The sequence below is a fragment of the Teleopsis dalmanni genome, chromosome X (genome assembly GCF_002237135.1).
Source record: "Teleopsis dalmanni isolate 2A chromosome X, ASM223713v2, whole genome shotgun sequence".
Classification (NCBI taxonomy): domain Eukaryota; kingdom Metazoa; phylum Arthropoda; class Insecta; order Diptera; family Diopsidae; genus Teleopsis; species Teleopsis dalmanni.
In genome coordinates this window covers 14,422,840-14,494,928 of record NC_051848.1, presented here as the reverse complement: position 1 = coordinate 14,494,928, position 72,089 = coordinate 14,422,840, and the positions used below count along the sequence as shown (strand labels likewise).

General features: G+C 31.2%; 2 protein-coding genes and 1 long non-coding RNA gene across 6 annotated transcripts; 2 read left to right on the top strand and 1 right to left on the bottom strand.

Moving 5' to 3' along the window:
- The first annotated feature begins 29,994 nt into the window (after positions 1 to 29,994).
- On the top strand, positions 29,995 to 33,469 carry LOC119689181. 2 transcript variants are annotated; one of them, XR_005253379.1, is made up of 3 exons: positions 29,995 to 32,140; positions 32,368 to 32,529; positions 32,750 to 33,469. It is a non-coding gene; the product is annotated as an uncharacterized LOC119689181 (long non-coding RNA). The 2 variants fall into 2 exon arrangements; XR_005253378.1 differs by having other exon boundaries at positions 29,995 to 32,170.
- A 731-nt stretch (positions 33,470 to 34,200) lies between these two features.
- Positions 34,201 to 70,143, bottom strand: LOC119687627 (basic-leucine zipper transcription factor A). 3 transcript variants are annotated; one of them, XM_038102022.1, is made up of 10 exons: positions 69,682 to 70,143; positions 68,700 to 68,907; positions 40,980 to 41,042; positions 40,774 to 40,912; positions 40,575 to 40,689; positions 39,425 to 40,495; positions 39,243 to 39,362; positions 38,669 to 39,165; positions 34,848 to 34,947; positions 34,201 to 34,771 (listed from the first exon to the last, which is right to left on the bottom strand). In XM_038102022.1, exons 2-10 carry the CDS (start codon positions 68,752 to 68,754, stop codon positions 34,655 to 34,657), a joined length of 2,277 nt encoding a protein of 758 aa, XP_037957950.1. In that variant the 5' UTR covers positions 68,755 to 68,907; positions 69,682 to 70,143; the 3' UTR covers positions 34,201 to 34,654. The 3 variants fall into 3 exon arrangements, with proteins under 3 accessions (XP_037957950.1, XP_037957951.1, XP_037957952.1); XM_038102023.1 differs by having other exon boundaries at positions 68,700 to 68,783; XM_038102024.1 differs by having other exon boundaries at positions 34,856 to 34,947; positions 69,682 to 70,138.
- Positions 37,241 to 38,443, top strand: LOC119687628. Its single transcript, XM_038102025.1, has 3 exons — positions 37,241 to 37,333; positions 37,392 to 38,035; positions 38,116 to 38,443. The coding sequence occupies exons 1-3, from the start codon at positions 37,324 to 37,326 to the stop codon at positions 38,236 to 38,238; spliced, it is 777 nt and encodes a 258-aa protein (XP_037957953.1). The 5' UTR covers positions 37,241 to 37,323; the 3' UTR covers positions 38,239 to 38,443.
- Positions 70,144 to 72,089: the final 1,946 nt, after the last annotated feature.

The window sequence follows — 72,089 nt, the reverse complement described above, 5'->3', positions numbered from 1 at the left end:
ATAAAATCTATATACTAAGTCAGTTGACCATTGCGCGTATTTTTTGTATATTAATTTCCCAAACAGTTGTATAGACAAACATAAATGAAAGAAGTAGCTAGATTGGCAACTCATATTAGCCTACTTACTTATTTACTTACTTAGGTGGCCATTACAGACATGAGTCGGCCTTGGCCGCGTCGAATAGCCTCCGCCAGTCAACCCGATTAGTTGCTTTCTGACGCCAGTTGGTAGTACCGAGCGCGCACAAATCGTTGTCACCTGGTCCTTCCACCGAAGATGCGAACGTCCTCTACCGTATTTTCCACCTGAAGGTACCGAATCAAATAACTTTCTAGCCGAAAAGGAAACTTATTTATTTATTAATTTCTATAATGCGCCACCTAACATACCATATAAAGCAAGGTAGGTGGTCATTCTTTATTTCGATAAAATCTATATATGTAGGTACAGTGACGAACATTATTATTTGTTGATATGTTTCAATATGTTTGCTGTGCCAGTAATTATGTTCGGTACTGTATATGTATATGTCCATAAAGAGTGCATCATAGACCTCTAGGTCGCAGTGTCAATTTCCCAAAACATAATAATAATCAAAGTTTAAACTATGTTTACTATAAATAATGTATATATGTATGATATCAACTGGTCAATAAATTTTACAGGTTTTGAGTGTTGCCATATTAAAAAATTACCTTGTTAAAAATATTATCTGATCTATCTACATACATACATACATAGATATGTATTTAGATATTTAGGTATGTATTCGTATTGTTTTGTAAAATAGGAAGTCAATTAAAAAATTTAATAAGAATTTTAATTTGATTTAATGTTTTTCATTTGCTTTAACCTACTTCTGTTTTCGGTCGAAGTGCAGGAACAAAAAAAAACAACAACAAAGCCAGCCGTTCATTAAATTAACAAACCAGCAAAAATTACACCATGAGAACAATAAAAATAACAACAACAACCACAGCAGCAGCAGCAATAAAAATTGCATGCTAATTAAGAGAACAAGCAGTGGGAGTAGTGTAATGTAATAATAACAATAACAATAACAATGACAAGCATAACTATAGCAACAAAGCTGACGATTAACTAACTGTTTATTGTTATTAAAATAAATAGAGACGGAACAAAAACAACAACAACGATAAAGACAATTTGCAATTATAAATAAAAATAAAAAATAAAAAAAATGAAAAAACAAGGAACGGGGGAAAACAAAACTTGTGCTTCCTGTGCTCACTTCCAGAAAATCCACTGCTGCGTGGTATTTCAGATTTAATATATAATTATTTTTTTTATTCACTGCGCTGTCGATTGTTGTACATACATGCATACATTTTAGAAGAAAAAAATAAATTACATAATAAATAAAACAAAATAAAAAAAAAAACTAAAAATTAGTTAGATTTAGCCGTCATAAAATGCAAAAATTTTGAAGTTTTAACTTGAGGAAGACGTGGGTGCGGAATGCAGTATGATTACTGTGAGCATTACTACTCTTAGTGTATGAATAATAAATGCAATGCTTAAGAAGTTTTGATATTATATGATATGATATTTATTATAACATTTTATATTTATTATAACAATTTATAATGAATAATAATAAATAATAATCAACAAAATATATAACTAATTTATTAGAAATTATTACTTGCTTTGAAGAGCATTTAGTATTGTTTTACATTTATTTATTGTTTTTATTATGTTATAATGAAAACATAATGATTTGTAATATTTCAAATATATAAACTTATAATAAATAAATTAAAAAAATAATTTATCTTTTTAACAAAAATGATAACATGCTCTGAAGAGCATTTATATACTATTTTTCTTTTAATCCAAACGTACCGATGTGTGGCATTCATTATTCAATAGTTTAAGTACACACATTTTAAGGGAATTCCTTCACATACTCACACAACTGCAAAACACAGATCAAGACAGCACACAATTCACAGTATAGGCAGCAAAATACTCTCTTATAGCTTTTCATTGATTGCGTTGAGTTATTTGTGTATGGGATGTGTCTGCTTGGGTACTTTTCACATTCAAAATTACACAACTTTGAATAAATTTTGTGCTTTCTATTTGTTTGTGTTTGTATAATTCTCAGCTTTTGCATGCACAATCAATGTGAGATGCTGCACAATTTCATGGTTTTCGTTCGCTGGCTCTGCTGTGCTGTTAAGTTGTGAGCCGATTGCCCTTCGTGTTTGCTTGCGCTACTGCACTGATACATATACAATATACATATGTGTGTATGAATGCGAAAAGAAAAATAACAAACACAACATACAAAAGTTTTTAGTAATGCATTATAGTATATTTTCGCTACTGTATTGTTATTGTTATTGCAAATCTTCTGAAATGTTGGTGATTTTGTTTTGCTCTGCTTCCGCTCTCTGCAGCTCATATGTTTTGCAGCGACGCTTTACTGCCACTGCTTCTGCTTCTGCAACTACTGTTGTTGCTGCTGCTGTTGCTAAAGCTGTACGCTCATGTCATTGACCTTTGATAAATTGCATCTCGTTTTTTCGTCTCTGTTTTGTATAAACGTTTTGACAATTGGTGTGTGCATATTTTTAAAAGAAAGCTTAGATGTATGTATAAATGTTTGTTTGTAAAAAAGTATGTGTTGTTTTGAGCCTGTGTGTGTGTGTGTTAATATTTTTCGCGCTTTATCATACTCGTTCTGTACTTTAATAAACACAGTTTGTTCACTCGCTGACGAACGTAGCTGAAATTTTTTGCGCTCTCTTTGTTGTTTGGGTTGTTGTTGTTGTTGTTGATGCTAATGCTGATGCTGATGCACGTGCATATTCACATATTTATTTTTAGTATTTTGCAGTTAAAGAAAACGAGTAAGAACTGACAACGACAACGGCATCGGCAACGATATTGACAACAATAACGAATAACGATAGCTCCAACAATGAAGTACAAAAGATGAGACTTGGTTCACATCCTCTGCGACTTTTTCTAGTTGTTGTTGTTGTTGCTGCTGCTGCTGTTGTTATTGTTGTTGTTATTGTTTTCTTTTGAATATTTTATTTTGTGTTTTTGTTTTGCACTTAGCGAGTTGCAAGTTGACGATAGTTTGTTGTTATTATTGTACGTTTCCTTTGGTTCTTCAGCTTGGAATGCCTACTTAAAGATATGTTCATGTTGTTCTTGCTGTTTTTTTTTCTTCAACTGACAATGTCTTCCTTTTCAGGTTCAGTTGCATTGAAATAATGCAATAATTTTTCTCTTTCTTTTTATTTTTGTTTTTTTTTTGTGATTTATATTTTATTAAATTGCCTTTGTTAATCGCTTTGGTGCTGAGTTATTTATGTGCCATGATTTTAATTTATGATGTCCGAATATGAAGAGAAGAAATATACATTCTGCACCCTACAATGGGCAACAAAGTATTCGTTACTTTACTCTATACATTGACTAAAAAAATTAAAAGTTGCCTATAAAAACAAATTATATAATTCATGATTTGTGACTGTCTGATATTCTCACAAAGATGTAGATATACTCTAAATGAAGATAAAAATTAAACAATAACATAAACCCACTAACTATGTATCTATTAGAAGAAGTAGAAGATGCTCGAAGGCTTAAGAGATAAAATCTCCCGTTTCAATTGAATATAAAATACAATGAATTATAATCGTCAATTAATTAGAAAAATTAAAAAAAAAAACAAAAAATGTTTTGAGCGGATTTAATGGATCATGTTTTTATTTTATTTTAATATACAAAAATGTAAATAAACAGATTATAAATAAACTCCAATAAAAAAAAATTCATTCCTTTTTAAACAGTCTTAAAGCTTTTTCACACGGCATGAGTTCTTAATTTAATCTTTATAATTGTTAATCTGGATTGAGTTGTTCTTCTTGGGTTTGGCGTTTTAAGACCGGTTTTGCAGTTGTGGCTTCGCGAATCTTCACCAATACCGCTTTGTTTATAAGAAATTATGTTTAGTTTTGCGAATTTTTCTCTTAACTAACTGATAATTAATAGTACATGATTTTGTTTCATTTTAACAACATTCTTCCAAGCCAATTTTTTGACGTTGTTACCATATTGGTCGATAAGTTAGTAGGATAGCCAATAGAACAACAAATTTTTGAAAAAAGTTCTCTTTATTCATCAATAGTGGCGTTACTAACAAAACCACATGAGTATTCGTTCAGAAGTCATGACAATTTGACAGCTATCAATTGAAAGTTGCCACAATTTAAAATTGGTCTAGATTTTATGACTAGTGACACTGCCAGTTTGCCATTCTATAGACTTATCAGCCGATGTGTTAACAACGCCATATGTAGATACTCTGATAAGTCTGTACATTTTAGGTAAGCCTGTAATCAACCTTATTTATGGAACAGAATTTAGAATGGTTTTACACTGTCAGTAGAGCAACGGGATCATAATAATTTTATTCAGCTAACAACTAACCCTTACCAAGGAGACTACGTTCAGTCTTTCAATTAAAGATCACGCTGTCTCGCATTTTTTAATAGCAGGCTGTGATTGAGGCTTATTGTCGAGTGTACTTTACCTTCTCCTTGCATGTTCCTTACACAAACTCTACTTTATTCTAATAAAAGGAAATGTCTTTTTATAGTTGTAAGTACTAACTAATTTTTTAATGTCGCAATCACCTTGAGCATATTATCGTTAGTGACACAGTTGAACATATATTTTGACAGATTTTACAATAATACTGACAGAAATATGTATCACCTAACACATATATGTTAAAATTATCTCAGTTCCTTCAAATTGATATTTGTAGAGGGAATATTGAGAAATCTTAGCGTTTTATGATATATGACACTTATTTAAATGACCATAGCAACGGTTGTACCTCCCTTGTACTACCCTCAATTTGATCACTTCACCGGTCCACTTTAAATATCTTTTTCGCAGAAGTATCTTAATTCATTCTCACGACATGACCAAACTAGGGAAGCCACTGGATGTTAATTGGCTGAATTATGTCCATGTCGTGATAAAGCTTGCACACCTAGTGGCTCAGGAGTCGTCGCTAACTTGTAGAAGACCAACTTTTTCTTAACGGTATATGATATGTTTGTTGAAAACTGCCAAGAAAAGACTATGTGTAACTGTCAGTAGAACGTGGCCTCTCCTTACTATATATGGCTATTATTTGTTAAAAGCTTTCACGACTTATGTATGCATAACATACAAATTAAAATTAATATCAACTAAAACAGTGTCTTTGCTGTGTTCATGAACTTTTCGCTAATCGCTAAAATTCATCACTAAACACCAGTTAAGGACTGCACTTACCAAGAACTACTATAAATTGTTAGTGGTGAATTGTTTTTTGACCTCCCTATTTTGTCAAAGTTATAAATTTTAGCAAATATGCCCACTTGAAGTTACTTATGCCATTCTAACGAGATTTAAAAATGTTTAAGCAATTGCTAAAGGGGTTATCCGATTTCTAGCAAAATATTCTGAGAGAGAGACCTAACTCATTTATTCTTCGACCTCATGACTCGTCCACTCTTTATAGATGTTTTTGTCAGTGGTTGTAGTTTTTTCCGTACAGAAATTTCTTGATCGACTATGCTAGTACCAACATTTTACTCTTTCAATTGTTGGTACCGACTGTATCAACAATGACTGTTAGGTTTATCTTATTTGACTTAAATTTCCCAAGGCGTATAATTTTTTTGAATATAATAATGCTATCTCAGCATGGTACCAGCATGATCTTTTCATATTCACACTGAAACACTGAAAGCATGCTTTATAAATAAATAAATATCTAATATAATAAATAAATAAATAATATAAATAAATAATATAAATAAATAATATAAATAAATAATATAAATAAATAATATAAATAAATAATATAAATAAATAATATAAACAAATATCTCTAGTACAACTTTCGCAATCCTAAACTGATTATTTAACGAAATGTCTACCACTGCGTATGAGTAACATCAACTATGCCACTTAATGTGTCGACCACTCCAGTGGCTCCTACCACACATGTAACCGTCTGTGTTTGCAATTGGCTGGTTCGCAAAAAGTGTTGCCAATACTCTGACAATGTCCTCTAGTGTCTATAATATTATATATTACCTAGAACTCCTGGGTAAACTTCTATTTGATGTGGTAGTGAAAATAAATTTTTGCTAATTTTTATATATTTTATTCGTGTCTTTTATAAAGGCATTGGTTCATACACGTTGCCTACGATATCTTTCTTCGGAAGAACATAGCTGAAGCTGTTTTGCAGGTTTTATAAAAGGTCACAGTGGAGTGCATCACCATCTCTAGAATATGAGTCCGTTTGAAAAGGTAATGCGGAATATGGAGCAGAATATCAGCTTTACTTCTCTATTCACATAGTTTGTGTTCGTATTCTCATCTTATATTAGTAGATTCTTAACAGGTGACAATTTAACCTACAATGGAAGTCTTGATTGCCTTCCATTCAGGTTAAGTTGTTAAGTAGCATAACAGAGCTAACATGATTTACCATAAAGACCTCCATATCGTTGTTAGCCGGTACACAATGTATTTCTATTGTGTAGCACCTTTAACTAATCTTAGACAGTTATTCAGTAATCTGTGGGATCATATTTTTTTTATTTAATAATATATATCATAAATTATTTACACTTCAACAGAACATTTATAAAAAGTGCTATGATAAAACATGCACCATAATAGCATTAAAAAAGCAATTCAAAATAATCGAATTATGCATCAAAACTGATTTGAAGTTTACTTTTAATAAAAGATTTTAAGTATTCCATGGTATTCAATCGCTATTTCATTGTACTTAAAGTTTGTTTAAGTTCATACTCATAGGAGTTATCTTAATTTATTTATTTTATAAAAAAAAAACAGCTGCATCATAAATATAGTTGTCGATATATTGAGATGGGAATTAGTTAAATAAGAATTTTTTATTTATATCTTCAAGGACAAAATTGCAGTTCTAACACTACCGAAATTTCCACACCTTTTAGTACTTATTGCCAGTATGGGTCGTATATGATTTATATTTCAATCGTGGAAGAGACTTTAAACAATTTTTAATGGTGTATTATCATTAGCTTTCAATGGCTTAACATTTTTACTCAGTTAACGAATCTCTACGACCTAGAGATCTATTGAATCCATTAACAGATATAGAGTACAAGAGTCTTTGATTCCAACTTTCTCATTCAATTGTACTATTGAAACTACTTTATTGGAACTTTTTTTTTAATCCGATATGAGATACTCACGTATATCGTATTTCATAGGTGCTAGTAGCTAGCTGGATAAGATTTCAGCATGTGATGTTAGTTTTTTCCTACAAACCCTAACAATTCTATTAGAGCTAATTTCCAGTTATTAAAGAAGATAATTCAGTTCGCAGTACGGTACTGAAGCTATTTTTATTCAATTATATTCAATCTTTAAATAGATTTTGATCGAAAGTTCTTATCGGCGATTTTTATTGCAATAGCTCTGATATATTGTCCGAGTAGTCTTTTCCGTTACTCATCCTTATTTTTAATTATGTATATACACATTATATGAATTTCTTTGCATTCATAATAGCCTCCAGAGTTTCACCTACGTTTGCATTTATGGACTAGTAATAATGAAATATTCATATGGACCAGTGCTTTTAGCTTTGATTGGCTTTCGGTTAGAACCCGGGTCGACTTCTCTTATCACATAAATTCAAAAATAAGTTTCATGGTTTTTAAAAATTCGAGCACTTCTGCATGAAAAACAGACAATGGTATTTACTGATCAAATTCTCAAAAAATATACCGGCATCCGCACCATTTTCAGTGATCACATGAATCACATGAAAATCAGAATTCGTAAGGAAAATCAGATAGTACTGTGAATATCCCATTCTTAACATTTCCGGATTAAAACATGAAAATTACAACCAAACTATTAGTTTACTGTAATTCTGTCCAACTGCATGCTTAGTACATTTATGTATGATATAGGTGATTAGCAAATTTTCCGAAATTCATTTTGAGTGGTGATACCAAAGAAAAACCTGCTTCAGTCTCCAGCTGGGCTAGACAGTCTTGTTCTTTATAAATAAATTTATCGAGCGAAGATTAAATTTTGCATCGATGGCTACTCTTTGATTTGTGAGAAACGCTTCCATACAATCAAGATTAAATATTCTTTATGTAACGTAAAGTGTAATAAAAATCGTACGCACTATATAAGAGCGAAAAAGAGCTCTAAATTAAATATTGAAAATACGATTACGTTGATCATGTTTTTTATTGTTTATAAACCAAAAAATAGGCAATCTATGATTTCGATAATTTGCTTATAACAATAATAGAGAAATGATTATAAGCTCTTCTTTGACATTATTACGAATTCCTGATTAAATTCACCTATTAGTAGCTCGTATAGTTAAAGAGAAAAATTCTTCTCTGTGTCTTTTAATGGGGGCTGTCCAACATGCCATAGCCTAGGATGTCGAACAACACTGAATTATCCGTCTGATATCAGCACTCTACAAAATACAAAACACTTTTTTCATTAAAACAACAATAACATATATTTTCCGGTTCAAATTAGAATATTTTTACAATATTTTTAAGGTAAGACACGATTTTAAGTATTGTAGTGAACATTGTGTGGAGTGGGACGGACTACTAACAAATTTTTGCCATCTATCACTTAGTTCTGAAAGAACTGAATCCAACAACAAATTTAAGTAATAATATTAACACTAGAAAAGTTGTAATTTTCACATGTTGTAAAACCCTGAGATAGTGTTGCGAAAAATACAGCATCTACAAGGGAAGAGCTTAGAAAAAATGAGTTTGAATTAAATGAAATTTCTCCCGAAATTAATAACTTTGGGTTAAACTGCATCTACAGTGGAAGAGGTTTGAAAAAATTAGACTCACATTGAACGAAATTTCCCCCGAGATCAGAGACTGCGGGTATTATTGCATCTACAATGGAGAAACTTTGGAAAAATGAGACTAGCATTAAACGTTATCTTCGTCAAAACAGAGGTAAAATGGGACTTCAACTGATTATAATTTCCTTCAAAATTAAAGACTGCGGTAAGTGACATTTTGCAGGTCAAGGTCAACACTAACAAATACCGGTGTATTGAAGTGGTCAAGAAATGTTTCCTTCTCTTCTTTATAGATGGATGTAAATTCCATTGTGCGATTTGTTTGAGAAATAATTCAAAGCCATAGGATGTGGTAAAGTGGGCTACATCAAAAACTGGAATCGGTTTCCAAAACAATTAATTGTTATCCAAGTTTAATAAAATTCCATTTCAAATAAAAACTCTGCAGTATTTTGAAAGTTGTAGTTCAGTTGAGCCAATTTGTATATTATAATATGGTGTATATATTTGATCATTTGTATGATTCGCAAAGAAAATCAAAGAAATCAACACACAAAAGTTGAATGAACTATTTAATTCTCCTCAAAGGGACAATGGAAGAAATCAAATGTGTGCTTTATATGTATGTGAATTGAATGAATATATCCATCCATACAGATAATATATATCCAAGTATAATTATATGTATGTATGTATGTAGTAAATATATATATATATATATATATCAAAAACTTCTGGTTTAAAGATACGTATCTAATGTAGTCTTCTGCAAAAATCGAATTCCATGCAAAGGGAGAAAAGTCAAGAACAGAAAAAAAAGGAGACAGAGTCATCAGCGAAAACAACAGACTGAGACTGGCAAAATGAAAGGAAGGGATTTAAAAAAAAAGTTGAAAAAAATAGAAAACAAATAATAACTTAAAATGCAATTTTTTTTTCAATTAGATTTGAAAAATTGTTGTTTTTTGCCAAATCTAAATTATTTAATTGCACACAGAAAACTAATAGACTAATAAAAAAAAAATTTATACTATAAATTATATAAATGTATGGTATATATGTATGTAATTTATTGAAAACAGCCAAAAAAAAATTAATTTAATAGATCGATGAGAAAGTAATATTTTAAAATATTTTAGTAGACTTAGAGTTTAGAAGAAAAATAATTTAAAATTGAGTCCATGCAAAAAAAAGGGTGCATATGGAACGTATGTGATGCAATATTTATTTGTTTGCATATGTAATTGTGAATGTGTATGTGCGCTTGTGAAGTTATTTTCGTTTTGCACAAACCAGAAGAATTCATGCTGACGTTTTTTCCGCTAGCAGACCATGACCCACACCAATCTCAAATGATTCCCACTTGCGAAACCAACCAGCCAGTTTAGACAAAGCGCACATATGGCCATAACACACATACACATGCACCTACACTTGTATACCAGCGTATGAGAGCTCAGCTTATTCTTACAAAAATACGGATATTTGATTTAAGCACTAGCAAAGGGAATGTGGCATATGTGTTTGTGTGTGTGATTGCTTGACTGACTGTGTGTTAAGTGTTTAAGAGTAGCTAAACATTAAAAATACAAAGACAAAGACACTTTAATAAATTTACTTGCTTCATCGCCGAATTTCAATTACAATTACGTGTGCTAACTACTTTCCGCAACTGCCAGTGCCACTCCCACTGCCAGTGCCACTGCCACAAGAGCAAACTTCTGTACTGAACCTGAACTAGAAAGAAAAGCACAAAAATTAAGTGTGAAGTAAGTTTCACAGAAAAACCAAAAAAAAATAAAATAAAAAAACAAATAAATAGAGTAATAAAATTTTTTAAACAAACTCCGATAAACTCTGTATCCTTATAGTAAAAACTGAAGACTGCCAAAGGCAGAGAAACCAAACATGACATGCTAGCTGCGTCCTCAACACCCCACGTTGTCCGTTTGTTGTCCATAAAATTGGCGTACCACATAAAATATGCAAAACCCACAAATAAAAAAACAAAACAAAAACAAAAAATGAAAAAAGAAAAACATGCAAGGAAAATAATAAAACTAAAAATATTTTAAATGCTTAACACAAGTAACATTGAAGTATGAATACACAAAAACCAAACTCCCAAATATAGTTGGAAATGCACAATGAAATGAAATCCAGACGAAAACTCCAAAATATAAAAACAACAACAGCAACAACAACATCAACAACAACAAAAACTAAAATATCGCCAAAGACACATTATACACTTGCACTCAATGACATACGTAAGAGCAGAGAAAACTACATATTAAAATGTACAATATACAAAATACAACAAAACAGAAAAACAAAAAAAACATAAAACAGCAACAATAAAAAGTAACAATAAAAAGAAAAATGGCTACAAAGATGGCAGACAAGAATATTGGAGCAACAGCATAGGCACACAGAACAACAAAAGCAACAACCATAATTATTTTAACAAAACGAATGCAACAACAACCACAACAACAACAGTGCCATAACTTGGCATAAACAATATATATACATATACATATATATATGTGTGTATGTGTATACAAAAATACATACATATATTAAGAACACAAGTTTAAATCGGAGCAAATCACGAATGAAGGTTGAAAACGCAACGACCAAAGGTTAATCAACTCTATCAAACCAACAATAACAACAATAACAACAACACCAACAACAGCTGCTGCAAAAACATTTAAGGAAGCAAGAACAACAACTCCATTTTATTTGAATTTCAAAATAACAGCTTCACATTGCTTACGACTACAACTTCGCAGCGTTCATACGACACAACGTCGCTCGCTTTCGACTACGGCAAACACACACAATATACGAAAACTCCAGTAGTAACTTCGTGTAGTAACTTCGTGAGCAGCTTCACTTAACTTCACTCAGTTCTCAGTTCATCAGTTTATCAGCTCCAACACAACATGAAACATTTTTGAAGTTGTACGTTCGTCGTGAGAACTGACAACAGCAACATCAACAGCAACATCAACAGCAACAGCAACAGCAACGAGGACGTCATCAAATACGTATCGGAATTGCCAAAAACAGCAACTAACCTGCCTGCTGGACTACCGCCTACCCTCTTGCCTGCCTGTCTGCCTGCCTGCGTATTTGCTTTTACGTTTACTTACTTGCTGCCAAATAACAATCAGCTACGCTTACTGCTTACTTATTTGCTTGCTTGCATGACTACATGACTGCATGACGCTGTGTCTGTCTTTATGTCTACCGAAACGATGACGATGACGATATTAATGCTGTTAAGATTTTGCAAATTTCACAAATTGCTTTACCATCCTCTCCCTGACAATGGCATTGAGGTACAATAATTGGGCGCATAACGTGTGCCATTACTTCACTGCAACGCCGGCAACAAAAGCATAGCAGCGCTGCTACTATTGCTGCAGCTACGATTACTCTGACGTTCCATTGTTTTGTATTGTATAGTGCAACTTTTCAAGTCGCTCTCAACAAAGCTTTTCGGTTTGTTATGATTGAAGTCTAAAGCAGCTTTTCACTCTTCTTCTTCTCTTACATTATCTCTCGCTTGTGCAAGTGTGCATTTGTATTATATATGTATATATATGTGTGTGTATGTTTTGTGTAAGTGTGCGACTGTGTTTCTGCTGCTCAATTGGAGTTAATTACTGCAACGCTTTGAAATTTGTTCGTAGCAGTTTTTTTGAGTTGGTTTTGTTGATTGCATTCGTTTAGGTTGTGTTAGTTTAGTCCTTGCATATTAGTTAGTTTTTTATATTTAAGGAAAACAATAACAACAACAAGAATGAAACAGAACACAAACATTGTATTTGCTTGTGGTTTTATGTTAGCACGTGCAAATATAAATGCATGCAATTCTTGGAGTATAAATATTTTGATTTGATTGGAAATGTTTGAGAAAAAAAAAATTTTGTTTATTGTTGCATAACGTTTTGAAAAGGATACTAAAAGGCAGCCAAACTTAACACAATTTACAAGACTTTTATGTCAATACAAAAACCTTCATTTTCTTTTATGTGATGTTGCTGAGAATTAACGGTAGATTTGTATGCATAAACAATGTTGGCTTACATTTACGTAAAGTATTCGAAAATTTCATGTTTTATTTGTCATGTTTTTTATTGTTGTTTATATTTCCACTATAATCTCTTGTTTAGTAGGTACACTTGTCCCGACATTCCCAGAACTTTTTGAACTTTTTTAAACTATACATGGGGTCAAGATCTTGAAAATGTAGGCGTTACAGGTGTTATCATTACTCCAGTGACATCCCTAATCTAAATTTTTAGCCTTGAAAACAATGGCAGCTAATCTCATGAAAAGGAAATGATAAAGTGATTTGAAATGATATTTGTAAACTTTTACCACGATAGCTATTGCACCATGAGTCAGTGCGTACTCTTGGTGGAAGAAAACTTGTGTTTCTTTCTAAATGAATTCATTTACCGGTACTTACAATTGTCAATTTATACAGTTATGTTGCCGAGTAAGCTCCAATTAATGTGCAGTTCATTTTCAAGTAGTTAATTAATAATATACCCTTACAATCTCTATAAGTAAGGAACTGGATCTAACTGTCAGACAGTAAGGTTTATTCTTATATTCTTTATTATTCAGTCTCTAAAGTGTAGAGGGAGATCCACATCTAGTTAAAATCTTCTTCATTGATTTATTTGTCAATCAATGTCATATGATGTATTTTTTCGATGTTTTCTTCAGTGAAAAAGTTTATAACCATCCAGTTTGATTTTGGTATGTTCATATTCAAAGTCATTTATGTTTTTAATAATATATATGGTGATATACAGGTTCAATAAAATTCGCATAATTTGGATTGGATTAGCAATAGGGTATTATTTCAACAACACAAAATATTATATTAATCATAGCCCCATATTTGTTTTGTTGAATTTTTGCAAACACTTGCAATCGGTCAATGAAAAAAATTATTAAAAATAATTTCGTCTGTAAAAGCAGTCAATATTTTTAGCATATGTAATTTCAAAAAAAGTAAGACAGTTTTTCTAAACTCTTATTAAAATACTCGTATTTAAGAAAAAGCACATCATTTATTGTAACAATTCTAATTAGGCATTTAAAATATTTTCATTAGTAAGTAAACTTACTTTCTTGCGGTTATGCTCTTCACATAAAAATCGTTGTTGTTGCAAATTTCTTGTTTTTTTTTGTAGTTTCTGCATTTTATTTTTGTTGCTTACTTGATGATTGTACTTGATGAAAATTTTGTGAAAAATAATATGTTGGAAAAAATAATATGTTGTGAAAAATAATATATTGTCATTAGGTATTATATTATAATGGGAACTATATCATAATAAAGATTATAAGATAATAGGAATCATACTATAATAAGAAATTCTTAAGAAACTGTGAACAAGTCTTATCAAAGTATTTTGAAGGCATTTTAGTTTTAAATGCAGAGTTGATTTAAAAATTTGGAATATGTTTACAAAATTATATCAATCAAAAACTATATACTTTACCATACTTTTTTAAGACAATAATTGTTAAGAAATCTCTATAGAAAGCTTATATTAAAGTACCTGAAACAAATTAAAGATTTTGATATAATAAAGTAATATTGTAGAGAATATTTTATCTAACTGAAAGATATTTCTATCAAATCCATTCTTATTTCAACTGCTATAATTTTATAATAAATTCTATATTTGTATTTGTTACAAATGCAAAGTAAATATATAGATCAATATATACTCTTATATTGATACCAAGGCCCCAGGATGAAAGCTGCTTTTCAATCATTTGTTTATTCTATTAATTTATTTATTAAAATAATCACTTCAGGAAATAAATCAAAATTTTGGACCAGATATTGCATAATTTTTGAATGAAGATTTCATCAAAATAACAAAATAAATAATTTTTCCGTCAAATTAATTTAATTTTAATTTTTTCCAAGGCAAAATCCAATGAAACCTAATGAATCGGACAAAATGCACGGAACTGAAATAGATCTGTTTAACTATTTATTATTGTTGACGCTATGTTATACAAAATTTATTTAATTTTTATAATTTTCTTTTAAATGAAGTAATTATGTATGCAAAGCACACTTCGGTTGATTTTCATAGTGCAAATGATGAGCTTAAAAATCCACAAAAATGCATAACAACTGCAGTTAATGAGTTTTGCAGTTGCCGGAATGCAAATACTGAATTCTGAATCCATTTATTAATTCATTTCCATACTAATTTAAATATAATTCTTCAATGTTTTTCTATTAGCTACAACCAACCTCGGGCGTACTCAATTAATGCGAATGGCATGAAAAAATATTTTGAGCCATGAAGCAATTTGTATCTCATTAATTAATTTAGATACATTTGGAATAGAAATGTGAACAAGCACAACTTTTTATTTGAGTGAACTGACATGCGAATTTTGAAGGTGGTAATTGTTTTCCCACAATTTCTGGAAACTTTCAAACAAACAAAAAAAATCAAATAATGCAACTAGAGAAATTAAATCATAACTCATTAAACAGAGGAACTGAACATTTATATTTATATATAAATAAAATAGGAATAAATACAAACAAGCTCAGGCTATGCAAGCACTTTAGCACCTCTGCACGCTTATAAAAAGTCGTAAGGTTAACTTCCAAAATAAACCTGCATTTTGCAATTAAAGGATATATCATAATAACTACATGTAATTATTGTAATTATTGATATTTTCAGATTCAAATTAGTTAACTATAAGATATATTTATTCTCGAGAGAATAAGTTTAGTTTTCAAGTGAAATTTCTATAATTTTGGCATCGATATTTTAGTATTGAGTGTTATGGATAGTTGATCACACAAAATTGCTACAAAGCGCACTTCAACAAAACATTTAAAAACAGTGCTATGATTAAGCATGCACCATAATAGCCCTAAAAAAAGTTCAAAAAATACAAGCAATCGAGCTCCAGTGCATTAAACTTGATTTTAAGTTTTGCTTTAATATATTGATAATATATTGATTATAAGATCTAGGCATATAGCACAAATTCAAAAAAAAAATGATAGAAAGAACAATAATTCAAGACAATAAAAAGAAGAAAATACTTGATGTAAATACAGTCTTGTCAAAACAACAATTTTTGATCAATAAATAGAACAAGTTCATTTTTATTGCAAGAGTGGTGACACTTTTGAAATTACTTTGACTGTTTAAATTGTCAAGTCACAAGGAAGTCACAAGGTAAATGTTTGAATCCTACTATTTTTCTCTTTGAAAAAACCAAGTTTGTAAATACGAGTGTTTTTTCTTTGAAGTAACACTGGCAAAAATGTATTTTTAAGAGAGATTATTACTTGGTTTGGAGATATAGCACTTAATATTACAAAGTTGTTTTCAATGAACACATCTGATTATGGAACAAATCGGAACTAGCTCGAGATCCAGATCACAAGGGTTACTGTAGTGGAGAATCGGTTTTGATTATTAGTTATTGTTGTAACTTTGCAAAGAAGTGACGTGTTTTCATCATGAAAAGTGAAATAAATTACAAAAACTTCTCACAGAATTCGATTTGGAAGCGGTATATGAAGATTTTAAGTGTAAGTGTAAGTGTATATAATTTGATTTTACATACATACATACATGTATGCGAATATAAAAAAAATAAAATTATGTTAAATATCAATAACAAGTGCAGTTGCCCAAATAATTGTAGAAAAAGATAGTCAATTAGTATAAGTATTTTCTCCACAGAATCTGGAGCAACGTTTAGAAGAACGCCATTAGAGAACCTAAAGCTTGTTTGAATGTAGATGATAAATTTGGCAGGAATGTATACATACTGTTAGACAGTCATGCTGCTTTAAATTCCTTGAGTTCAGTCAATTTACATGTAGGACGATTTTTGACTGCTACACATCTCTAAACGAAGTATCGACGCAGTTTAATATTTCTTTGATTTGGGTTTCCGGACATAGGGATATTTTCGGCACTTGCAGGGCAGACGAGCTGGCCAGAAAAGCTGCCTTAGGGCCTTACTCGGAAGACCTAAGTAATTCGGGCAAACCGCGAACGTCGTGCAAATTGTTACTGAGTTCTTTCTGTGCTGAAATTTTTAATGAAAGATGGGACGACAACGATATGCAGGCATCTGTATGCAATCTGGCCAAAATCCAAAATTCTCATTAAGATACCTTGTAGAGATAAGAAGATAGATAGGAAGGTAGATTTGGTAGGTTTACTTACAGGTCACTGTAAACAAGGGTGCCTTGGTAGGAGGTTAGGTCTCCCTTTCAATCAAATCTGTCGCAGCTGTGGGAAAGACGATGAGAGTGTCTCTCATCTATTATGTTTTTGCACAGCTCATACATGGAAAGGAGCCCCCTTTCTTGAGAATCTTGATGAATTACAAGATCTGACACTAAATAGCATTTTAGGCTTCGCCAAAGGTTCCAGGTGGTTTTTAACCACTGACGCCTAAGTGAATCCACCAGGGCTCGTCAATATAACCTAACCTAACGTTTAGAAGCAATAAAAAATATGGAGTATTGTGCTGAGTTTAGGAAAAAGTTGTTTTCATGGAGAAAAGGAAATGTGAGTTATATTAGTAACATTTGTTTAAAGAATAGTGAGTGCATTGGCAAATGCACTGAAGCTGTGTTATATTTATTTGTTTCAATATGTGCCACTTGAAAAGTCTGAGTCTATGAATAACAAAATTGATATCAACTTGGTTGAGCTACTGAAGAGTACAGTAGCAGGGAAAAACACTTTAGACAAGTTTAAAGTTTCAAGTTTACTCACCAATAACTTTTTTGTATTGTTCATTTTATATATCAACCGCAAGTTTTTTTGAAATTGTTGTCAGCTGTTTATTGGTTCCGGCAGTGATGTCAAGTTATTCTTAAGTATTATTCTTAAGTTGTTTGATTTAAAATGGCAACTTAACAAACTATGGAAAAAGTTGTAACCTTGAAAAATAGTATATGTACATGTTTAATTAGTGAGAATATTTGAGCCATTTAAAATTAACACTTCTCTGGTCAGTTGCAAAACATAAAGTTTTTTGTAGGATTTTTCAGACCTTCAATTTAGTTTTTATATCTAAGGTCCATATCCACACAAATATAAATATATTTCAGGTTTAGGCACAAAAAACTTACCAAAACAGTACAATAGGTAGGAGATTATAATTATCTGTACAATATAACTTTTGGTGATTACCGTTAAGACCCTAAAGAAAAAAATTTGTGTTGTGTTTTATAATAATAGTAAATAATAGTAATAATTAGTAATAATAGTAATATAGGTAAAATTATTTAAAGATTCATTTTTTAATGTTAAAATAAATTGTGAACTATTCAATACAATATAAATTTCCTTCATACTATATTATATATTTATAAAGAAATTTTTACCCTGCAGCTACCCTACAACACTCTTGCTGTATTTACTGTACAAACTCAATATTCAAACTGCAATATTCAAAAATGTTACAATCCACAGCGAATGTCCTTGATAGCAATCAAATAGTAATTAAATTGACAAATAATCGTAACATCCTTTAACCCAATTTACATATAAACCGTATAAACATGGCGCGTACACACACTGATACACACAGACACACACACACACACACACACACACACAGAGAGATAAGTCTAACCAGCCAACTCAGTCTCAATTAAACACATACATGTTGTATGAGCGACGCGCACGTATCACACACCACACACAAATCGGAAGGGGAAATTGCTGCATTTTATTTTCTGTCTTCAAGATATTGACCCATTTATTATGTGCTAAAGCAATTAATAAAGCAATTAAATGGTTTGTTATGCCTTTTGTTGGTGTTGTTGGTGTTGTTAGTGCTTTTTGTTGTTGCTGTAATATTGCAGGAGTAGATGCGCTGTTACGTCATTTACAGTTGCCGTTAACAGCCTACTTGCGGCCATAAACACAATTTGTTGTTGCATTGATTATGCTATTTTTTTTTTTAGTCAATTTAATGCTCCAAATAATAACAAAGTTAGCTATAGTATAAAGCTTAAAAAACAATAACAAAACACAATAATGTTACAAAAATAATGTTAATTAAATTTTAAAATGAATAAGAAAGAATTTTTATAACATTTTACATTTTTCAACATTTTAGATTTGTCAGTATTCTTTATTTTTCAACATTTTATTGTTTTTGTTATTTAGTTTAAAGGTGGAATTAGTTTAGTTCAAAAATTAAAATATTTTCCATGCAAATTCATAATTTTTTTAAATAGGTTTTTAGAACAGTAGTGAGCTACAACAGCAAAAATTATTTTTATATTATTTTAATTAATTAAATTTCGAGTATTCTTTCTTGGAAATATTTCTTGTATTTAATTATTCGTAAATAATTTTTTGAGACACTTGCTGTGTCTATATAAGAACGAAATCATAAACCAGCTGTAGAATAATTGAATTAATTAATAATATTTTTATTTTTAATTGTAAAATTTTAATACTATTCTGTTAGTAGAGGCATTATTTGTTGCATGATTTATGCATATATGCTTTCTTATGCATAGATCCTAATTTAGGAACGTAATACTGAGAAATTTTTTTTAAAAATATGCAACACCAACAACAATAACAATAACACATGTTAAAGCTAAGTGTCGGGTGCGCTCTCTGAATTAATAAAAACAATTTCAGCCCACCCCCAGCTGTTAGCGCAAATGCAAACTAATTAACGCTGCAAAAAATTTTGCATATGTCGTTCAACATATGTACATACAGTGGCTCTCAGTTTATTTTATCTAATTTACCAATTTTAAAATTTTTTACGCTATTACTGAAAAACTATGTCATCGATTGAAAATATTTAAATGCTATTTTTAAGGAAAAACATTTACTTTTTAATTTAGAAACTTTAGAAATACTGAAAATATTGTTTTAATTAATAATGAATATAAACTATAAAAATACTCCTATTTTAATGCCTCAGCTTGTTTCATCCACAAAAAGAAATTTCATTTGGTGCCAAAGTCAATACTTGGTATGATACCCTTTCGCTGCAATCACTTCGTCAAATTTCTTCGTCATTGAACCTACATATAAGTTTTTGGGTTGTTTGTGGAGCAATTTTCATCCACCTTGTAAAATAGCCTTTTTTAAGTCTTCTTTGTTGGAAATAGTATATTGGCGAATGTTTTGTTTCAATATTGCCCATAAATTTTCAATAACAATCATGTCTGGACATGATTGTGCACCAGCTGTGTCATCAGATGTGGTCAGTTCCAATTCAATCAAGACTGTACGATGCCGGTCTTATGTTTTGGGTTGTTGTCTTGGTAGAAGCAAAATGTTTCAGGAATTTCAAGTTTCACGGCACTCTGGATAAAAGAAATGGATGAAACAAGCTGAGAGCCACTGTACACGCTTAACATAATATCCAATCGCAAACCTACTCAAATGCTTGCAAGCAACATTGCACAACAATAATAAAGCAGCCAACATAAGAACAAATGTTGATATAAAAAAATTTTATTTTTTTAATTGAAAAAAAATGCAATGTAAGCTTTCGCTGCTGTAGAGTGAGTGGGTATTGTGTTGAGACGCACTTCCGGTTTTAATAAAATAAAATATGTAACAATTAATAATATAATTTTGCAAATTATTTATACAAACATATGAACAAAAACATGCCCAAAAATAAATAAATTAATATTTTTATTTAATTTAAATTCTTGCAGTTACGAATTGTGTTTGCCATTAAATGAAAACAATAATGTGTCAATAAAAGTGTGTGAAGCTACACACAATCCTTGCACAAGGTTCAGTCAACACAAACTAAGAGTTTGGTTTAAATAGGTGAGTATCATTATTTTCATTTAACACACTCTAATACTGGATTCACATGAGAATTTTGTTTGCAATTTCAGTTATAAATTGTTGTTGCTTGCAGTGCAAAATGAAAATTTTTTACAGCTAAAATAAAATTAGAAACAAAACTCGAGTGCAAGAAGTTGCAAAACAATTAAAATAAAATTTCATTAGCATGATTTTTATTAGTTTTACTCAAACATCAAAAGTGCTTGTCCAAGAGAAATCTGTGCAAACGCACTGAATGCACAAGAATGTACACAAAGAATTACACAACACAATTAAGAGCAAGAACGACATTGAGAGCATAAAAACAGTTTATAATAAAAGCAATAAAATAAAATCACTGCTTATTTTAACGACAACAACAACAACAAAAACCAATGGAAATAATACAAACAAATCATAAACCCAAGCAAAGAAAATATAAATCTGAGGAAACACATACTCACACACTTACGGATGTGTGTAAAAGCTCTGAAACTGCCTGAAGTAGAAGTAAATGCAAATTGAAATACATATTTACATAAGGAAGCAAATGAGAACAGTAATTTAATGGAACCCACAAAAAATACAACAACCACAACTGCCAAAAAAGACCAGCAAACAACAGACAAATTTCAACACAGCAACAACAAACCTAAAATCATGAAACAACAATTGTGTAAATGCGGATTTGTTGAGGCAGGTCCTGGTTAAAAACACAAATAAAATAGGTACAGCCAACGAACTCTGTTCAACTTGATTCCTCGTCTCAGTCGTTTCAATCGTTGCAGATGTTGTGCTGTGCATTGCAAACATATGACTACGACTATGTTCGTGTGGCGTACGAAATAGGTATGCTGTTGCTGTCGCTGTTGCCGTCGTCGCTGCTAGCGCAAGCAAATGTGTGCACAATTTGTTTTTGCTTTGCTTTTAATAAAATGTGCGCAAACATATAAGTAAGCAGAGAGAGAGTTATGCGTTAAGTTTTGTATGGATCAGTTGCTAGTTGTATGCTACAGTTGCAATCATAATAAGTGAAATAAAAGCTGCTGCGCGACGCCACGACGTCACGACGTCACTTACGTCGACTCCGTACGTTGTAACAAATATAAAAGCCAACAACAGAAATATAGTGCTTAATCGTACTTGTTTGTGTTAGTGGTCGCATTCATGTTCGTACATAAAACAAATACAATGTAGCCGTGTTGCTTTAGACAAGACGAGACCAGACCAGACCAGACTAGGCTAGACGACCCAAGCCGAGTCGAGTCGAGCCAGACCGCGTCATACCAGTCAATAATACTTGTACATTTGGAACAAACAGCCTTTGGAAAGCAAATCAACATTTACCGTATGCATGTCATAAGCAATAATCATATGCGAAATTTTTATTTATACACATTTTTACATGCAGCAAATAGCTTAATGTAGCTCAAATATAAACAATAACAAAATATAAAATACAAGAAGTAGTAAAAAAACAAAAAAACAGTGGTTAATTAAAAATTGTTTGCCATTTTATTTTGTTTTGTTTTTGTTACATTTGTTTTTTATTTTTCACGTGTAGTGTTGTGTAGCGCAGTTGCAACCAAAACGTTTGAACAGCAACTACTTTCATATTTGTGTTGTTGCTGTTGTTGTTGTGGTTGTTGTTTATGTACTTACTTACAGCAGATTTAGCCATAGGCGTCTCGCATAGTCACAGACGGAAGTTAAGCACAGTGGGAAACAAAACGGGCTTATTTGTTTGTTGGTTGTTCAACTGTAAGCTCCAATTGTCAATTTATCGGGTGGTCGCTCGTTCGGTCGGTTGGTCGGTCGGTCATTCATTCATTTAATCCGTTCGTACTTAAGTCGTATTGTCAGTTTATTTTATTGTCTATTGCGTTTTGTCGTCTCATGGTCTCGCTGTCAGCCTCGGTCTCGGTCTCTCAGTATGCAAAATTCGCTGCACAATTTTTGTTTGGTTTGATTGCAGTGTTTTTTTTCTTGCATCGCAAGTACACAAACTGCATTCGTTCGCAAAACGTCAGAGCGGCGGACGTGCAGCACCCGTGCGTCCGGCCATTGAACGAGACATAATCTTTGCTTGCATTTATTTTTGTGTTTTATCGCTATAATTATTGTTATTGTTATTGTTGTTGGTGTTGCTGTTGTTGTTATGGTTGGTTCTTTATTGCATGAATTCATTTATTACAATGCAAATGTTTAAATGCTTTATTCCCGTTGTCGTTGTCAATGTCGTTATTGTTGTTGTTCTTTTTCTTCTTTTGTTATTAATATTACGCAGTGTTTGTTGTTTACATTGCTGTGGCAATTTGTTTATGCGTAATTATCAACACATAAGCTAAAGGAAAATAAGAATTTGCAACAATTTTAATAAACGAAATAAAAATTATTATTATAAAATTTGGATGAAAAAAAGTGCGTTGACAAGTTTTAGATTGAAGAGCATTATCCCCGATTCGCTGCCGGTATGTGTCATATAAGCTAAAAAGAATAAATGAATAAATTAAAAAAAATAATATAATTTATAAAGAAAAAAAGAAAAATAAAATAAACAAACAAAACGGACAACAAAAGTAGCTTAAGTTATCATTTCATCACATTGTGTTTTACTGCCCGTGTGCTTAAAGAGTCAAAGTATTCCTTAATTCGCAGCAAATCGCATAGTGGAATCAACAGTGAGAATGCCGGTTGATCCTTTGATGAAAGAAACAAATCAGCAAAAAAAAAAATAACAATAGGAAAGCGATTCAATAAGTTTATTCAAATATTTTTTTTTTTGTGAAGTGTAGACATAATGTGATGCACGTTATCATTGTTATTGTTGTGATTCTGTGCTACTTTAAAAAAGGACAAGTCTGAAGGATATTACAGTGTCAGACGCATAAATTGTGTGTATTTTCTTTGTGCCTGTTATGATATACATATGTATATGTGTATGTATAAAATCTTTCAAGAAAAGTTTTCATACCCAAGTTGGTTATAAGTTTAAAAATAATTGAGATCAAAAAAAAAGTTTATGTCAAAAGGAAAAAATAGTTAAGCTAATAAAATTGAATTAACAATGACAAACAAATAAATAAAAATAATACATTGACAATAAAATTGTTTAAAAATATATTTGCAATAAATAATATTAAATAAAACGCCGGTATCGGTGCTGGTGCTGGTGCATGTTTTAATAAGCAAACAGAATCTGTCAATTGAAGGGCAAATAGAAATCCACAGAGTTTAGCAGACACAACAACAACAACAACAGCGAATTTTTCAGCAACAACAAAATCTTTGGCAACAACAGAAGCACCAGCAGCACCAAAAATGACAAAACAAAAAAAGTACAAAGCACAATTAAATCAAAAAAAGGACAAATAAAATAAAATAAAAAAGGTCCATGCTCTTGTGAAGTAATAGAAACAACAACACAACAACAACAACAACAGGAAGAAGAAGAAATAGAACTGAAAGCTTTAAAAACAATAACAAAATTAACAGCTGTTATAGGCGAAACGAACGACAATTAAACAACAGATGAGAGTAAGAAAAAAAAAATTTCACAATGTCAAAGCACTTAGTGAAAGAGAAAATGGCACAGCAGCAGATAAGCAAAAAGACGAAGTGAGTGTGAAAACGCGAAATCGTAAGTCAATAGACTGGCGAGAACAGACAGTTCAGCTAGCAGAAGGACGTCGTAAAGGCTTTAAAATAGTTTAAGTAGAAGAGAGCAAACGAAGGTTGTAAAAGATAATTTAACAGTTTGACATTCAGAACGGTAATGCAATAGCAGAAAAGAGAGAGAGAGAGGCACTTATTATGGTTTAATAAAATCTGTGTAAAAAAGTGTGAATATTTTCTATAAAAAAAAAACTTCTAACATAAAAGTGTTAAAATGTTAACAACATAAATAGTAACATATCTGCTATTGCTTAATTTCAGTGCCTTTTTTTTTCTTCAAACAATTTCAAGTATAAGAGCCATGTTAGGGCTATGTGATGAAGAACATAGTCATATGACACCAATTTTATGCTCTCTTTGATTTCAGATGAAGGCATGGATATACAAACATTGAAATTACAATTCTCAATTTCAGACTGTTTCCACAATTTTGACACTTCCTGGTTGTTTCTGCATTTAAAAGACAATAAGTCTGCAGAACATGATATTTTTGCAGATGGTCATAGCAGAGCTATGTCAATATCTGTCAATATATTTGTTGGCATTCGTGATCAAATGCATAGCAAGAGTGTGATTTTAACGTGATCTGGTCTTGATATGATTGTAAGCAGAGTATTTCTCTAATGGAGCATTCATTCATTAATTGTTAATTGTGCTTTCTGAATATATTTTTAGCAAAAATTAAATTAAATTTTAGTATAATAATGAAGCTATATTCATTTGAGCTGAGTTGAGAATCACAAACAAAAAAACGACAAATTTGCAACAATAACAGTGTTGTATTGTACCCGTTTATTATTGTATTTTGCTTATATGACCAATATTAATTTAAGTAGATAATGTAAAAAATTAGACAATAAATTTGTCTAAGTAAATTTTAGATAATTGAAATTTTGTAAGTTATTGACTTACAAAATAATTTTACATATGTGCCTTCAATCGATTACTAGATATACCCAAATATGCGTGAACGATTGAGTGGTAATAAAAACAATAAACACATGTTATAATAATAATAATAAGTCTTGTTCAACGTCAATGATTTCGAGCAACCTCTTATGACGGGCATAGGCTGTCTGTAAGTCGCTTCCACCTTTCGCGCCGCAACGCTACGTTTATATCATTAAAAACACATGCTATGCAAAAGAATTGAAGAATGAACTATTAGATCACAATTTACCTATTTTATTTCTACAATAGATAATCTGCGAATATCCGAAATCAAATTGAAACAGAAATAGCATCCACAATTTTCTTAACCGTTTTAAGATATAACCTATATTTCTAAAAAATACTCTATGTATGTTGTGATCCTATAACATTTCATTATGGGATCTATTATTTGTGTTAAACATCTATCATCTAACATGCTTAACGGTTATATAATTTTAATATTTCTATGTTATATACTTCTTATGATTATATAACTTTTAAATAATTTACTAAGATGGTTCGCAATATTAAAAAATAAAAGAATAAATTGTAGTTTATGTAGTTGATAATTTTATCGACTATACTCATTTCTCTTTCATTACAGACTTGCTATATCCCCACATACATACATACACATATTATATATAACATAAATATATATATATAATCGGAAACAATGTTTCTCTTTTCTGATCTATCAAGAGGTATAAGTCAAATTTTTCAAATTTTTCGCCCCACAAAGCAAACTGTCGATGTTCTGTGTGAACAGACCGTACCCATATAATGCGAAGACAACCAGGTATACGAGGTTCTTGAGTGTTTCATTCATTGCTATTTATTAAATGCTAGTTTTTGTTTATTACATAAAAAAATTTTCTTTTAATTTAAATTATTTTGATTCTAATTCTCCTGCTCCGCTTCTTTTTCATTATTGTAGTGCTTTTTCTTCTTTCACTTTTACTATTCCTCCTTTCTCTTTTACTACTCCTCCTTTCTCTTTTACTATTCCTCCTTTCTCATTTCCTAATTTTATTTTTATCCTTTTTAGAACAGGCGATACTATCTATGATATATTCATTGCTGGAATAGAAAATCCTCAAAGGTCCTAAATTCAGATTCTAAGTTTATATTTCTCACAATACCCGAACAATATTGCTGCGTATGCAAGGTTTTTAAGTAGGTAGAATATCTAATAAGATAAGATAAGATTTTTAAATTGACAATATTGCAATTCCAAATATCGACTGCCGATTATCTCCATTACAGTACATTTTGCCATTTCAAAATAAACTTAAACTTTAATTGGTTTTAGAGACTGGTGAAATCATTGGCTGAAGATGCCAGGCAAAATGATTCGATTTCGAAATAAAATTTATTATTTAATTTAGATATTAGATATATAATTATCTCAAAGAAATAGAGTGACATTTCGAATTAATAAGTGGATTATCTATTGAACTCATATGATCTTTATTGCGCGAAAAAATTTTTTTAATTACCTTTCATTTCGATCTCATTAGATAATATTTCATATTTCTTTTTCATATAGCTATCATAATCTTTATATAATCTATTAATTATTAATGCAAACAATTTTTTTATAATTATTATCTCTCACATATATAAGTATAGTTATCTTTTTATTTGCATATACAGCCTATACATTCTTATAATTCATATCATTGCATTGATGTCATTATTATTATTTTTTGTATTTTTCATTTTTTTCAGATAATCACGGAAATGTGTGCACTTAGAGACAAAACAAACAAAACAAACAAAACAAACAAAAAAAATAGATTTGAAATTTCGGTGAAATTGAAGTTTTTGAAATGGTGCCATTGGCGATTATGGACCATTAACAGAAACCCGTAAGTCCGAACTTGTACTTGTAAATTTGCTACAAGATTGGCGTTATGGGGCTCTGTCAATGCAAACAACGATTACAATGTTGTACAAAGCACAGCAAGCCAAAATCCTATTTCCCACTCTATGAAAAACTTCCCGGAATAGCATATCAAGCATATCCAGCAGCAGTTCCATATTCAAACTAGAGAAAGCAAGGCTACGAACTTCAGTGGAAAATATTAATAATTTTTCTGGCAAATTGAGGTAGTAGGTTGTATAGTAGTACTTAATTAAAAACGTACTATACAACGTGCTAGCTTTCTTTGCTTGACTACTAGCAGCATATTTGAAAAGTATCTCTACAATTACAGTATGTCTCATATATATATATACATATATATATATATATATAATATATTACAAGAAAGTCTAATCAAAATAATAAGTGTCACTTATTTGTGTTTTTTGCATCCGTTTTGTATTATTGTTATCGTGTCAATTTTGGTGTTTCTATCTTAGTTTTTTAATGAATTGTAGCTCTATCTGTCTCTCTCTCTCTATCTATTTTTCTATCTTTCCATATATATATATGTATATATATATGTATTTATATATATATACTCGTATATATAAGTATATAGTTTTTCCTTTTAAGTGTTCATATTTATTTGTTTGAGATATGTTTGTACGGCTGATTCCCTGAGACCCTAACTTGTGACTTTTCACATCAGTTTCACAAGTTTTGATCTCCGGTATTGGCCACAAACTTGCTGTTTTGAAAGTTTCTTTTCATATTGTTAAGTAGTTAAAGTTTTTTTTCCATTTAAATTAATATATATTCCTAATTTGAATTGTAATCGTTCTATTGTTTAATCATGCGGTCTTGAAATCATCTATCATCTTACTGCTATGTAGATGTTTACTTCCGTTTAACTATTTGAAGTATTTAAGTATTTTTGTTTTTTGTATTAATGAATACTCTCAAGGGTAAGTAAGAATACATGAATAACAATTAATTAACATTAATTTATAGGTTGAACAAAAGTCATCTGAAAGAGTTCTAAGAACGAAACTATTAGAATTTATGCACTATGGGAAGAAACACTCACACTAGATGATCTGAGTAGAAGGTTCAGCACCAAAAATGCTATAGTTTATTTATAAGTATAATTGAGGATAAGTTTATTATATTAACATCTCTCATTTCAGAAGTAAAAACTCAGCGATGTCTGTGCAATTGATTTCTTATAAGTTTCAACTCTAAAAATCCGAAAAATCAAAAAACTTCAAAAACTTCGGAATAAGGTGTGATGAAACAAAAACAAAGTAGAGAGGTTACACATTTACGATATTCATTAGAATACTCAACACAAGGTACTGTATGTATTGTTGTTGTAGCCCGGACAGGTTACCTTTTTTTTGACTCCTTAATGAAAGATGTGAGCAGTACTTAATCATATGTACAGGCAACACGTAGATCTGACCATTCCTATAACCAATACTTTTATTTATTTAGTATTTTTGTATATATTATTTTTTTTTACTGTTATTAAGTTTTAGTTTTTGTTTATATTATTACAGAATGAATAACTAACCGTCTTGCACTTTTGAATAGCTTTCGAATTGCTAAACATCCAATTGTTAGAAGCCGAAAATTCGTAACTATGAAAGTTTCTAGTATATTTGAAAAACGTATCAATGCACTCAAATTGTGACTCTTCAAGGTGAAAACCCGAATTTCAGGTGTACTTAGTCGGCAATATCCGTAGTTATTATAAAGTCAAAGGTATGTTTTTTATAACACTGTCTTGAATGTATTTATCCACCATATATGATTTGTCTCTTGCAGCATAAATTCTCATAAACTGCTAATTCCTACAAGCATTGTGGTCAAATCCCGAATTCACACGTCATTGATGATCAAGTGCTTCACTCCACTCTTATTGAAACTTCACAGTTCACAGGAAAATCAAACTAAACAGGTATTCCAAAATCAGTGAAAATACAGCGGTTATAAGAAAAACAAACATTGTTGAACCTGAAACTTACAGCAGCTCTCTAGTCGTATTTTTCTGATTTTGAAAAAAAACACAGCACAATAACAGATACAGATATGAGAACATGTTAAAGACTCATTTCATCTTACCTACATAAAACTGATTACAAAATATTTCGATCTAGAGAAATTAAATTATAGTCTCTGCAAAGAAATTTTAGTCTATATTTAAATTAAAAATCTTTTTTCTCTGAACTGTGCTAAGAATTTTTTATGTTCTTCTGCCTTTTCAGAAGTGTTAAATGGCACTTGGTCGTATTATTTGATTAAAACGTCATTTATAAATATTCTTCTCTTTCTTTAAGCTTTCTTTATATTTAACTCCTACAAAAGTTAGTCCACAACTAGATACATCTGTCTGAACATACAGAATGTTTGCTCTGCTTAAAGCGTAGTAAATTTTCCGACCTGACTGTTTCGGATTGTCTAAGCCAGGGGAAGACTACCAGCCCAGGAGTTGGTAACCCAGTCTGTTGCTAGAAAATGCCTGATAGGTAACATGTTGACTTATTTTTTGAAATACAAAATAGCACAAACGATTTGCATTACTCAGAATGGTCGATGCTCTACTTCGTTGTAAGGCAGTATCAATTCTATTCTACTTTTATATTTCGTCAATAAAAATAAAACAATATCAATTAAAATATATTTAAAACAAATTAAAGCAACAGAGATAATTAGTAAAAATTACTTTTATATCAAAACTTAACGTTACTGTATATGCTTTACTTAATTTTTATAAGAGAATTATGACAGATATCTTCAAAGATTTGATTTCAAGATGTAAAACATAATGTGCACCCAGTTGGAGAAAATCTTCAAATGATATTGATGATATTCGTCATCTACATACTCTATTCACGTATAACAGCTTGCAGTTATAAAAGTTTACAGACTAAAAACTCATCTCTTCAGAAATTCAGTGATTATGTCTTACGTAGGGTTTACTTTTTACTACTCTTTATAAGTAAAGTTATATGGAGATTCTCTAATATTTTCAAATGGACTTTTTGCGATTAATAGATGCAAGACAAAATTAAACATTTTTTTTTGTGTGTTTTGAGAAAAATTAACATGTGATATCGCAAGCCAGAGTTCATACAGATACAGCTATCTAATTACTTTTCAGTAAATAGTCTATGAAATCTTTTGAAATTTCTCAGATCATGTTATAACAATTATTATATCTTCGTTTTCAACATTATCATCGTCATCATCGTCATGTAATGTGAAAAGTTTTCTGTAAAGTTGGAGATTCTAGTTATTAATAGTTTACTTTATATTCTGTGAATGTGCGTTCATTATTTGCACTGAACTCTTGAAGAATTCATTTTTATTATGTATTTGATCCAGCCCAGTCTATGAGATTGATTCGCATACATCATTCTAATGAATTTTGTACTCTCCTTTTCGGTTGGCTCCTTTTTGGAATAATGTTTTTGGCTTCTGCAGCATAATGTATACTATGTATAATACTTGTCGAATTGTATTCCTGTAAATACCAGGAATATATTCCTGTTAATAATTTCGTGATACCAGTCCTGAGTTATAATAACTAAATACGTATTTTCACATTTTTGGCGTCGTTATCATTCCTCAACGCTATATCAATTTATGTAAAGTTCGTTACGCCTTGAAATGTGTGTGGTCGTCAACATAGACGATCTATGGTCGTATTTTTCTTGTTATGGAGATGACTGGTTACTTCCTTTTTTCTAAGTCCTTTTTAGCGAAATTGCTAATGCTGCTGCTTCCTTTTAAATTCAGAAATTTTCTTTCGCAAGACTGAAACATTCTTTTAATTTGATTGGTAGCTATTTATGCAGAACAAGCTTGCAAATTAAAAAGATTGTTTTTATAAATTTTTAATCTAACCAGATAAGATATTAAACAATGTTTTAATGTTATGAAACTCAGTAGGTGTATTATTCATGGATTTAAAGATGAAATGATGTAGTAGCTGACCTTAAGAAAGTTAATGTACGTGATTAATATGCTTTCGAATAAAAATAGAAAAATTGGAAAGTATTCGTTAAATGAGTACTTTTTCATCAGTGACTGTAATGCTTAAAAATAAAAATTCATTGACTTCTATAACACCCCCATATAGAAACTGTTGAAACCTACACTAACTTAATTAGTAACGTATACTGCAGAAACTCTTCATTCGGTTGAGGCGATATTTAAACGAAGAGTATTTTAGGCGAAATAATTTTGAGTATCGATATACGCAAAAGCTCTTCAATATGTACACCGTTATCTAAATATATAACTTATAACAGAACCTTTGTGAATCTGTTATAGCACAGACAACAATATTATGGATTAATACGAAAAGTTACCTAAATCTAATCAGTTATCTAAATATATAACTTGTAACAGAACCTTTATGAATCTATTGTAGCACAGACAACAATATTATGAATTGATGCGAAAAGGTTTGTGTATATATTATGAAATGCTGGATAGCCGTTCCATATCGAATGTGTAGATATGTCTGACCATATCAATTGCTGGTGCGCTTTTTATGTAGGAACATAGGTATTCTTTATTGTTTTTTTTCCATATCTTTTTTTTTCTTTGTTATATTTAGGAACCTTAACATTTGTGTTTCGCTCTTACACTGAGCCTAAATATCCTAAGATTGATGTATGATATATTATAACTATATGTTTAATAATATGGCTACGGACCTTGAAGCGATGGAATGCATATTATTATACTCAAAAGAAACTCAAATACTCGACTAACCTGCGTACTTTTTTCCAGTTCTATAAATAGCAGTACTTCGCTAATGGGATTTCATTAAAATTGGAAGTTGATCCGGATCAATAAGACATTAAGGTCATTAAGGAGGTCATATTAAAAATCTATGTAAAGTTTGATAAACGTTTGCTTATTTATTTTAACAACAGAAATTTAATAAAAACTGAACAATAATCCATTGATAATTAAATCAATTCATTAACTAACATAAATGATTAATTCACATGACCAATACTAAAGTATATAAGCAAATAGTAAACAATGCATATTAGCGAATAATCAGTACATGAGATTTATTTCACTAGACCATCGAGCAGACGTATTCATAGCATGTGATCGGGATTAGCAAATCTGCTGTCGACTCGGTCAACACTATCTTGCATTTTACAATTTTTTCGGATTACTGAGGATTCGGAGGATATCCGAATTACTGGAGGCCTTAACTAACCCAAAGCCGTACTTAATTGGTATGTGTTCTAACTTTCACTTCTATTCAAAAACTATTCTATTAATATTTATATTAATATTATTTATATTAATATTATTTATATTAATATTATTTATATTAATATTATTTATATTAATATTATTTATATTAATATTATATTTATATTAACATTTTATATTATTTTATATTTATTAATGTTAATATATTTTAATTACAAAGCCAAGCCTTTTTCATTGCAGCAAATGTGCTACAACAGCGCTCTATTAATTCAACTGATCCAAACCTTGCATCTGTAACGATAAAATCTGTAAAACCACACTTTCCCTGGAACCTAAGAAGTATAGATTCCTTTAAGCAAGCCATCCGTCAGTGGCGAATGTTAAGTTAATTGGAAGATCGACTTGTTCACACACTTACTCAACTTGAAGTTAATCGGAGCTAAATGCTAAACCAGTACCATAAACGAATATTTTTGATACAGTCATTGGAGTGTGCCTATACTGCAATCTATATTAGCGCAAAACTGAACGTAACTGATGCAAAACTATTTCTCGTTACACATAGTTGCAACAGCGAATGTGATTTTATTCCAAGATTTATGACAAACGCTTTAATGTCGGGTTATAGTATATACCTACATATATGTACACGTATTAACCATTGCTCACTACCGTTGTTGATATTATTACAATCCAAAAGGATCCACCTATTATTGTTTCAATTGGAAGTGATAAGCAATTGAAAGTGTCGTTTTGGTAGACTATTGTTTTTGGAACGTAGACCTAGCCGCTTTTGGATCCACTATCTTCATATCGTCTGCCTTCGTTAAATAAAACCATACTTCTCTTGGCAGTCAAGTGGTCATAACAACAAAGTGCAAACATCTACTATATTCACCTGCTATATATATATATATTCAAACACCTACTATATTCTGATTTTTTTAAAAAACATAACTAATCTCGAATATGAAATATGAATAATAATTTGTTTCAATCTAATTCAATTTACCAATTGTAATATTTTAAGCATTCTTAAATAAATTAAATTTTATTAATAATAACTATAAACCAATTCAAATGATCTATAACTGAAGTATCTACAACTGCTAAGTAAGTAACAGAGAATAAGATATGTGTGTTTATGTTGAAAAAAAATTAGTGGATAGTAAGCTTTTAAGGATAGTTACAGAGAAGAAACCCTGCGTGATAAAAGAAAAATTCTTTAGCTTTAACCATTAGTAGGCTTGTGAGATATTGATATACAAAAAATTATCAAAAAAATTGGTAAAAGGTTTTTGTAAATATAATCAAAAATTGTCCCAAAAAAAGAAATTAACTTTGGACCATTCAAATATCCATACCGATTCATATATAAAGGTATCGAATTGAGACAAGCTTTAAAAAGAATGTATGTAGTTTTTCTGTAATATTCGTTATATCAAATGACGTTAAATTGGGTATTCGTTGTATCAGAATCTACTGTATATGAGTAACCATTTAAATGAAACAATTTTAGAATATCACGAGTTTCGAACTGAAGGCTTTTCTCGGGGATACGTTAAATATTGGAGATGGATCCGCTACCTATACGATTGTTTTCGTTTTAACTCCCGAAATGAAAGTACTTTCACACCTAAGACTCTGCATATAAGTAATACTATATGTGTATACATTAATGAGAAGATAGCTAGTATTTTTAAGACTTTAAATTTTTAGTCAAAAACAATTTATTTGCAGCAAATGCTTATAAATTCATAACATTATATAAAGTTTTTAAAGTATTACTTATCAAATTACAAAGGTTTTATTTTTTTTCATAACTACAGTTTAGTATATTTTTATGTAAGTAAATGTGAGTGTATATAACGTATAACAATTATTGTTTTAAAATTTCAACTCGAGTTGTGAGCTGTGATTGATCTGCCCTTATACTCTACCTCCTTCGGTTAAAAGTAGTAAGTACTTTAGAATACAAATATTTTGATTTGAGTGTAGTTTGCGAGTTGGAAATGCAGTTTTTTAATATTAGAAGTTTATTGAATGTGGTATCGCATTCAATTAAATTTGGTACTTAAAATTAATTACTTTAATTTTTTTTCTTTATTTTAAAATAAATTATCTTATAGATTTTTTTCGGCGTTGTTAAGGTTCATTGATGTGTGCATTTGTCTTTTGATTTCTTTTTACGATCTTCACTTGAATTCGATCGGCGTGTGCCTTGAATTGGCATATAAGGCGGCGTTGGACTTGAGCTTTGATCTGAAATAAAAACAAAAATTAGTATATGTGATTGAAGTTTGTATATCTACTTTCAAGTAGATTTAATATGTAATACATATATACCAAATGATCCTGATTTAGAGTAGTTCATACGTGGCGACAAATCATGGCTACTTAATGTAGAGTCATGTGATTCCATTGAATAGTTTTCCGATCTAAAAAGAAAAACGCTATTGGTTACTTGAAAAAATTTATATATATTAGATATATATAAGTACATCGCTGAAGTAAGTTACGGCATACGTGAAAACATAATCTTAATTAAAAAGCAAATTATATTCACGCAACTTCTGTGAACAAAAACAATACACATACCCAACCTATTTATTTCTAATATATTTTTTATTTTTTTGGAATTATTCTACATTCCGGAATAAGCATCAACAGTTGTTATTTGTGTTATAATAATAAATATCTAAACAAGGAAACGAATGAATTTTGAATAAGTGAATGCTTATAACCTAGACAACTTATAACATGAATGTCCACGCCACCCGCAAAATCAGCATTGAATCAGAACTTCCTTAAAAAAATTATATTTTGGGATTTGCTCTCTGAGCACATATGCATTTGTTGATGTTATGTGGTTTATTATTATTATGAATGTGGAAGAGCAAATGCCGGCGAATTGGAATGATTGACGGCATTATAGGCAAAAAATACTATATCTTATAATGTATTATTATGTTTTATGATTTATGATTCTAATATAAACACAGCAAGTGGATCTGTTTATAAAAACTTTCAGTGACAATTAACAAAACTACAGAAAAAGGTGCGAACATGAAAGTCAAGTACGGCTTTGGGTTAGTTGGTTAAGGTGCGCTGATTCTGAGCTTCAAATTTGGCAGGACCCAAGTTCGATTCCTGGCACTTGCAGTCTTAAAAAATTATTTACGATTAATTAAATACAAGAATTATTTCCAAGTACACTGATGATGGATATTTGGCAATATTTGAAACAACTGTATGGTCAGCCAAAAATTCAATTAATTAAAATAATATAAAATGAATTTTTGTTCTTGTAGTTCACTACTGTTCGAAAAAACCTCTTTATTGTTATGTTTGTATATAACTATATTCAAGAGAAACGTCAAAGAAAGTGCCGAAATCTTGAGTTTACCAGCCACTTTTAACTCCCAACAGTGCAATGATTTGAAACATACGGTTTACGATGGGCTTATGTGGTTCGCTCATCATGTAAAACGCGCATTGTTGCATCCGGAAATAATTGGATAGACGTCTAATGAAGCGCGTTATAACAATAAAGGCAAAACTAAAAGTCGGACTGCTCGAGTGGTGAAATATGGTGCCAGAAACCATACAAAAATTGGTTTCTTCGATACCAAGGCGACTCGAAGCTGTTATCAAACAAAAGGGTTGGTCATTAAATATTAATTGTAACCTTAAATAATTTTTTTTATTTGTTTTTTAATTTTTGCATAAGATGTGCCAAAAATTTTGTTCAGCCTAATTTAGTACATTAGATAATAAAATGAAATAAAATGATTTTAATTGGAAATTAAGCATTTTGTCTAAAAAAAATGTGTGTTAATTTAAAATCGCTTCATTAACGGGGTAAAAACAGTGTTAAAAAGCAATATGTTTGCTGTGCCAATAATTATGTTTGTCACTGTATATACTAAGGTCATCTGTGCTTATAGTTCAAAACTATATGAACTACATTCAATAGAAATTGAAGCCTTGCTCATATCAATAATATCAATCACCTCAGCTTCTTTCTTATACATATTTTTTTCTTTCGTTCCCAATTAGTTTTTTAGTTGTTTAGTTCACCGATACTAGGCACAATTCATTTATTTTGACATTAAGTATTCTTGGACTACAATACGTTATATAATGAAAACTTTATGAGATAACAACTAGAAGTATTTTTTGCATTGAATTTGAGTAGCAATTGGTCCACATCACGAAGTCAGTCATCACCGATAATAACACGTAGCTCAGCACACACTTTTTAGTATTATAACTTTTCAGAAAAGGTATTTATTTAAAACTAAAAAGTATAGAGAGAATTTTTTGTAAAGTAATTCGGATTACTAGCTGTAACCTTTCGATGAAAGATATAGTATAATTTAAATCGACTGCGCACATCAGTATGCAGCATATCAATGCAGCAGTAATAAATAACATCGATTTAAAGTGTCCTTTAGACCACCCATATTCTTTAGACTATATAATACTTTCCTACAATAATGGCATAATCCATCCATTCCACTGAGAAAATCATCAATAAAAAATATTTCCTAAAATGACAATTCAAAATTGGGTAAGTTGATATATAATTGAGTAAGTACAGTTGATTTCATCTAAACGAGTAATAAAATCCATTTCATTATCACAATAACATTGACAAATGTTTCTGTCTATGAATCGTTAATGAAATATATTTGAACTGCTTTTCATTATTAAATTTGAAGAAATCGTTGTGTTTCAAAAAATTTTGTTAAGGAAAATATACATATTTTAATACATATATATTGTATATACATTGTAGAACACGCCTAAGAATGAAGAACAGTGAGTTGATTGTTTCTCAAGACATTCAAAGATAAATAACTCGTATATTTCCTTTTAGATAAAAAACTTGACAAACTCCACGGCTTAAACCAAAACGAGTACAAGTTAGCACCGTTAGTACAGGCAGAATTTGGCTGCGACCAAGGCGGTGCTACCGGAAAGAAACGTGGTCCTGCAAGGAAACGTGTTCCAGCTATCTGTAGAAAAAATATAAAAATGCCTGGTCGCGGTCAAATGGAAGCGGCACGTAACAAGGCAGTACCTAAGAACAAGGTTCCACGTGACAATTGCGGAGGAGTTCGCCGCAGAGGTGTCGCTGCTCGAGGCGGTTTACGCCGTGGAGATGTCCGGGCTGTCCGGGGAGGACTGCGCAGACCAGGGGTCCCTGCAGCTCGAGGCGGAGTTCGCCGTGGAGGTGTACGTGCTGTTCGAGGCGGACTTTGTCGTGGTGGTGTACGTGCTGTTCGCGGCGGTCTTCGCTGCGCAGGAATCCGCGGTGCTCGTGGCGGAATACGCCGTGGTGGTGTCCCTGCTGTTCGACGAGGCAGAATTCGCCGTGGAGCTGCTCGCAGAGCTGGTCGCAAGCTGCAAGGAAAACTTGCTAATCGCCGTCGTAATGGTGCCGGAGTACGCAAGGGTAAGGCTAAACGCAAGGGTGTAAAACGTCGAGCTGCTCCGAGACGTGGTAATCGTAATATTGAAGTAAGTTTAATATAATTTTAGGAAAGTGTCAAAAAAAAAAAATAATTTAATATTTTGTTTTTTTTTTTTAAATTTTATAGGACATTGCCTTGCCTATTGTGTCACAACCTGTAACCGTCCCTGAGCCGAATATCATTTGTAGAAACTGGAAAATGTTCGCTCTCTTGGCATCAGTCCTAACCATTGCAGGTTACGTGACTTAAATTGTAGTTTAGAACAAAATTGTGTAGTAATAATTTGACAGTAAACACCGACGGACTGGACTGCTGACATGTAAAGATTCTTCAAATAAAAATTTTTAAATTTAACAGTTGGAAAAGAAGGAAGTCTTATCTATTTCATTATCGAATGTTATAAAAAAATAAACGAAAAAATCATGGAAGATCATGCAAACATCACAATTTAAAGTTGTTTTTAAAGTTAAGAACTTAGAAGTGAATATGGGATATACTATTTTAGTACATTGTTTGTATAATTTCTTTGTGCTTATCAATGCGCATTGCAGTTTACATGCTGCATGACATAGCTTTGCTTGTGTACGCGAATTGGTAATAATTTTTTAAATACGTACTCCTAGTAAGGGTGTGAGATAGGTTGAAACAAGTGAGTAAATTGGGCCATTGAGTTAATTACCTTGTCATTGAATTTTGAGGCAATATATGATTACTTTCTGGTCCAATATTCAATGATGCCGGTCTCTGACCTGGACGGCAACTATCTACTGGCAATGTATAAATGTCGTCCTCTCTGTTCAAATTACTGACATGTCTATTGGCGTTGGTGTGGTCACGTGTAAGACTGCCATTTGTAAGTGTGCCATTCTGCACACGTTGCTGTTGGTTGTGTAAAACATCAATGGGATTTGAATAAGCTTCCAAATCCAAGGGATCATCTAGATTGTGCTGCCTATGTGTTTGTTGTACATTATTGTGAGAACCCACATGTGCATTTTGGGCGGCAGTAGTTGAACTGTGCTTAGAGGATGACATGCAATCTTGAGGCAGTGAAAGTAAAGGTCCACAATGTAAACCATTTGAAGTAGAGCATAAGGTTGTAGATGCTGATGATTCCTTCTGCTGACTCTTACGTAGTCGTGCTTTCTCTTTTGCACGTTTGGCTTTTGCTTTTTCCTGTTAAATTTAATTATTGTATTAAGCAGTTAATCTTAATAGGCAAGTGGAATATGTAAGGCTTTTCTTTTACTCACTCTTTCCTGTAACATTTTAGCTAATTCTTTATCTTGTGCTTCAATGGCTAACAAGCGGTCACGTTCTTCTTGCGTCAAACCATCTCCAGCTTCCAATTCTTGCAGTTGTCTCGCAAGTAGCTGTTTTAAACAACAAAAAAGATATTACTAATTTATACTATTTATAATAAGGATGAATTTACTTCGTCTTTTTGCTCCTGTTTCAATTTTTTGCTCATTTCTTTGATTTCTTCCATTGGCAAACCAATTTCTTTGAGGCTAGCGTAATCACATGGATCCACATATAATTCAATATCGTCAGCATGTTGCTGCATATGCCGTTCCACTGCAGCTGCTGCATTGCGCTGATTGTTGTTGGAATTGTTGCCGACAAGTTGGTCGTACTTCTCTGGTGATAATTTCTGAAATTTTTGATCAAGTAAGTTTTCATTGGAGGGTGAAAGTTTTTTATTGATATTTTTAAGCTGTGCCGTTGAGTGGAATGGGGAGGTTGAATCGATTGCATCAACGTTGGAGTTGATGTCATAACGACGTATACTGTCGGCTACATCGGAGTATTCGATGAGTTCATCGACTTGGGGTGTAATGGGCGTGTGCAAGAGAGCGTGCTTTGGTGATGGTGATTGTGGTAGGTGTGGTGTATGTGGTGTAAGTGGTGATTTTGTTGTTTGTGGTGTATTAATGAAATCGAATACATTGCGGCGTGTTGCTGAGCTTGATGCGATTGCTGTTGCAGCAGATGTGGATGCAGATGAAGATGTAGATGATGTCGCCGATATAGTCGATGATGAATGTTGATGACGATGTTGATATTGTTGTGGCTGATGTTGGATGAAATTGTCTATGGTAAGTGCTGGTGGTGTGCGTCCAGTTTTTGAACGTTCGACAAATTGATTGAACTGTTGTTGTGGTTGCTGTTGTGGAGTTTGTTGTTTTTGTGGTGTTGTAATTGGTGACTTATCACTCACCAACATTTGATTAATATTTGTGTTATGAGCTGCATTCATTGGCATCGATAATCCAACATAACCATTTGTATTTGAGAAATGTTGTTGTTGCAATTGAATTGTTTGGTTTTGCTGTTGCTGTTGTTGTGATTGATAGTGATTGGGATACTTATGATATCTACCATTGGATGAAGATGCATCAAGGGAATTTTGTTGTAAGGTACTTGCTTTTGCAGGACGTGGTGGTGGCTTATGCTTATCACGTGCAGCCGGTGGCGGTACCGGTGGTAAGTTAACGTAAATTTCCTACAATTTAAAAAAAATATAATAATATTTGAAAGTAGTATTCGCATCAATTGCATTTACTGTATAAGTATACGTTTACCTGCATTTGTTGAGCTATCATTTCACTTTCTATGAGTTCTCTTTGTTGTTGCTCCTGTATATCAAGTTCCAACTTGTCAGCAATTTCCTTGGCGACTCGTTTGTCGTGTTGCTCTCTATTTTATGAAAAAAAAAGGAAATGTGAAGAAGTTTGATACACTTTATTTTCGTATTTAATTAATCAAAAAATTTTCATTTACTGTTCTATGAGATGCCGTCGATATTCCTCCGCTTGTTTTTCTGCATTTTCTTTTTCTTTAATTTGTTCATGCAAAGCTGTAGGAAAGTCCTCGCGAACTACTGCATTCCGAAAACGATTTCCTTTGTAGAAATCATTAACTACAATCGAGTTTTTTAAGAAAATTATTATTTTGTGACTATATTAAATGACTGCATATCAACTTACTTTCTTGGGATTGCAACTTATAGGCTAAAGCGCCATCTTCACGTACCAACCACTCTTTACAAACTGCAATTAAAAATCAAAAGAAATCAATAAATAATTGTTTAATTGATAACATACGTAACATAGGTAACATAGGTGTTCAAACGGGAGAAAAAATAGGTAAGTTAAAGCATGCAAATATTCGAAAAAACAAATATGTATTTTCCGGTCTGCACTACATTTCAGAGTGAGAAACACTGTTCTAGTACATTTCCTATATATTTTCATGGTAATCGTTTAATAAATATCACCATCTTCTCATATTCATTTCGATACCTTACCTTAAAACTCTTCTTTGCAATATATAGTTAAGGATTTGGTCATTTAAGTATTTTAAAAATCTTTCTTTTTAATTGTTAATAGTTTTTCATTTGGGCTCGCGCTATTCTAATTAATTTGGAACTGGAACTGTTGACTCAAATACTTGATTTTCTTTGCTTAAAAAATATTTTTTGCTCGGATCCTTCGACGGGATAGTTACTAGTAGTTGTTTCTCACCACAAGTAAACAGTGATTGACAAGAATATTCCAAGATCTAATGCATAGAAGTTGTTGTCTTCTTGGTTTGCTTCTAGAGTAATAGTGCTTACTGGAGATGTTATATATAGTATTAAAATTTTGTCTTCGTAAAGAAATGTTTTATAAAATCTGTTCACATTGTCAAACCCATCTACGTGGTAGGCACCTTGACGTGGTGTGGGGACTTAGCTACAACTCGGGCTATACTAATGAATATTCACAGTCACCTGGCACCTGTCTGATGACTGGAATATTCATCGTGTTTCTAGAACGAGGAACACAACTAAGATCTACCTTTAGGTTTAAGATAGTTGTCCATGCAGTCTATGTTTTACGTAGTAGAACAGATTAAGAGCTCTTCTCTAGATTTAATTCTGGACTTTGTTCACAAAGCTTTAAAGGGCTTTGTGTAATCAATAGTAAATTTGGTACAATACGACTGTTCTGGCCGTAATACCGGCTGTTGGGCGATGTCACGTCAAAACTTTACTAATAATGTTTGTTAATATAATAAAATAATTTTCTTATTCCGTATGTATTATTTCTTCATCATTGTCATTAGTGCTTTTAACAGTCCTTCGTCTACTGCAGTGTCTCCTTGCTGTTAATATAACAAGGTATTGAAGATTGATGATTTCCCGTACATCCTTCGTTTCATTTCTCCTTTATCAAGCACGTGGTCTCCTTCGGCTTTTTGTACTCTGTTCATAAGCTTTAAGTATATGTCCCGTCCATTTTATTAGAGTGATCTTGGTGACTTTTATAAACCCTTTTCATGGTGTAAATGACAAATTTCGTCATTGCATCTAATACGGACTTTAACCTTTTCACATCTTAGACTAAATAACTTTCTATATTCCATAGTTTTTTATATATTCTTTATCTAATAGCAACTACATAAAACACAACCCTAAAATTCTGCTCTAATGAAAGTATAGAATAGTTTTTTTTGAGCTTTCCAAAATATTGGTAAATTGTATGACGATATCTTAAGATTCCTTTATTATAGTCATTCAGTAATTCATACCTATATGCAATTGCTGTCATTAATATTGATTCTAAGTAAGAAACTATCACAAACTAGTATAAATAGTAACTGTGTTCCCGTCGTTTTGTCCTTGTGAAGTCCTTGTTCTGTCGTGGCATATTTTTCAATGGATCTTATTGAAATTATTAATCGATAACTTTTATTGTGATATTTAGTCATTATGTTTATTATTGGATAATAGAATTGAATTATTGGAATTTAAATAATTTCCCCTTAATGTTAATGCTAATTATTTTTTTTTTCAACGACCTTGATAGTTATTATGTCTTCAAAAATTTGAAGGTTGGTAAGCTCAATTTTTGTTCATTAAGTTGACCTGTTTATGGGTTCTTTAACTTCAAGACACAACAACAAAACCTAAATACCATAAAAATCAATCAAACTAGATATGCTATGAGTAGCCAATTTGTTGAAATTGTATGAAGTAGTTTTCTCTGCATACAAAGAAATTTCTAAACAAAATTTTCTAAAAAATTTCAAAAAAAAACCTAATATGTGTATAAATATAAAAAAAAAGATGTACTTGAAACAGGAAAAAAAGAAAAAATAAACATGAAAAATGGTATCAAATTACCTTAATGGAAATACAAAAAAAAAAAAAATAAAGAGAAGAAGAACGGCAAGAAAACGAGGCTTTAAATAAGAAATGCGCTTGAAGAATCAATCAAGTTAAGCGATCTTAGCTTCCAAATAATTCCCAAATAAATATTGATAAAATTATGAAGGTTGCTTTTCAAGAAAGATTGATTTTTTTTTCGTGTCAAACGGAACACTAAACACGTACTCGAAGACATGAAATAAAGTTCATACAAAATTGGAATAAGAGGGCGCATAATTCCCTAAACGAAAGCAGAGGCTGACTCATCGGGCTTGTGTGTATGCCTACACATGGAAGACGATCATTAGCAGAAAAAATTAATCGATCAAAGTGAAAATTAAACAAAGAAATTCTAGAGAAGAAAATAACAAGAGAGACGAGACAAGACAACGAGAAGGCATACCATCGAGTACAGTATAGTATAGATGTGGTTCAAATCGTACGTGAACTCTACGGCAACTGAATTGTTGCCGCTGGTGATGGCGTTAACGGGTAGTACCCAGACAATCGCACGTACGCTCTTTGTTTTCTTTTTGGATAATGAAACCTAATTTATATGGAGTTACAAGTAGCGTCGATCATATGCTGCGAGATACTTATGAACTTCAACGCATGTAGAACAGACTAAATCTGACATATAGACAGACAGACAGACACACAGATAAAAGGGAAGGCGGACAGACTGAACTATAAGTAAAGAGTTAACTTTTTTTGTTTATTTAAAACATTTCTTATTGTGATATAACATTTTTACTGTGTATGTGTGTATCTGTGTGTGAAATGTTGTCTGAACTCTTGCCACCCATTTTAAATTTAAATTTACGATTATTTCAGCAGCAGCGACTTTTCGTGTTGCCAGTGATGAGTAATAGGATGCAGTTCCACTTAATATGGCGACAAGTTCCTACTAAAAGTGTGAAACCGATTCTAGTTTTTTAGTACGTGGACAAGAATCGAAGAGCACTTATTCGAGATACATACTTACATACGGCATACGTATATGAAATGTTTACCATTAAAATCAATTTACAGTTTAATTTTTCACATACAATACAATAGAGTTCTTAATACAAAATTAGATTTTTATAATTGGTCTTAGAGACAGAGTTTTATTAAGATGAACTTTGCTACAATGGCTGAGATGAAACATCTATGACTATTATCGATACTTATCTAAACTAAATGTATATATACCATATGTCTATACATAGACATGTTATAGTGGATGATATGAATTAAATACATAACTCAGCTGCTATCATTATAATTCAGATAAAATGTATATTGGAGAGACGGATTAGACGATGTTGCCTTTATTAATAAGATGGATAATAAGAATTTTAAATTATAATGGTGGTCAAGGTTCGTTTTTGATAACATAAGAGATTATTTTAACTCAGCTGAACTATTTATTTTAAATTATATTTAAAAGCAAACTACTCTGTGAATATATTGGATGGGGTCCTGATGAGATAGGTGAGAAAAATTTGCATGATTCATATATACCCAATAATAACTGGAGGGAACCCAATATCTTTTGTAAGTACAAAAGCAGGCGTACTTCACGTGTGGTGAACGGTTTAAATCTCATTTTGGCTATATGAGCCTCGACTGTTAATATGTTGTTTCTCGAATCCCCCACTCATCTGCAAATTTTTAACTTTATGTTTAGAGGTTGTTAAAGGAGCATCTATACATTTTTTTTTTCTGAAGTATTTTAGTGGTATGCGAAAGGTCTGCGAAAGTCTTGCCCTCATATCACTCCATGCAAAATTATTTTAATATTTTTGCACAATCATATTAATCTGAAGAAGGTCTCAATATTAATCAGTTCTTTGACTAAAAGGTCCTTCGAAAGTCCTTTTTCAAAAATCTTATATACAAATAAGTCATCCAGACATTAGAAGTATTTAATAATAGTACCTCTTAAATAATTATAGTTTGGTAAAGTTCATTTATGAAAGCAGAGATCGGAAACATACTTTTCAAAACTAGCCATTCCTTTTTAATATTAAATATTACAAATATTAACAAAATATTTTATTAATGCTTTTCTGTAAAAATTAAGTATTTTTAATAAGAAATCTTGTCAAAGAAAATGATATGGGCGAAAGAGCTGAACTCAATGGTTTATTGCTTCTCTTCCATCTAACAGCATCATCAACGTTTTTAGCACATTTTGCAATACCAGAGTAATTTTTTTTGACTTCTCCGGTTATTGAAAAAATTCTACATGTTATCTTCACTTGGTTTCTATTACAAGTTATCGTCTTGAATGCTTCGTTCTCTTGCATTTTTTTTGTGATTATCGCAATGAGACAGCCAAGCTCCATCCGTTCCTGTATCTTCGAGTTTTCGGAATTTATGCAATATGCCACACAGTTATTGTTTTTCGCAAGTACTTTTGCAGTAAATTTCTTGTTTTTTTATTGCCATTCTTAATGTAATTTTTTCATGTAAATATTTTTTCGTGAGAAACCTTTTTATTTATTCTTTGTTAAGCAAATTTAAATACTGACCAAGAAAGTTAAGCTTATTATTAACAGGTTACTACGTATCGCTACACTCAAGAAAATGCTAGTTAGTTCTTGAGATATTTTTAGCTGAGTCAACAGTAATTTAGCTCCGAACTGTCATTATCAGCTAATAATTGATTCAACAAGGAGCGCCAGATTAGGATTGGCGTAAACATTGGCTATCAAGAACCTAAAGCAATTTTATTCAGTAGTCCCTGTGATCACTTGGGTGATTCACTGCAACAAGTGCTCCATTAAAATATATAAGTGTTCCATTAATGAGTTGTTCAGGTGATTTTATAGAAATATAGTTCAAAACCCAGCACATCTTCGAAGCGGAATATATATTGCATTTATTTTAAAAAAATGCAACGCAAACACGCCTAGAGTGATCCTGACTTAATTCATCTATTAAGGGATAGAGCTTAACTATTGTCAGTTTGGTTTTTTTTATAATTAATTATGTTGAATCAAGTTGAGCCAGTGCACTTGAGCACTTTTACTCTCTATTAACTGCGAGGTAGTTTCAAAAAACTTCTTTACAACTTGACTGGATTATTGTTTATTACTTCATTTGAATAAGCAATAGCTGACCTCAGAAATGCATACCTCCCCGAAGAGCCTGTAACCATTCTGAGATTCAATAACGTGGTGTTACCTTATTCTTAAATTTTATAAATGTCAAGTTTTTTTTTTCTTCAACTTAAGTAAATAAATTTAAACGGATAAAATTAAAACAATAACAAGGTTATAATAATTCTACAAGGTAGAATTATCAGTGATATACTGACACATTTTCATGAAATTCAGGCTAATAGAGGCTGAAATATAGTGTCTGAAGTGAAAGTCTTTCAAGATATCGGTACTAAATATTCTTGGATAGCTTCTACATTCGCGAAACTTTTTCCTTCAGCAACAAATAAATTTTTCCCAAAAAGTAAAAAGCGTAAGGTACTAAAAATCTGATAGATACAAATAGTAGTTAATTTTCAAATTGTTGTTATCCATAGATGGGCTCATTATACATACTATTTTTCAAAAAGTACTGTTTACTTTGGAACGCACCTTATATATTCATATTTTCGATTAAAATTCGACAAACTTATGTTTTTAGGATACCTAATTTGCTGTCCATGAAATTTAATAAGTTCTGATAGAATTCTGATGGAAATATTTTTAAATCTCTTCTGATGCATTTACGCATAGTCTCGTAGAAATATACGGTCAACACGAATTTTAGTTGGGAATATGCTGATTATCATTATCATATGTTGATCTTTAACCATTTTTAAACCATATATAACACTCATGAACTCCACAACGGAATAAAAAACTCACTTAATACGTTTCGGTGAAAATTTTACCAAACTTTAAACAAAATATTAGAATAAGTTTCAGTGTCAAGTCGCAAATAATACTTCAGCAACACTATAATAAAGCATGCCACATAATAGCACTAAAAATAAACATTTTTAAGGATCAAGGAGCAAGTAAATATTATTTCGGAAAAGTACATAAGGTTTCGAGTCTATCTGTATTACTGACATTGATTGTATAGGAATATCTGTTCTCGTATATTATATTTGTGTGTACCCAATCTCACTTTCATATTTTATTAATCAGAATCTGATATCTAATTTAATACATATATTAATTTTTTAAGTAGTCCAAATATTATATCGTCACTTCTAGAATACATTTTGTGTAATTCCATGTAACATCTACACGTACACCCTTCTATAATATATTATAAGTATTACCGTGAAAGAAAGCCACAACGCCCTTTATACAGATAGGATTTTAGTAAACAATTCCTTATCTAAACCAGCTGACATTTTAAACTTTTTTATCAGAATTTTAAAAATGTTTAATTAATTGCGTATTTATTTCAGCTTAGAAAGCTCAGCAGGTTTTCCAGTTTAGTGAAAGGGCGAAAGGTCACAGCCTCACAGTTTTAGTAATCTGTCTGAATCATATTCCTCGATCAGTTAATATCATTTGATGTCCTTCTTAATTTTCTCGTCAATTGTGACGACTTTTGACTTGATTAAACAATCTTCATGAGCCAAGTTGGTGCAACCATATTCGAAGCCAGCTACCAGTCACCCATAAAATTCCATCAGAGTATTCCATACCTACCATTCTGACAAACACTCGAAATCAGGTGATTAGAACAAATATTAAACACAGAGTTGAGTTTTAATTCATTGTTTATAAAATTGAATAAAATATTCTCGGGATGTATTAACCCATTACACACATAATTGTATTAAATGTTCGATCAGTAACGGAATTTTTGTTTTGTTTTGGATTAATTTGGGTCTATTGAGCTTAAATCTTTAATCCCATTTTTCGTAGACACCTGTGTCTCTGTTAATAACGGGTTGAAATTCGTGTATTCAGCGAACTTGATACGAATGAATAGATAAACAATATTGTTTCAGACATACTTTTCTAGATTCTCCAATTTTCATATTAAAGAGCGATTATTCTTAAAATCATCCTCTTCGAAAAATATTCCTTTTTAACAGATAAGTTTGAGAAAGCATGTCGAGCAAAAAATGTTCATCTATAAATTTGTAGCAAGTCTACGGATTACACGAAACTCAAAAAAAGAAAATTAAGTGTAATATATATTGCTAAATCTATAAAAGAGTTTTGAGACCTCAAGAAATAGATTTACAAAATTTTAAACAAATCATTATCTTCGTGAATGGGAAATGAATGGAAATTGTGGAAATACGGTTTCATTTATTTTTTTCCTTATGATATGTTTTGAATGCACAAGTATACATTGCATATATTTACTTCTCGGCGTTTTCTTACCACCCCAGATATCTGCATCAATTGCAACAAAAGAAATGTAGTGCATATTTTCTGCAATCTTCTTTTGCATTGCACTAAAGATTTTTTTCGTTAAAAAAGACAAACCAAAATTTGACTAAGGCAATGCAATCCCTAAGCTGCACTCGCGGAGATTCATTCCATTATTTTCGCTTGAGTGCCTCTTGAATGGGGGCCGCCAGTGAGTGCTCTGTGAGTGCACCTACGAGCGCACATAATCGATTTCTGCTTAGTTCTGGATTTGGGCACTGCTGACCAAAGCAGTAAAAAGCAGTTAATTTTTTCTCCTTTATTGCACTTTTTATTGCATTGCAATGTGTAATATGTGATATGCATATGGAGCATATGGAGGTACTTAACGAATAATTTAAACAATTTCTTTTTTGTTGTAGTCGTTTTTGCCATTTTGTGGTTTTCGTACCGCCACATATTAGAGGCCGACTAGGTCAGCACTTGACTGTGTAATGCGATATCCGCCACAGAACCGCCAGTATGCACCGTGCACAATGCACAACGCAGAGAAATAGACACCTAATAAAACAGACTATAGCAAATAGTTTGAGTATATACTAAGAGGAAAAAAAACAAATGATATAATTTGAATTTGAAATTCTATACACTTTTATTATCTGACCTGCGCCCCTCCTCAACATTTATATTCAAGTTTTTTTATTACCATATTTCTTTAATGAAGAAAAATTCCTCTTTTACATGTAAAATATTAAACGTAAATTAACTGCGGTTTAGCATCTCTATAGCTCAGTTACCACAAAACTATGAGCTTCGAAACGCTACACAAGAGGGCGCTGCGAGCACATTAATTTCGTGCGGAAAATAATTTTTTTTTTCTTAATAAAAATATAATAAAAACGTAAATAAAAATATTATTATAAATGTATATTAAGCACGTCTGCGTTACTCGATTGTGGTTTTAAAATTTGAAAAATTAAAACAAAGTCAAAGATTCTATTAAATTTTTTTTTATTTTTATTTAATAATGAATTCCAAGAAATTTTCGCAAATTTAATTAGTACGAAAATAATTAAATGTGTATACATGAAGTAAGTTATAGTTAATTAAAGTTAAGAGTTTTATTCTTTTCCAAACTACCACATCTCAGCAAAAGATTTGTTTTGATATGATCATTTGTATATTTGTTAAATACCATAAATGATCATTTGTTTCGATAAATATATCAATGACATTTTGAACGATACAGACACTTTCTGTATGATTCCGTCGAAATTGACCGTGTTTTTAGTTTCCATTCCGCATAATTAACGATCGGCTGAAAAGTTTTTGATCTGTCATATAACAATATTTTCTTCTTTAATTCTTAAACTTAAAAAGTGAATTGCTTTTATAACAGTCTTAAATTTTTTTATATAGGCAGTATAACCTGAAAACACCTAGCAGAGGGTAAACTCTCTAGCTACCAAACACCAATTTTAACCCCAGATGTGCAGTGGATCTGGTCCTTCACGTTGGGGGTTCATTGCAAGGTTAGCAGCCTCGCCTCGGAAAAAAAAACACCCTTTACGCAACCTTCTTTAAAAAAGAACAAGGCTGGACTGTAGTGTTAAATAAAAAGAAGAGTAATAATGGAGCCATGGAGTATATGTGAAACGATGAAGTTATGTGTGAAGTATGTCTAAATAGCATACAGCATAAATAATATGTTGTTGTTTCAAGTCAGCTGTGAATCTACATTGATAATAGATTTCTCATATATTTGTTTTGAGCCCACTTACGCCCATGTTTTTGTGATATCTTCACGATATCAGCTATCTCTTCAAACTTTTGGTTATTTAAAACAATTTTATAGATGCGTTGTGTGTATTCCCTACCCTTTAGCGTGTGTGGAATCATCAAAAAATCCGGCATGTTTTCTTTGATGGCACAGTTCTTGTAAACCAACTTCAGCATACGTAATAGCTTATATATTAGATTTGCGGTTTTTGTGGTTTTTTTTAATTAATTAAAACAATTTTTTTCTTGATTCACAAAAACTTGTACGTAACGATATATATGAAACTTTGTTCTATTACTTTCAGTTCTTTATGAAATGTACTCATATATTATATCGGCAACTTCAAACTTATGTGGTTTTTGTGGAGTAACAGTGTCACTGTTAGAAGGTTCTTGTGAAACCAACATTAAATTAATAAATAAACTTTGAAGAAACCGAAGCAAAGAATGCTCAAAGTTCAAACAAGAGCTGTCATCATTTCTGAAGAAAGAGGCAAGGATCTACATATTACTCAATGGCAAAAGATTTAATTAACCTTCCACAATTTAGTTTTTTGCTTTATTTGGATACTTGGAAAATTCAAATGTAATCTTTTAAATAAACTGTGTAATCAATATGACATCGTCAGCAGAGAGTGACTATATCTTTAGTCCTTAGTGTTAATATATACAGACCTTTTATATACTCCATAGTTTTTTTGTTTATTGTGGAGTGGAGGATTTATAATTTGAATCATGGATGCAGATAATTAACATCTGAGTTATAGACAATCAAACAAATAATTTTTAAGACCTTTAAAAGCTCCAGTCCATAGAATAAGCCAAACAATTAAATTTTTAAGTGAATGTTCTACAATTAATAATATATAGTATACGAAATATACTCGTATACAAGGTGTCTTTTGCATTTATGCGGCACAGATGATGGAAATGATTTGAGAGGAGGTTTGCGTGTTCGGTATTAAGGTACTAAGGTATCGAAAAGAGTTTTAACTGATATAAGTATGCAGTCATATAAATCACTACATATTTAAAATAAATTATCTCATGAATTTTTAAACTTATTTAAAGCTCATTAAACATGTTATAATCTTAAATGTAGTTAGTTTTTCCACCTGTTTAGATTTGGAAAATATTGGGGTTCAAAATTGATTTTTTTTTTGAAATTTTTCTATAATTTTTACGGAAAATCTTATTTTTCTCAATATTTTGACACAAATCTTAATTTTGTTAGTTTTTCATAAAATAATAAGACCGTTCAGTGTTGAGAACATTTTTGATACAAGCAGTTTTCAATAATCATGAATCGTTTCCGTGTGACCAATCTCTGAAATATGCTCACCAAATAAGAATAATGCATTACTTAATTACGTATAACCTTTACTATTGTTTTATTTATATAATAATGAATATAAATAAATAAGTATAGTTAAGTAATAAATGTACCTCAGGCACTACTAAAAACGCGCTTTTCTTCTCATGCAACTTTTTCGTCTCTTAAACCAAGGAAATTATCTCTGTATATATTTTTCATATATCATAAACTTGTGTCCCGACCCATTCACTTAAGTAAATTTGATGTGGTATTCCACTCCGTGAAATGTGCCACTCTGACATTGGTTTTATATATACAGCAGAATTTAGAGCATGGACTGAAGCTTTTTGACTCCATGGGAAAGAAGTCTAAGAAGAAGATTAAGTTGATGTGACATACAAATCTATATAATTTTGATTAGATATCCAAATACAAACAGAAAAATTGCAAAATTATAAAAAATATCAACAAAAACGAAATATGAATATCAGTAGTCTAAGTACTATACTAACTTTTCTCCATAAATTTTTCAAAACGAATTTGAAGTCTTAAATTTAAATTTTTAATACATTTCACTCTGAAAAAAAAAACAACAAAAACAAAATGAGAAGCGAATAAAACAAAAAAATTGCTGTATTATGGATCCATTTTACCTATTTGCATTATTGATTCTCAGCACTTAGCAATATTTCGAATGCATGCCAAGAATTTTAGTAGTAAAATTTTGTTAAAGTATCTATAGTGAAAAATAATATCTTAAATAAACAAACGACGAATATTAAGCAAAGTAGTTAAAATTTCAAAATTCAAAACACACGTCTCGAGTAAATTGATAAGCCGGGAAGGCATAACTTCGCCGTGCTCGATGTTCGATGACTATTTTGACGTGATTTATCACAACTTTTACGACTCCAAGCAAATGCGAAGAACGTCAGCCGGTAACGAGCCATTTAATAAAGCAATTATTAAAAAAAATAATAATAAAAATTGAAAAGAACTAAGAAATAATAGTGAAAAGCAATTATGGAAAAATAAATAAAAAATTAATTGAAGTTTTGAATTTCAAATTCAAAATGTCTTATTCAATTCGACGAACTAAACGAGAGTCAGACGAATAAATTTCAATTTCCAACGCAGATAAGAATTAATTACATTATTTCTTTTCAAAGAACAGAACACGACGGCATGTAATTGCGATAAAAAAATTACAAATAATTTTAATAAGACCTCGTCTTCAACAATTTTGACTGAAGTCAAGAAACTGAAGAAACAAAAATTTTATATAAAAATATTTTCAATGAAATTGAACTACTTCAGTCAGTGAAATATGCACGTTATGCAAAACTATATCTAAATTTTGCAATTCATACTTTTTATTTTGCTCACAAGATGAAAACTCATCACTTTTAAAACACAATTATTATAATAGACCTACTTCTTAGTAGACAGCAGTATGGAGACGAGGCGACATACGTAAATACATCCCATGCGACGTTCTACAAACTATCTAAAATCTTTTAGTTAAATTTGTTTTAACAAATCTTAATAAAATTGTGAAACTTGTTCTATTGTATGACAGAATTAGCCTAAATCGTATCCCAAGTCTTATAAGCAGAAAAGGTAATGAGAACAATGACGTTCAACGCCTTCATGCTAAATGTAAAAGACTTTCTGTAAAAAAGCAAAACAAACTAATCACTTTCTTTTTGTGGTCCACACAAATTAACATCTAAGTAACATATTAAGTAATAGAGTCCCGGTACATCATTTGATACATGCCTTTATATCATAAATACATACAAAATTATTGCAACGAAAAAAACATCAATAACATCGTATATCAACAACAACAACATCTACTTCAAAAGGTTGAATGTGGTACATTGCAACTACATTCCAAAAAGATCTCCGACCAAAATTCTCCAGAAATAAGAGAGACTTCATCGTGCAGTAAAAAGTTGTCTAATTTAACTAAGTTGTCTTCATACAACCACAAGTTAAACAATAACTGACCACTCAAAAAATATTGGTTTCAGCTTATTCTCCGATTACTATGATATTGTTTTCTTATTGAGATACTAATCTTAGTCTACTATATATATTAGATCGAGTGAATTCCGAGTTGATAAAGATCCCTTGATTTGGATTAATACTTATCGTGTGAATAAGTTATACTTCAAGGTTAAACAAATTTATATTACTCATGAGTCACGATGGATATACTTAAATGCACTAGGCAATAAGATAACTATCTTTAGGGTACACTTTTATGCGATACACATGGGTTTATTTAAAAATGAAATATAGAAATCAAAATTACAGAATAACTATCTCAACCTCAACTGATAGCCAACAATAAAGGCACTTAATTCTAATAAGTTGACATCAAGACTTGTGATAGATTGTCTTAATAAGTTGAATATTTGGTCAAAATAATTAAATATAGATCCTATGGGCTCCGTTTTCGCTTTGGAGTTTTCGGCAAGAAAATCACAGACGAACTTGCCCGGAACAAAATAGTCTTTTTACTTGTAGGCTTATTCCGTGGCTTACGAAAAGGTTAGGAAGGCCAAGGTTCACATTGGAGTGTAGTGCCACATAAGAAGAAGTAGGAGAAACAAGAAAGACTGTACCTGGACAGTCTGTCAGGGCTATCGCAACAAGAATTAATTCAATTAACACACAAACAAATAAATCAAACTTAAAAATCATTACAGGAGTTCTAGAAGAGCACTGTTTGGTCTCTTGCAGAAAAGATAATAACATCACAAAATATGCTGCGAGCTTACCTAGCACTGATGTGCTAACGAAAAAACTATCTAGCTGACATAGGTTCTGACGTAGGTTCCCTATTACAATTTATTAAGAAAAATGAAGTTAGGTAAATACTCTGAATTCATGAAAAAGGTACCTCTCCAGGTAATTTCACAACTTGATAATAATAATAATAATAATAATATTATTTATAAATAATTTTTTAAAAAGTAAAAAAAGTTTGATTAACTATTTTGATAATTTCAAAGAATGCAACTAAAACGACTGCTTGTAGGGTGTAATATGCTGCGCTCATTGATTATTTAATGAAATTTATAAAGTAAGTAATGTTTTTTTTTGTGTTTCCTTGGTAAACGCGTCAAATTGTAAAAAAATGAACTAAAGAATCTACCGTTAAACTGCAGTGCAACATATCGTTTAACAGTCGACTTTAAAAAAAGAAAACATTCAAAAAAAACATTCCATAAAAAAGTGGAAAAATGACAATAAACATTTTAAGTTTACATAAAAAATTTGGGTCAAAATTTGGTCAAGTTGACGTGATTCTACAAAACAAAAAACCAAAGATAACCAAAATTATTGCAAAGAAAAGAACAGTCCAGCTCAGCTCAGACCCAGAAGCAAAAAACGCATGCGTCACTCACATTTCCACTTAAAATAAAGTAAACAAATTAAAAAACAAAAAAAATATAAAAAATAAAAAATAAAAAAAAAAAAATAAAAAAAATAAAAAAAAATATTATTCAAGTGGTGGAAATAAAGACAAAATTAAGAGATAAAACTTTAAGAAATAATAATAAGAAAGAAAAAAATAAATAAATAAAGCTTAGCTTGTAAGTTTAGTAAAGTTTGGGCGACCAGAAATACTGATATGCGGACATATGTAGATACCCCTTGTCTGCTGAGTACTCAAAACGTCCTGAATTTTTAATTTTTATAGCGATGTGTAGATGCTATAAAGAAATAATTTTTAATAAACTATATACATAAGTATAACTACTTTTTTCGCTAAGTTCAAGACTATAACAACGGACTATACTAGTTAAAATATATATTAGTTGAACTGCAACAAAATACTGAAGAGTGAAGATACCTAGCGAAGATTAGCTGAAGAAGAGATAATAATTTTTGATTTGATTTTAAATATGTCTTAGAAATTGTTTTTGTTATTTTTTTTGTATTTGAAACTTCAAAATCGTTCTGTATTACTTCATGGACAGCAAGTCCAGTAAAAAATTTCGTAAAGAACTCCATGATTTTGTACGAGATTTTCTACATCACATATATATTATAGTCGAAATATTAGTGACTATAAAACACATTTTTTAAAATAATTTAAAAGGTTGTGTTTTGTTTAAATATTTGACCAATTAACCCATTCGAAAATATACAACACTTTTTATTATTATAATATTGAAGTACTACAACTCTTTTTATCAATAATAGTTTATTTATGCACAAAAAATAAGATATGAAACCCTCCAGTAAAGCTAGTACATCCATTCGAATGGCCACATAAAATCTTATATTAAAATAAAACACAATCTCAATAGAAACTCGGTTCCTTATATACTTTTTTTGAAAATGATTGTTTTTAGTGCTGTTATATGGCATGCTTTATTGTAGCATTTTTTATTATTATGAAAATAAATTTATATTATTTGTTAAGCATGCATTCCATCTGAACTTACTATTCAGGATCACACCTAAATATTTGGCGGTAATAAGGTACGGGATTTGTATATCGATTATGTAGAGAGGAAGATAATGGATTTTATTGTATGTGAGGTTATTATAGATCGATTTAATTTCGTTCCTCTTAATACTCCATTTAATTATCTATTTGTGGATTTTGTTAAGATAATATTGAAGTCCAGTTATAAATTTAAGCCCTAATATTGCGACCAATAAAAGCGCGGAATGATTTAAAAATGTTGCAGTGATGAAGTTTTCGTCGTTACGTAACATTGAAACAATATGTCCTAGCTAGACTGACTACACTGGCGAATATCAGTGCATATGATTTGATAGATATAACTTCATAAAGATAACACATTGTTTTGGTAATAGTGCATTTAATTAGTTTAGGAACTGCATTTGCACTGCATTGTCCCACACCATAATAGAGCTTTCTATCTAATACATATAGAACTGGATATACTTATTGCAACGGAAGGAAATTAAGTACTTATTAAAGGCTTCACGACATCACACGATCCTAAGCCACAAGAACGTGCTGCTTACATAAACAAGCGGACAATCACTCAATATATACAATATAAAGTAAAAATAAATACATAAATATATATGTTATATATATCTTCGAAAGACAAAACCATATCCACTATCATTCATTCACCACAATCAGTACAGTCATTGCATCAGACGTCGTTCCAAGTAATACCGTCGTGCTTTCTTTAGTTAAAACCCAACACCTTCACTTCGGAATTTGGGCATTTCGTTAGGCCAATTTAACAATTCCCATTTAACTGGAAAAGTTTCGCTGCCAGTGTGCCTTTGTGCGCGTCTTACGCTTTGGTATATTTTTTTCTATTTTCATACTTAAATAACCCGGAAATGCTATTTTTAATATATATTAAAAATTTGCATAAAGCATAAGTATAAAAAATCAATAGAATTTATAATTGAAATATCAAACCATGAGGCGTACGAGGTGCCTAAGAATAGCCAGCGTAAATGAAGAAATCGAGAATAAGAGGTTTTGTTATTTGTTATTTATGGAAGGGGCGAATAAATTTGCTACGAGTATCAGATAAGAGGTTATTATTTTTGGTGCAAATATATGGGGTATACGAATTTTTTTAGCGACTAAACTTAAAAGAGATACTACTTCATTTCAAAAATATTTTATTCAATTTTATAAACAATGATGATTGAGTTTTACTCAACTCTGTGTTTAATATTTGCTCTAATCACCTGATTTCGAGAGATTGTCAGAATGGTAGGTATGGAATACTCTGATGGAATTTTATGGGAGACTGGTAGCTGGCTTCAAATATGGTCGCACCAACTTGGCTCATGAAGATTGTTTAATCAAGTCAAAAGTCGTCACAATTGACGAGAAAATTAAGAAGGACATCAAATGATATTAACTGATCGAGGAATATAATTCAGACAGATTACTAAAACTATGAGGCTGTGACCTTTCGCCCTTTCACTAAACTGGAAAACCTGCTGAGCTTTCTAAACTGGAATAAATACGAAATTAATTAAACATTTTTAAAATTCTGATAAAAAAGTTTAAAATGTCAGCTGGTTTAGATAAGGAATTGTTTACTAAAATCCTATCCGTATAAAGGACATTGTGGCTTTCTTTCATGGTAATATTTATAATATAGTATATTATAGAAGGGTGTACGTGTAGATGTTACATGGAATTGCACAAAATGTATTCTAGAAGTGACGATATAATATTTGGACTACTTAAAAAATTAATATATGTATTAAATTACTTATCAGATTCTGATTACTAAAATATGAAGGTGAGATTGGGTACACACAAAAATAATATACGAGAACAGAAATTCCTATACAATCAATGTCAGTGATACAGATAGACTCGAAACCTTATGTACTTTTTCAAAATAATATTTACTTGCTCCTTGATCCGTAGTATAAAAAACACTTTCAATAAGTCGCGAACAGGATAAATATATAATTCCTGTCACACATATATATTTTCCAATCTCTTGTATTTATATTGTTTAATTATTTCGTTATAATTAATTCATTCAAATATTTTATCAGCACCCTGAAGATGACTATAAACCATAGGTGAATTATTGTTGAAAATAAAATATTTGACCAATTTGTGTATTGGAAAATATATAATATATTTTATTAATATTGCATTGAAGTACTGCAACCACTTTTTGAACTTTTTTTAAGTACTGACAACAGTTAGCCATGACTCGAATCCTTAGAATCGAGCACATAAAATGTTATATTAAAATAAAAGTATAATCTCAATACAGACTCGGTTCCTTATTTACTTTTTTTGAAAATGATTATTTTTAGTGCTATTATGTGGCATGCTTCATTGTAGCATTTTTATTTATTATAAATATAAATTTACATTATTTGTTAAGCATGCATTCCATCTGAACTTACTATTCAGAATCACATCTATTTGTGGATTTTGTTAAGATAATATTAAAGTCCAGTCTGATCTGACAGATATAACTTTATTAAGTTATCATTTTGCTGTAGTAAATATTTGACCAATGATTATGCTGGACTATTTATATAGATTTAAATAATTAGATAAATAAAGATATTTATATTGAAAGATTTTATATAATAATTATATGGACTGATAACGGAGTATAAAATTAAATGGTTTGCATATTTTATGGTGAAATTATGCATAACTTTTTGTAATTGATCTTACATCGTCAACTGGCGTATGATATGTCGTCATTAATATATGTATATATATTATATTATGTATACGTTTTTTAATAAAATTTAACCATTTCAAAATGCATACGTCTGCACTTTATGACTCTCAATTTATTTGAATAAGATTGCATTACAGTTTTTGCAATTCATTTTTCGTGTCATTAATAATTTATTTCCACGTACTATTAAACATTAAATTGAACGATTTCATGACAAAATGATTATTTTTAATTGCTTTCCATTAATATTTTCTATTAAACTGAAATGAGTTTAAATTGAAAACGAAAGGCGTGGAAAGTTATACAACAAAATCTGTGAATAATAATCCATTAAGTAGAGAGTGGCGCAGATAAACACACACACACACAACCTCAAGTATCTGCAGACGTGCCTCTTGAATATTACCAAATCACATACTCATAAATTTCATTTTATACTGAAATGTGAATGAACCAAAACATAAAAACTTTCAAATTTTTCTAATCACAAAAGAAAATTAAACAAAAATAACACACACAACAAATTAAGTCCAAAATCCAACAAAATTTATTGTTATGAACATTTTTTGTGGAAGATACAAGAGAAAAACTCTTTCCAGTTTGGAGTAAGCGCAGCATTTTTAGTAAAGCCGAAAGTGGAAAAACCTGACTCAAGGTTGCAGCAATCAACTGCAACTGAAAAACGAAGAAAAAACTAGGAACCAGTTGCACGTTTATAATAATCACAAAAAAAAAAAATAATATATCGTTATATGAAAGTATCTATGAGATGCGTTTGAATACTGCAAAAGATACACAGGCACACATACGCAAAGACACAGGCAGAAATGCTTATGCAGACAGGCACGACTCAACACTCACAGGCGGTACGACACGCATACAAGCGATTTGGAGTTAGCATATAGCGTCGCACTCAGAGTCACTGTTCATGGCTACCAATGACCTTAACCATGAACAATGTTGCGGCTGAATCAGCACCACTAGCAGCAGCAGCAGCACCAGCAACGACGACAGCCAAGAGCCGAGAGCGGGAGGTAGGGGTCAGCATGCAGAAGACAACAGTAGCAGCGAAATAAATTGCAATTGTCGCCAAACACTGCTGCACTTACATGCAAAGTAACGCCACAACTAATAGGGACAGACGGATGAAGAAGTGTCATATGTAGCTTTTAGCTTCACAGCTCCTTTTTTTGATCTATACAGAAACACTGGACAAACAGTGCAAAAACCGCACCGTAGTTGGTACACATATTTCTTCTTCCTGGAAGGGATACACCGAAAATTGATAGCAGCTGCTGCGGCTGTCATTGGGATACTTGCAGCACATGACAATGGAATTGCTTAAAGAATTAAGATAAAAAACAGGTGACATCTTTCATAAACGAACTATGATGATGCATCTCATATTATCTTCTGAATAAGCACACGACACTCAGCTGTAATTCGATTATACCTACAGATAGAATTGAAGAAAGTGTTGCCTCAAAGTATGTCGATAATTTATTCTACATAAAAGTATTTCCGAAGAATATTGTTCAAATCTTCCTTAATACTGTAAAAAAGGTTCTCATAACATTCTTGAAATTCAGTTGTGAGATGACCGAGCTCAAAATTCCATGAAAGAATGTATCATGAATGGTTATTAGGAAGTTCTACTGGTTTTGAAGAAATAATCTGTATTTTTAGGCAATCAGATTTAAAAAGAAAACTTATAGCCAAACCAATCGTTTGAAAGAACTTACTTACTCGTTACTAACCTCTAATGGCAGCTCGCCTAATATAATATATTATAATATATATTATAATTTATATAAGATATAATAATATATATAATATATAATAATATATATAATATATTATAATATATATAATATATATAATATTGAAATGTATATAATGACAGAGCAATTTGTTTTTTTTTTATAGATTTATTTTTCAGATTTTTTATGCAGCTGTGAAGAACATTTTTCCTCCCTTCCTCTGAAGTAACATATAGAGTAATAGCTTTAACGTTAATTTAGTAACTGTATTTGTAAGTTTTTTTTATCGAATGTCTCTATTTCTCAGAATCTACATCAGTGCTAACCAGTTCTATAAACTGATAACGAAATAAACCAGTTTCAATCAAAAATTTTGACTTTTAGTGCAAATTACCCCAAGTACGAACCGAACTATTGTAGCATTGCAAATTCTGCCTGGTACAGTGGTTAGATAAACTTACTTATGTCTAAGGTTATCTTTAATTTGGGTTTTAGTCTAGACAGAGAGTCTTATGAAATACGTACGGTTATCGGAGTGCTTTGGCTATGTGCTAAAGCAACTTTTCATCAACGACTTGATTTCGTATAAACTTGTATCTTATTAAGGTTTTGTATATGTATGGTATATTGTATATGTTAGCACTGAACTCTTACAAAGAACTTTACAGTTCTTTATAAATAGTGTCTTCATCGCTCTCATTCATTTTCAATGGTTTCAGGAGTTAAAAGGGTCTGTGTATCGAAGCAACCGTTTACCGATGAGCAAGTACCGTTCACAATTTCGACCATGTCGAAATTTCAATATTCACAAAAAAGGCAAACAAAGCAGTGTCGCTCAGTAGTGTCGGGACGGTCCTATTTAAAATCCTAATACCACTATAAGTCTTTTTAAGATACATTCATATTTTTAGTGTTTTTTTCAATGCTGAAACTGCATTTTTGCAGCTGTTTTGAAACTTTTTTGCACTTAATCTGCAAAAAACTGAACTTACAGAGTACGAGAAACTTAAATAAACCTAAATGAATAAAAAAAACAACTGACATGTGCGAAATTTGCTTTCAAAATTAACATTTTTTGGTAATTTTGCTAATTTCGGCTTAACCGCAAAATGAAATTATAAAAGAAATAAACACAAAGAACTCAAAAGATACGAAATTACAGATTGTTGGCACAACTCATTGGCATAAGACTAACTTTCACACATGAAGAACGACGGAACGACGAAATAACGCAGATCAGATCAGATCAGATCGGATAGTCGATGTTGATCTTGATGATTTCTGTGAAGATTTTCACTAAATTTGCTTTTTGTAAGATCTGAAAATATTGTGATGGGCAAGGGCAATACCCAAACAAACCGAATGCGCACATGAAAACAAAAATATTGAACATCTAATCAGAAACAACTTTAACAACAGGAAATACTAAGAAGAGGAGGCTCCGTACCGCGACACACAACATAGAACAGCTGAAAACCATTTCAAAGATACAAAAATATAAAATAAAATTAAACGAAAATAAGAAAAAAACCTTTCCATTTAATGAGGCGTTTTCGAAACAGTTCATCTAAGGCCGTTTTTCGTTTTCGATCAATGGGCAGAGACGTAGTGAGTTTAGAGCGCGATGGAGTAGTGGGGCCTGAAGTTTGTCGTTCTGCTGCTGGAAAATGCAGCAATAATGTGCAACATGCCACATCGCAACATGTACGATCAACATTTTCATTATTTATTTTTGAACTAATAAAAAATGTGTAAAAACTGAGAAATTTTCCAACAATAAAAACGCAATGAAAATAAAGGAAAGTGCACAACAATTGTGGCTGGAGGCTGATGCGAGCAGTCCACGTCATGGCTCTGCCTGCCTGGCATAACATCGCTGTGCAGATATACACCATCTGCAGCTGGTCGTTGGATGCTGTTGCCATGAATTGCTGCTTGATTTGTTGCAAAGCAGCCTTGCGATAAAATTTACCGAAGCAGTTAATTTTACTGCAACACATCAAAACAACAACAGCAACAACAACAACAGCATCAGCATCAGCAGCAGCACCAGCAACAGTAATGGCAAAAAAAATGGTATATATATATATATAGCTATTGCTGAGGCCATGTTCTGTTTGTTGCAACATTTGCCACTAAAAGAATTGCATTATTATTTTAATGAGTGCTTTGGAGATATAACAAAAACCCAACAAAAGTACAAAACTCAAACTTAGAAGGGATAAAATTATACAAAAGTGGAAAATTAAGTCCTGTTGACTGAGTTGACTGAGTCAGCTGAGCTGATTGACAGTACGGACGACAGCCTGCAAACAAAGCAGTCACCAGCCACCAGCCAGCAGCCAGCAGCCAGCAACCAGCATATAACAGCAGTGCCGCTAAGATGCAGTGCAGCAACTGCTTGACAGACAGACGAACGGACAGACAGTTATATGGTATTGTGCTTTAAAGATATAGATACTTTAAAGATAACAAATTAGTTTGTTTTTAAAATACGTACACTTCATTTACACCAGTATCTAGATCTGTTGTTGGATTTCAATTTATTATTAATATTGTTGTTGTTGCTGTTGTGGCTGTTGTTGTGGCATGACTCAGTTGCAGTGTTGCAGTGCAATTCTGTACACATATTTAAAATATTTTTCATGTTTTTTTGAATTAAAACAAAAAAAACTAAAGATAAAATGCACCCCACCTCTTAATCAAAAATACATTTTAAGTAAATTCTTATGAAAGTAGAAGGAATAAATCTAGAAAAAATAATTCTGTATAAGATTATTGTTATAAGCAAGAATGCTGACACATTGATTTATTTAACAAGTCTATGACAATAGACAATATCGTAAATAATTTCATGTTCTACAGAACCTAGTACTCATGTTTTATTTTTGCTTCCAAAACATTTTACATTACGAAAACCGTTTTAGCTTGAGAATAAAATATAATAAATTGTTATATGTTAAATAGTAAGAAAAGCAATGAAAAGAATACAAACCCTGTTAAAAGTAGCCCTACACGACTAATACAAAGACCTTTCTAGATCTATTTTTTTTACACAACGATCTAAGAATTTTTTGCTAACTGTTATGTGGACCTCATAATATGTGCCTATTATGATAAGTATCGTTAATTCTGATGGTCGAGGTTACATATAGCAATAAAAATAAACAGAATATTGAGCTTCTAACGGAAGAAGGGTTTGCGCTCATAGTAGGAGGGTTAAACATAAGATATTTAACCCTGCAAATGGAAATTAGGTTAGGTAACTATCAGCATTTTTTTTCGAAAACATCTACAAATTAAAGCCGATAAATATCATCCGTTAAGGACTTCTTAATGTCAGACGCGGATAAAAGCTCTCTATCTAGTATTCTACTTTTGGATTAGATCAAAGCCATACAAATACCATAAATAATACTATACTGAAATTTGAAGATCAATTAATAATCTTTAAGAAAAAATGTGGATACAAATGAGGCCTCGATTGAGTATAGACGCTATGTAGGTCTATTAAAAATATTACACGAATGGCACTTTGTTGGAGTCCTTACTGTCACGGTTGTGACTGTCACGTTGGAGCAGCCATGAGAACAAAAAGGTGAAGAGGATTACTACTAAACTACAAACAGTACACCATTACTAATATTACATTAGCCAATAATCACGGAAAAGAGTTCATTATAGGAAAATAATACAGACCGCCTATTTTTTAACTGATTGTGGGAAGTGGACCCAAAGTTGCAATGTGTATTTCAAATCGTAAAATATTATATTCACAATGTCAATTTCCAAGAAAATTAGAACTTGACACTTATACTTGAAACAACGATCAATCAATAAACAATAATTATAAACAGTCCAAATTGTTTAGAGAGTAATATTACCCTTAGAGTAGTAAATCAGAACCCATAACCTTCATTGTGTTTTAAACCTTTATTAAGGTTAACTAGCGTAAGCGAGATTTTGGTGTTCGGGCTTCTTTACTGATTCTTCACTTCCTAACCACCAATGGCTTCTATGGTACATCCAGATTGTAATGCATACAATCTGGATTATGACTTCGAACTTTTCTATTAAAGTTAAATTCTATATTTATAAGAATGTCTTATCGCAGATCTCTATGTCAAAAACCAGTCTATAGACAGTTGCGACTGTTGAGAATTCCGTGTGTATTGATAACAAAGTTAGCACTTGAAGGTATTCAAGAAAAATATCTGAGGAGTGGGACACACAATTGACTTCAGTGTGTCTTTTGAATCGAATGTTTATCTAACGTAATCTCTAGTTATTAACTCTCCTCTAAGCACTCAGTCTCTTATAGACAAGGATTGAATTCTCCCTTTAATCTTTTTTTGATTAAATTGTCAAGTCAAGCCCTTCATTATACAATAGTTCCAAACTTTGTCTAAGACTGTTTGCAATCAAATAGTGACAGTGATAACATATTTGCCAATAACAATGACTATCAGGTCATCTACATAACCCATGGCGTTATAGCCTAATTGCTCAAGTTTAAGTAGCAGTTCTTTGGCTTCTATTGTCTATAGCAATGGTGTGACAGTAGCATTGTTCAATATTAAATAAGTGTTAGTAATATACCACAGTAAGTTTATAATCATATTGATATTTCACAGAAACGAATCAACTTTTAAAGCCCACTCTCTAACATTTCAGTTGCAATGCTTCAGATGAAGAACAGTTTTTTTTGATTTATAAGATATAGGATTTAAAATTTTAGTCTTAGAATTTGGTGTGTTTCCAGGCGCGTTTTATATCAGATTTTTTCGTCAAGTCAAATTTTAAAATAATCCCTAACTAATATATAAAGTTAAAAATATTTATACAGATTTGACTACGAGTTGAGTTGGTAAATTATTGCACAGCAAAAGTGAAAGTCGTTACTGGGCAACATCAACCTCCATTCATAGCCTGCTTAGTCACTACAAAGAATGTGAACCACTCTTCCTGACTGGTTACTCAACTAGTAACTACAAGTATCTGCAATTATCTATAAGTTTACGTTTTATTTTCCATGATTTTGTTGTTGACTCGCCTGTTGCGTATTAATAGAGCCACGCGGACTTCTACATTCAGGATTTGTCTCTGCCGTAAATGGGGTTTCAAATGCAATCGCAGTAACTGCCATTTGCAGCAAGTCCAGCTTAGTAAGCTTAGTAAGCAGATCTCGTACTAATTTCAATTTATTTGCAATTTTTTATCGCAAATAATTGCTGCATTGATGACTTTCAATTAAAGGTGCAACCACACTTGTTCATTGATAACCATGCGATTACACATGCAAACGGATATGAGCGCCTCTAAATTATATGTTGTTACCCATAGATACTTTGGATCTAACGCAAACTGAAGCAGTGCTCAGTGGACCTTTGGTATGGTAATGAATGCCAGCCTGCCTGCCTGCCTATCTTTCTTTCTGTCTTTTTATCTGTCTGTCTGTCTGCACATCTACTAGGCAGCCAGTCTGTCAGTCATTTTTTAATAACTATTATTACAATATGTAAAAGCTATGCTATGCATGATGTACGTCAAATTAATAAACACAAAAATTATAAAAAAATTACTAAAAACATTAGCAAAAGTTGTTAGTTTATAGCTCGAAAGTATCTCAAACTAAAGCTAACGCTGCCAACGATGTGTGTAAAAGGTGAAAGTCGAGCCAATAAGCAAAAAAATTTCTTTATAAACGATCTTTTGTATTTTTAACGACAATGGGAGATGCATACCTTAGTTAGAGCTTCACAGATACTTTTCAGTTATCTGTAGTGCGAATTGTTTCTGCTAGCTTTGTATCTATTACATAATGCAGTGAATATGCAGATACAAAATTTACTCAATTTTTTTTAAATATAAAAAATTAACTTAATTAAGTATTTAGTTTTAATTAAGTGTAGTCCACTGTTAATTGATGACTGTCGATTAGCATCACGAACGAGTATCTATCTGAGTGACAGTAGAATTTTAATGTGATTTATGATGGGAGGTTGCGACAACCGGGCAGCAGGGTACGATTGTAAATTTATAGAACTTTTATGGCTGCAATAAAAAATTTATATTTATGATATGTATTTTTTATATAATACGCTTTTTCCGTCTTTCTGTTGAATATTTAAAAAATTTAAATTTATTTTAAACAAAATAAAATTGAAAGTCGTATCTTTGTAAAGTATCAACAAAATCAAAATTCTACTGCATATCCCTTTTTATGGAACAAAAAGTCCTGACAAAAAGTATTTTAATATAGTTAACATAATTTACAAAAATATCGAAAGATTGTCATAAAGAATTAAAACTATTTATAGGCTAGGCCACGACCATTTTGAAATTGGTTGCGGTTTCTTAGAAAGTGCAAATCTTTACTATCTTCAGAAGTTTTTTTTAATATTTTACGAAAGTTATAATAATAATAGATATATACAACAATACCTAATATATATAGACTGGCATTTTGCATCAAACGGTTCGCACATATAATTTTAATATATGACAAAAATTTTATAATTAATTGGCCCACAACTAAATCTCTCATTAATTACTTTCGGTAACCGCTAGGCCAAGAAAGTAGTTCATTGCAAAAAGAAAACTCGCTTGACTAGCGAATAATGTGGCTGGCCGTTACAATCTGCGCTGTTGTCTTCCAGTTTTTTTCTGTGTCCTCAGAAAGGCAGAATGTCATTCTTTGTGACTGCTCGGTTTTGCTCTGGGTCAGTAAAAGATTTTTAGGCGATCTCGTCTAATATAAATTTGATCAAAAAAACTAAAAAGGAAAATACTGTCAAAAGTGCACATTATAGGTACTTATCGGTCCGTTTGAAGAAAAAGATTACAAAACAATGGCAAATGGGGATGTATATTCATCATGATTATACATCTGTATATATGTATATGTATAGTTATCAAGACCATGCATCCCCTAACGGGATCTTGGTTAAAATACCGATATTGGCTCCCCAGCGACTATTTCCTGTTAGCAAACTTCAAAAACATGGTTCAGAGAAAAAATGTTTGTCCAATGAAGAAGTCAAGGCTAAAACAAATGCCTATTTTAAGGCCAAATGTATATTTTTAAATCTTTTTTCAAGAGAGATATCGAAATAGCGGAGAAGCTTTGGACTATATTGCTCTTAAAGAAAACTATTTGATAAATGAAGTCAAATTATCCGATGTTATAAACTGTGTATACACTTTTTTCATTATAGGTATATGCGAATATATTAAAACAAGTCAAATTCATTAGTTTATACAGATTCCAAGTTCAATTCAATTCAAAAACTTAGTCTATTTTGCACTGAAATATGGAAATGGATGGATGTATAAACTATTTATATATTTCTATAACTTATATCATATAAATTTAAAAATCTATTCTATTGCTAGAACTTTTTGCTAGTATAATCACGTTTTTATTCGCTAAAAGTAAAATTATTTCACTTATAAATTACTGCATAATTCGAATAGATGTGAGGTGAACAGCAAAAGCACATTGTTTAATGTGAATGCAAAGACTATGTGCAAATTTACAATAGCAACGATGTTGTCTCTTACGTATTATATTGCGATATATCTACTCATTGAAAGTCATAATTTCATAATGAAAATTTAATAAACTAATTACTGATTTGAAACATTATTATTTACATATGTTATGTGACGAATGCATTAACAAGAAAGCACATACCACAATATCTGATTTAATTGCTTTTGAGGATAATAGAAATATTGAGGACTTTATATATGTATTATTTAATATACGAGTATGTTAGAAAGAAAATCGCTACTATTTATCTCATTGCCGCCTTATACCGAATGTACATATCCTTCAGCCTCATACTTTGCCAAAGGTTTTTCTTTTTTTGTTTTTCGTTTTGAACTTTTTTTGCTTTCTTTTGTAAGCGCAGCACAAGTTCATTTGTGCTTGCAAAACTGCAAGCAAACTGACCTACAAAGCAAATACACAAACACACTCACGCGTTGTTGAATGGTGCGGGTGGCTGAATGGCTGAGTGGTTGAGTGGTTGAATGGTAGGTTAGGTTGGTTAGGTTAACGGTTGCAATTATGGAAAAACAATTTTTTTAAAAAGAAATTAAAATAAAATAAATAAAATAATTTCTGCTTACCTTCATTTACGTGCCCAGTCTTTGGTAATGCTTCCGTTTTAGTAAAATTATTCATGTTTTGCTTCTCTATTACTTCTTATCTTTCTTTGAAACATATAAAACGAAATAAGCACAAAAAAATTATATTTTTTTTTTAATTTCTTAAATTTTGTTATTTTAATGTTTTTTATTCTTTGGAGCACACATCACTTGCAGCACTAAAACAGCACTAAAAACACAAACAAAAACAAAAAATAAACACAGTTCAGCATAAAAATTGTGAGCTCAAGGACAAATCTTAACTTTGTTGTTGAATTTTCAAAACTAAACAACCTGCCTTTCAAGGAAAGGGGGCAAGAAGAACTGTGTTAAGCATTGAGCTTTAATGGTTAAGCTACGCTACGTTACACCGCTTAACAGCGTTGTTGTTGTTGTTGTCGTTGTGGTTGAAATTATACTGTGTGTGTTTCAAATCTTTATAGCAGTTATAGTAGTTATAGTTGCTATTGTTGTTGTTGTTGTTGCCATTGCAGTACTCAAAAACTTGTTGAAGAGTTTGTCAACAAAGTTAGAGCCAAAACCAAACCAAAGTGAATAATGAATTCATAATCACAACAACAACAACAACAACAAAAAAAACAACTACAACAACAAAAAACAACTACAACAACAACAAAAATAATAACAATAAGCACACAGTGACAGTGGCGGCATCTGCAAAACAACAATAACAATAACAACAACAACAAAACAAAAACAAAATCACTAAATTTACTTCTGTTTATTATTTACAAAATATTTTAAAACTTTTGTAAATTTATTTAATTTATAATTGTATTAAACTTGTTTTTAAATTAATTAAATTCATTATTAATTGAATATAAAAAAATATTTATTAAGCATTATTGAGTTTCACTTAAAACTGCAACAGTGGCAGTGCAGCGCAGCGCAGCGCAGCAGCCCGTAATTTCTTCTTGCTTTCTTGTTGTTGGTTTTTCTTTACCGTCTTTCAAAAATTTTCTATTTTCTATTTTTGTTTTGATTTTTGATTGCTGCTTCTTTCCATTCACGAAATTTGCGGCATCTTTTTTTTATACCGAAAATGTTTTTGTTGGTTTTAAGATTCAAATATATCGAGAAACTATACAACTTCACTCGCAAAACTCGTTTGTTTATTTTGTTTTTTTTTCTATTCAATTCTATTCCGATTTTTATTAAAGAATTTCATAAATAGTTTCCGCACAAGAGACAACAACAAATTGCAGCTGCCGTGTTCACTGCTTGCAATGCAATTCGTATTTGTGTTCACTTAAATTTTTTTTCTCTATTTCAAAGTGAAATATTTTTCAAAACATTTCTTCAACTTCTACAATAAATTAGCGCGCACAACACACAGCTCAGTCAACTGCGACAGCCGCTCAACGAATGCTCCGGCTACGAGAAAATATGAATTTGTTCACAAAGCGTTGGGGACTTGCCGTTTAAGCATTGTTTTCTTTCTCCATTGTTGTTGATTATTTTGTAAACTGTTGTGGTTGTTGTTGTTGTTGTTGTTGTTGTTGTTGTGGTTGTAGTTGTTGTGACAGACGTTGAAAATACATAAAAAGTTGTTTGACTGGAAGTGAACAAGCAACAACAAAATTTCATAGCTGCTGTTGAATTTTTTTTACAGTTTGAATTGCACTGTAATTTTCTATTACAATTTGAAATGCAATAAACAAAAAACTGTTGTTGAGTTGATGAAAAACTAAGAGTTACCATCTCTAACTTATTCGAAGAGTAAGAAAAAATATTTATGCTTATTAGAGAAACATGTTGATATAAATAAAATAAATTATTAGTATTTTATATTATTATATAAAAGTTATAGTAAAATAATCATACATATTATATGATAATAATAATTAATTGTGATTAATTATACACAGTGTTACTCTTAGTTACTACGAGCTCGGGAACAGACCTAATAAGTATATTTTATTGTATATTTGTAGTAAACTAAGACTATTTTCATGTGTGTAATAGGTGTGGTAAATTGTTTCTGAAGGTGACCATCAATTTTATATAACGTATTGCACTTGCAAATAAAACTAAATAAAATTTATATGATTTGATAGAACCAAAGCGTTTTGTTTTAAGTAAAAACAATAATTGACTTAATAGGCCACGAAAAAAAAAACATTTTAATTAAAATGAGTTTACTAAGCACGTCCACACCTCGCTGTGGGTAAATTTGAAGTAATGATTAGGAAAGTAAAAATAAATAGAAGAGTAGTGATGGCCATTGAACAGAAGACGAATAAGCCGCTTGTAGCACAATAGCGTTGCATTGCTGACAAAATGCTAAGAACACGGCAGGCTCCATCTATAACGCAATACGGTTCCATCTATAATCGAATATCCTATGAAAATCGACGTTATTTTAAAGACTTCCATCTTGTATATATGAATTAAGCTTATAGTTAAAGATTTATAGAAAAATTATTTTTTTATTGTTTTAATTAATTTAATTTTTGACTGATCAGCTGTTTCGAGTATTGCCAAATACCCATCAACAGTGGTCCTGGAATTATTTCTTTGTAGTTTTTTTGAGACTGCAAGTACCAGCGATTGAAATCGTGCCCTGTCAAATTTGAACGTAAAAATAGTCACTACTGTCATATTAATGTTAAATGTTAAAATCAAATTTAATTTTAAACATTTATGGTGTGTGGGTCATGGGACCAATTTTTATTAACATGTTACCTGTTACTTTGGGACTGGTGTAAAATTTTTTTAATACTTCGTATATGTTTGTCAACTAACTTAAAGAATATATAAACAGCTAATTGATGAAATAGCACTCGTAGTTTTTTAACACTATGCCAGAAGGCTGTTATGAAGATAAAACTTTTGTTTGAAAAGTAGATTTGAGATGGGGTTCTTGATTTAATATGATTAGTGTACTCATGGACTCATTGCGACTTTTCAGTCCCTAATAATATTTGACCCATCAATGCAAATCTCTTTCATCGCGCTATTATCAAACCTATTCCTAATTTTTTTATGTGGGACTGTTAGTAATAAAAACACTATCGCCATATAAAGAAAAACATGTATAATCTAATTCATCACAATTAATTCCAGAGATAGTTGATGCCAAGTGCTTCAGTCCGTAGAACGGTATGCAATATTTTTGTTTAATGAAGACATAGTAAATGGGTAGTAAATGATAGGGAACGATTAAAATCCTTTCAGAAGTCGCACACATTACTTATTCTCCGTAGAAGAGAGGTATGCGTTTTTTACTAAATGGAAACTCTGGCTTATGCCACAGTGCAAAAGAAACTGTTTTCAAAACAATTTTATTTCCCATTTTCAAGACCCTAAGTATATCTGGTTATATATATATATAGATAAATTAAAAACTCT

What these genes read in the sequence shown, in the direction of transcription:
- LOC119687628 (XM_038102025.1), top strand. An exon ending in GTGGTAATCGTAATATTGAA is followed by an intron (nt 38,036 to 38,115) that starts GTAAGTTTAATA and finishes TAAATTTTATAG; the next exon opens with GACATTGCCTTGCCTATTGT.
- LOC119687627 (XM_038102022.1), bottom strand. Translation starts at nt 68,754, where the DNA reads ATGAATAATTTTACTAAAACGGAAGCATTACCAAAGACTGGGCACGTA. An exon ending in CGACGGCATCTCATAGAACA is followed by an intron (nt 40,690 to 40,773) that starts GTAAATGAAAAT and finishes TTCATAAAATAG; the next exon opens with AGAGCAACACGACAAACGAG. An exon ending in AACAGGAGCAAAAAGACGAA is followed by an intron (nt 39,363 to 39,424) that starts GTAAATTCATCC and finishes TGTTTAAAACAG; the next exon opens with CTACTTGCGAGACAACTGCA.